We start from the raw sequence: 53,755 nt of genomic DNA on the forward strand, positions 1-53,755 counted from the left end.
AAATTGTTTGTTTTAAAAAAAGCAAGGAAGAACAAAAGATGTGATAAAATATGATATTCTTTATTTTACATTTTTGAATTGTTTTAATTATATTATGACGAGTTAAAAAACAAGTTCTCTATAAAAGGTAAACCACAAATTTAGTTTGTTGATGTGATATAGGAATTTAATAGAGCAATTTACATGTTAAACATGCCTTTTTCTTGCTTCTATGAACGAAGTCTTTTGCTTTTGAAATTCATTTTCACATACCTACTATTGATGAAATGAAATAATTTTCTGTTCACCAAATGTATTAAAATTTTATGAATTTTAATGTTCAACCCAAGTTTATGCAAATCAAGTTTTTTAAGAAATACAAATAAAATTGTTAGAAAATAACAATATATTCCATTCATTTAACCAATCACTGTACATGTTAAACAAAAAAACTTAAATCATGATTCACATCATTAATAACGATTGACATTCAAACCATTATCAAGCATACAAAATCTTTTTTATTTTTTTAATTTTTTGTCCAAATAAAAAGAAACATAAAAAAAAAAAAACACATAAACACATTGACAAAACCACTATCAATTTCTAGCTCTTACCATTGCTACTATGCTTATTGCTTTATTTCAATTTCAACATTAAAATATTAAGTTTTCTCATAAGTTGTAAATTTTATTTAATAATTTCAACTTCAATATAATTCATAGCATTCTTTTTCAAGATTGACATTTCATTTTTCAAAATTTTTATGTGATCATATAAAAACTTTTCTCTATTTTTTTAGTTTCAAAATAATCTCTCTTGTTGTATTCGTGAATTTTAAAATTAATGTTATTAATGAAATCCGCATACAATATTCCATAATCAAAATAAATTTTGGTATCATCAACAAATTTAGCACAACCAATATTTATTGTTTTTTATAAAATAAAATGATAATTACAGTATATTGTGGCTACTCATAAAATTTTTTACTGATATTTGAGATAGTCTATAAAGTCCACTTAAATGCCTTGATATTGTAATGACAAAAAATGTATTCCTTTTCAAAATATTATTTGATGAGATAATTAGTTGTAATTAGATTATATGACCTAATATCTAAAGATCCACCCTTTTATACATTGCAAAAAAAACAAAAAATCCAATAACAAAATCAAAGGAATCATGAAAATGAAGTAGAAGTAAATACAAATTTTCTACAAATCTAAATTAATCATGAAGAGAAAATACTAGATGAATTCATCTATTTAAGAATTTGAGGTGCTTTTCATTTAGGGTTTAGTTTACTAATTTTTTTTTAATAAAAATGTTGCTAAAACAAAACAAAAAAAAACCTAGAAATAAATAAGAGAAAAAAAAACCCTTTTTAGGAGAGAAAATAAAATAAAATTTATAAAAATTTATAAAATTATGATGGATAACGTATGTTAACATCCATTTCAGCAAAATCATTTGCCATCTATCACCATTATTTAAAAAATATTTTATTTGAGCAAACTAAAAAACAGGACTCTCTAAAATATATAGTAGTTTTAAGAATCATCCAAACTTAAAAGACAATTTACTATTTATTATAATTTATTTATAAAAATATATCACCTATAATTTTTTATTATAATATTATAATTATCTAATCAAAATAAATAATTATATAAAATCAATCATTTATAAATGTAGATTTCATATAAAATTTTTATAATTCTCACATAATTAGTAATTGGTTAATTGTAGTACACGAATGATCACAAAAGAAATGCTCTTTATTTATGTATTTATAATGTAACTTTGTTAACTTTTCAAAAATTTTATTCAATCACATTGTTAATGCTTAATTTAGTATTTTTGTTAAAAAAAATTTGTGTTCAAAAGCTCCTTTTAGCTTAACATAAATGCTAAAAAACAAAAAAAAAATGATTTTTCAGTTTAAAAACTTGATTTCCCAATCTGAACCAAAAAAAAAATCGAATAAAAAAATCATATTATTTATATATTTTTAATATTTTATTATTTAATACACATTTTAACTACTCACACTCTTTTTTCACAAAATTTTATTAGAAATGAAGAAAAAATAAAAAATTGATTTAAAATCATAATATTTGATTTGATTTGGATTAAGTTTAAATATTAAATGTATATATTAAGTTTAAATTAAATTACAAATCAAGAAATTAAAAAATAAAAAAAAGAATTGAATGATATGTTTTTATTAATTTTTATAAAATAAAAATAATTATTTTATATCTAAAATTATTTAAATATATATTAAAATTTTATATTAAAATAATATATAAAAATAAAAAATAAAATTTAAAAACTAATAAACTAAACTCAATAAAATTTAATTTGGATAATCATATAAAAAGTCTATTCAGATTTAAATTATTTAAAAATTTATAATATTATACATTATAAAAAAAATCAACGTAATCTAATACGATGCAACGCGTTCTAACGTTTTCCTAGAGCACTTTATTAACATTGTTTTCTGGGTCCAAATTTTTTTCAAGGGAACTGCAATTAATCAACTTTTTGCAAGGGAACCGAAATTAACCCAAAATTAATCAATTTCTCTTTTCTTGCACCTCGCGAAACTCTCATCTGCTTTTCTCGGAGTGAAATGGCCGACTTCTTCTCCAAGGCGGAGGTGACGAGCAGCGGCCGCCCCGTCCTCCTCCGCAGCGAAGTCGAATGCCACCTTCTCTCCTCTGTGGACATCGAATCTGAAGACAACCACCACTTCAACCCCTTAAAATCGGGCCTCCTCATACTCACCACCCATCGCCTCCTCTGGCTCCCTTCTTCATCGTCCTCCTCCACTTCTTCTGCCGCAGCCATCCCCCTTCCCGCCATTTCTCACATCTTCTCCACCAAAAAATCTCTCAAGTCCATGTTTCACTCCCCAAGGATCCGCTTCCAAGTCCTCGTCTCACCCGATGGTCGGCTTTTTGATCCGGCTTCTGGGTCTGGGTCCAGTTCTGGTTCGGGCTCGAAATCCATTGTACTGACGGCGGTGGTTAGGGGGAAGGGGGACTGCGATGGGTTTTTGGGGAAGCTTTGGGAGAGTTGGCGGGCGAGAGCTTGGGAGTGTAATGAGACTTCGGGTTCCGGCTCAGGTTCAGGTTCAGGCACAGGCACCAGCACGGCCACGAGTGGTGGGTTGTACTCGAGTGACGGGTCCGTGAGGATGGTCGGCGTGGCCGGAATTTTAAGGAAAGAGCAGGAAATGTGGGAGAGTACTGATAAGAGTTTGCAGGATGCTTTTCAGGACTTAAATGCTCTCATGGTATTTCAGTTTTTTTGTTATTTTTTAAGTTATTGTTGCAAATTATGAGGAATTTAATTCAATGTAACAATTGTATGCTAAACAAGTTTAACCTTGTAGTTGTTAACATTTATATGAAGTATAAAGTCATACAAGAAAATTGTTTTCTATATAACATTGAGGTGGCAGGTTTCTTGACAAGAAAGAAAAATATATGGCACCTTCTTGTTTTGATTTCTTTAGAGAAACTAGATTAATTTCTGTTATGATTGTTTGTGCAAATGATTGAAAAGGGTAAACGACAGTGGAATGAGTCCTGGAGTGTCCAACCCATAATAATTAACCATAATATCTCTATCATTAGTTAGGACATAAAAGATTGACTTTTTTTGGTACAAAGGAGGTCATAGCATAGGATAGAGTAAGGGGTTGCAGGTGTTGGAATTTGAACCCTAGACCTGTTGGATGCCACCTTTTAAGAGTGGTTGCATGAACCGACTGAGCTAAGCTCTGGGTTCAAGATTGGAACTTTTATGTCAATGGAATGGATAAAAGGACTTGGCTAGGTAAGTTCTAAGCTATAGTTAATGATTACGATGTTAGTTGTCTCTCTTCTTTTTCTTATATTCTGATTTAGAACTCTTTCTGACTTTCAGAGTAAGGCTAAAGAGATGGTGATGCTAGCAGAGAAGATGAGGCAAAAGCTTTTGTCTGGGTCAAGTTCTCAAACAAGTGGAGCAAATGATGAGGATATGGGTTCAAAAGAAGAGATGCAGGATTGGTTGTTGAGTGTTGGTATAATATCCCCAGTCACTAAGGAGTCTGCAGGTGCCCTATATCATCAACAATTATCCCGTCAGGTTCTCTTCTCTTTTTTTTTTAATTTATCTTTGTTGTTAACTTTTATGTTATTTGCTTAATAATTTGTCTGAAGATAATACTATAGAATATATTTTATCTTTTGTTAATACATTCAATGCTCGTAGAATTTAGGAATTTTTAGTTTATTTGGCTGTAAATAAATCCTTAGAAATTAGAGAAAATTTAAGTTTGATGAGTTGGTGAGTTTTGACAGATGAGTGTCTTCTGTTTTCTTTTTATGTTTTTTAAGAGTGGGAATGTTGAAGATTATGGTTGAACTTGTTGAACTTGTAAACTGAGGAAGGATTAAGCGTAAATGTGGAAACTTGATAAGAAAAGTAAAAAATAAAAAAAGGATGTAACAAAGAGAAAAATGGTTAACTGGGTCTGTTTAGCAATGTAGTTGCCACATGGAGGTTGAAAGGGTGCCAGATCATCATGGAGATTTATATTTAATGGAACAGAATGTTATTTCACAATTGGTGTTAGTTGAAGGACCGTTATTATTATACAATCACGAGTTGAAGGATTCTTTTGGTCAAAAATTTACTAGAGGCCTCCCAACACAAACATAAAGCTAGATTTGAGGGACCAACACTACTCTTAATCCTAAACTCCTTGGTGCTTTATTTATGATAAGTACAATCTATAAAGTAAATGTAATTTTTTCTAGATAAATGATATTTTACAAATCTTGCATATATTGCAAACACCTTTGAACAAGTAGATGGGAGTTGTATTGTGGGAATTACACTCAAAGTGATCACTTATATTTTTAAAAACACATTTGAACAATTAAATAATTTTAATGAAAAGCAGAAAAAAGATTGATTATTTGAAGTTGTCCATGGGCCAAGTAGTTCTGGAGTAGTGCTGGGCTTTTATGCCATATTAACAATGAAAGTCTTTAGCCAACCCCAATCTAGCCCAAAGAAAGATGCAAAGACATAGAAACATAATATAAATAACATATTTTCCTATTATGTATTATAAAGGAATAATAATATTTTTGGTCTTCTAGCTATGAAAAAAGGGTCATTTGGTCCCTCATCTTCTATTGGAGTGAATTTGGCCCTCATGCTTTTATTTCTGGTCAAATTGGCCTGATTTTAACGGATTTTAGTCACATGGCAGCATGCAACCAACAGCTCCATTTGGATTGCCATGTGGATGACATATTGACATCCAGCGCACACATGTTATTCAACATGGCAAGTAAAAATGCCATGTGGTTCGATGACATGGCTACCTTGCTCTGGGTAAAAAAATTTTTCTTCAAAATTAATAACCTCTTTTCTCATTTCTCCTTCCTTTGCTTCTTCTCTGGTTTTGGTCTGCGTGGATGCCCCGCCTAGGTTGGGTTTTGTTGAATCTTGGATCTTTTTTATAATTAGTTTTTTTGAGTCCCAGTCCCATGTTTTCCGAATTTTTAGACACAAATGTTTTTGCTTCTTGTAAATTGTAGAGCATCATGCAAAAGTAAAACCGACAAACCAACATTTGCATATTTAGTGCACAGTGTCTCTTTTAAATTTCCGTGTCAGAAAGGTTACTTTTTACTTTATCTTGCTATGAACCTTTCTGTACTCCATTGGTATCAATGTTTGTCTCTTGTTCCTTTCACTGGTGATGAGAGGCATGATGGCCATTTTTTTTTTTTAACTTTTAGTTTTTAAAGTTACAGAAATTTGGAAGTGCATAGGAATAAATGGTAGTTATGCTATCCAGTATATGATGGTCCTTTATATTCAGACCTACTATTAAACTAGTTTCAGTTTCGAGATACATTCATTAGATTGCAAGTTGTCACTGTTTTGTAAGAAATTGTTTTGTTCTAGAAGGATAGAGGATTGTAGGATATAATACTACAAAACATATTATGTCAATTAATTATGTCAATTGAAATTGTTTGTATATCTTGGCTAGGAAGTTATTTTAGTGTAGCAAAGTGCCTAGCAATACCTTATGTTCTGTTATCATAATTGAATTGGTAAATGACTTGTCATGAGTAGATTGACTATTGATTTTTTACTAGATTTTCTTTTGAGAGCTAGTTTTGCTTTTATTTCTTGACACGTCAGCTGGCAGATTTTGTGAGAACTCCACTACAGAGAGCAGGTGGAATGATCAATCTTATAGATGCCTATTGTCTCTTTAATCGTGCTCGAGGCACAGGTTTGGTTTAACACTAACTTTGTCTCTTGTTTTTTATAAATAATATGGTTAGTGTATTTAGTTTTGTTTGGTTACATTTTGAACTTTAAATTTCTTCCTTTTTATTTTTGTTTTTTTGAAAATATTGTGACCTAAAAAATAAGTGTTCTTGTTAACATGGGTCTCCTTTCTTTTAAAAGAAACCTTCAAAAACATTAGTAGCAATAAATCTCAACATAGTTAACATTTAAAGCAACAACATTTAATGGAGGTCCTGGACAAGTGCTATACATTTTTGTCCATGTAACATTTCACAGGTGTGGTTTTGACATTGAGTTCCCACTATCTTTTTCCTAACGTTATAATTTGGCCAAAGAAACGAAGGAGGCTTTGAGGTAGTTAGATTTGTTTGAAGTTATCTCTATATTCCATAGATGCCAAATTTGTTACATCTGTTCCAAACAAAAAATCTGACAGAAACTTTGAATTTTCTGTTTCCAACAATGTTTAATTCTTCCGAAGTTGCAGCGAAAGAGAAAATGTATGATGTCCATCAACATATTCTTCTTATTCTCAATCCCAGATTGTGGCATTTATCTTTCGCTTGGCTTGCATGCTATTCTTAATAACTGTTGGCATTTTCAACTTTGCTGAAATGAACCTTTTTTTATACTAAATTCATGTTGCACGCAGAAATCAATTGTGAAAATTTCTTTGACCTCAAAAGTCTTATCTTCTGCTTGATTCTAAAATTTTCCTGTCTAGAACTTACTATAGCCTTTTCTTTCCAGTCCTCTAACATTGATGTTTTATAGTTTTTGATATATTTTTAAGCAGAGAGGACATTCAAAGTATGAAGTATTATTCTGGTATAAATTGCCTTAGATGTTTCGAGTCTCTGCATATATTTCATTCCTCTCATAGCCAGTTGTTTTTTTTTTCCTTCTCTTAAATTTCCAAAATTATGCAGCGGTTTTGTCTACTTTCAGCACTTTTAAAACGTAATGAAAATAAATGGCTTCTTTGCGTCTCTTTTTGTTCTCAGAATTGATCTCTCCGGATGATATGTTACAAGCATGTTCCTTGTGGGAGAAATTTGATGTGTATGTATGATGCTATTTTCATTTTCTTACATTTATATGATGATATCAGGAAGACATACTTAGGTGTTTGAACTCTTTAATTATATTATACTTTGTTAACAGTCCAGTGATGCTTAGGAAGTTTGATAGCGGAGTCATGGTCATCCAAAACAAGTCCCATAGTGATGAGGAGGTAATACATTTCAATTTCTCTGTCTTATCTTGATAAAATTCTATTTCGGTTTTATTTAAAAGAAATTTCCTTATCTTTTCCTTTTCTTTGGCCTAATGGAAGCCTAATGGAAACTTGCCAAATGAATTCAATGCTGTTGATTGCTGTTGTACTAAAGAACTTACCTGTGTTTTCCATAATAGTTTCCTGGAAGTTAGCTTTCTGAAAGGGAGAATTATGTATGAAACTGAAGGAATGCTAAATCACTTTATTTCTGAAGATATAATACCCCTAATGTCTTTCTTACTTTCCAGTTTTCTTTCTGTCCTCTACCATAGTAATTAAAAGCTCAGGAGATAGATTGATGTTGGATTGTCCCCTACGAGACATGCCAATAGTTAGAACTTTAAACTTTCAACTTGGAGGTCTTAGGTTGGAATCTGTAGGACTTGCAATTATGGGATGGGAGAGGGTTATCACATGTACCAAAAAATGAAGATGGATGCTAGATTCTTCAGTAGAATTGAACCCCACTATCCACATTTTCCCTTCTTGTCTCCCCAGCTGAAAGGGAAAAGTAAAAGTAATATCTAATCCCTTCTGCATTGACATAATGAAAGGATATGGATAGGAAATTAAATGTATTAAAAACTTGTACTCTTTGACATTGGACAGAGAGTATGTTTTCTTGTGTTATCTTCAAAGTCCATTCATGTGAATTTAAAAAGTACAATGGTAAATGAGGCTGTATGATATCAAATTTTGATGTGGCCCTGTGAGAAATTCTTGAGGCTTTGTTGAAGTGGAAGGAGTGTCCAAAGCAGTCAAGATGATTATGTCCAGTGGATTTCGAAGATGCTGTTTGAAATTTTTTTTGTGTATTTAAGTAGTAGATTCACCTTATGGGAGCTATTCTGTGGGCGTTCTTGATAACTTGGTTTCATCTCTTCTCAACTTAATTAGAGATTTTGGTGATTTGTTTTTTGGCCAGAAGATTTTGTTGTTTAATTGCTACAGATACAATTTCAATAACTTAACAGGTTGAGATGATGGTACTTGTTCAATGTTGATTATCATGCTTGTATCAGGGAGGCCTTGTTATGCGGGTAAAAATGGTGCTTGTGTTCTTTGTATTATTTTGTTAGCTCTACTTTGGTGATTAGGGTTGTGTTGCATATTTTGTGATAAATTTTTGTTGTGGCGGCCGTCTTGGCTTAGAGATGAACCACTATGGTTATTGTATCCATAATTATTTAGACAAACTATTTAGTGTGGAATTAGAACCATAAAAGAAAAACTGAATTGAGGCTAAAATTGATGTAGATTGAAGCTGGAACAAGAATCCTAGGTTTTAGGGTTGTAGAACCAGTAACAAATGATATCCTAGTGTATTACGGCTGCTAAGTGATCACAAAGACTCGATTCCATGAGAATTACCACAGAAGCTTGATGTAGCCTCATTCAGAACCACAATTATTACTCACGATAAATGAAAATATATTATATCACCTTAGTTGATTTAATATTAGAAAGTAGTCGCTTGTAACTGTAATTCTCAAATTCTGATTGTGGTGATGCCATGTCAAGGTTCTATGAATTCCCACTACTTGAGTCTGTAAGATCATTACTTTCCAATAGAGTATAAAAAGGATTGTATGAAATGATTATGCCATGTGACCAAAGATCCTTCTGTTCAATTCTTACATATGATTTGTTTAAAAAAGTTAACTATTTTGTACACATCATATGTGGGTCATTAGATAGGGAAATATTAATCATTAATACCTATTAATGATGTTCAAGAAGTTAGTTGACTTTTTTTTTTTTTTTATTTGAGAAATGGTGTTTCAAACCTTGCTCTTTGAGCAGGGGAATAATGCACCAACTATTAAACCAAAGGCTTGAGTTTAGTAAGTTCACCTTTTTAAAAACATAATTACATGCCAAAATTTGAATGACAATGATATATTCTGATAGATGTTAATTGTATCATACAATCCTTTCTTAGTAGACTATTTATCCCTAGCATATCCATACACTAAATACCCCAAAAAATTGGAAAACAAGGAAATTTGAAGGAAAATTTTTTCTTGGACGCCTTCAAAATTTTTCCCTACACACCTTTCTCAGCGACAGAAAATTTGTTGATGAAGAGTGATTTGTGGAATAAAATTTCTAATTCTTGGTTGAATGATTGTTTAATTACATATATTGAGAAGGATATATTTGATAGTATCAGTAATGATGCAATTATGCTTTCTTTTCAAGATATGAGAACTTGTCATGGACAATTGTAATGCCACAGTAATATATTATTTAAATTTTCTGTTTACAATTTTTTTTTTATATATATTATAGGTGGACACCTTCGAAAAAAATTCTGGATTTGTCACAGCTTTTTATACTATGGTTCCAAGTGATTTTAATTCAAGCCCCTTAATACAAATAAATCCCATCTAATCCTACCATGGAACATTCATTGAACAGTCACATGCTAGTCTCATGACCACTAAGTAAAATGAAAATCATAATAATTAGCAATAGACGACATAAATTAACAAACATAAAAAAACTTTTAAATTTAGTAAAAGCTTAAGGATGCTCCTGTGTCACAATATATTGGTTTTTCCTACTCAAATTCATACTTTTGGTTAAGCACAAATACAAATTGCTGTCATGAAACTTAACGGTGGATTTCAGGCTTACATTCATGTTTACTTCTTAAAATCTCTCTTCATGTTTAACCTATGACTTAAAATGCAGGTTTTGACTTTGTTATGAACTTTAAATGTAGATAAAAAAAAAAAGTTAGATGAGGCTTTTTCTTTGCTTTTAGCCCTCAGATTTCAGAAGATAAATCTATATTATTCAACTATAGGAATTTTCTATTGTAAAAATTAACTTACTGTGATAAATTCCAAACACACATGTTACTTTTGTTTTCGATTGCCCATACCCTTTTATATGTTTAAAACACTGGTAAATGGAGGCATCTTAGTGCAAACTTATTTTCAAGGTTTATATACTATGGCTGTGATGTGCTGAAAATTTATCTTGTAGTGGATGGTACAAGGCAGAGCTGGCAAATCAACTTTATATTTGCTATTATAGTTATCGTTAAATTTTCTTGTAGTTGTACCAATCCTGTCAAAATGTTAAATTAGTATTTGTTATTTTGTTAAGTGATTGTAAAATGTCCCATATTGTTTAAATTTAGAGTTTGTTGTGGCTTTAAATTGATGTTAGGCCATTCTGTCTTTTGTCAATTGATTTTAAGTTGGACGCTTAAACAATTTATTTACTTTTCTGGCAAAGGAATATAAGTGTATTGTGTTCACTATAACTTAAATAATTTAATTATCATTAGTCAAGAACCTGTCACCTGAAAAATAACTCATTGTTTCATGTGTAGGTTTTTGCTAGAATCAAAGGCCTTGTGACTAAGCCTGAAGCCCTTCGAAGTGGCATAAGTCCAAGTGATGCTGCAATTACGCTAGGGATTGCTCCAGCCATGGCTAAAGAGCATCTTCTAACTGCTGAGAGCAAAGGTACACCTTTGCTTTCTCTTTAAATATTGTTAAATAGCCTATATATATATATATATAATTTGCTGTTGTATGTTGGCAGGTTTGCTTTGCAGAGATATAAGCCCTGATGGCTTTCGCTTTTATATTAACCTGTTTCCTGAAATTGATCCACGTGATGTCTACTTGTAAGTCAGATGCTTCTAATTAATTTAATGACTTTCCTTTTTTTATATGTGCTTTCAATATCTTTATCAGAATCCTTTGTTTTCTACTAAAAGATGTCATTTCTACTTTTTATCAGAAACAATGAAAATTAGGTTCATTACCTTATTAGCATTGCTTAAATTTATGGGTTAAATGCTTAGCGGGAATGTTAAGTGGTACTTATGTATGCATTATGGGTAAGGTTAACACATGGTAAAGTAGTGGATCAAACATGTTATGGCAGTGAAAGCTTTAGTTTCCTAGAAGGGAAGTTAGTATAGAGAAATGTGAGAGCATGGACAACCAGAAGTTTATACATAAGGTACTTAAGGGAGTATTTATAGTGTTAGGGAGTGGCTTTCCAACCAATGGGATTCATGAAGTGTTTTAACTTGATGGAAAACATGGTTGGAAAAATAAGAATGTGATCAAATTACCGAGTTTATTATGAATGAACATACAATCAATGCATCAGTGTTTTTCAGTCCCTACAACTGAAAGGTATGTGAGATATCTAAAAAGGGTCAATGAAATTTGAATTCCTTCATAGGCTTTAGTTGAGACTAAGCCTCATCTCCAAAAATCTAAATAATAATTTTAAGCTTTGAGTCTGCCTTTTTTTCTGAGGTTTTCTCTTCTTATTTTTGAGAATTATCTTTTACACCACTGGTATGGTGATATAGTAAGCCATGCTTTTAATATCATTAAATATTTTTAGGCCCCAAATATTTTGCCTTTGCAATACTTATATGGATTGCCCTTGTACTATTTTAGAAACTTTAGTCAATTTGGAAATGTAATATTGGTAGTGGAGATGGAGATCAGGTTAGGGATTTGTAAGAGATTATCTGCTACAGGAGTATCAGATATCAAATTGGAAAATATGAGGTCTAGTTAGAATTGAATGAAAATTCATGTTTAATTAGCCAGATTCCCTTATCTTGTCATATGCTTTGTGTGCCTGTGTTGAGGTTGGTGGGGAGTTATTTTTGTGTGGGAAGATAGAAGGCTACTAGATATGTGAAAAAATGAGAGTATATTGAAAAACTTGTGTATCGAATCATACAAACACCATAGATTTAAATACAACTAACTAGAGAGTAAACTAGGAAACTAAATATTCCTAAATTTAATCCCTATAATCAAGGAATTGTCTATCCTGATATTCTGTCCTTAATTCTAGAGATACAAATTCTCAATTTTAGGGATACATATATATAAAGATTACAATCAGCAGATTACAAAATACAACCACTTGTAACTAAATGTTTTCCCACACTCCTCCTCAAGCTGGTGAATAGGTGTTTTCCATTCTCAGCTTGGAAATAATTTCCTGAAATGTTGCACTGTTGAGGCCTTTAGTCAACACATCTGCAAGTTGACCCTTGGTTGATACATATGGGGTGCAAATCAATCCATTGTCTAGTTTTTCCTTTATGAAGTGTCGATCTACTTCAATGTGTTTTGTTCTGTCATGTTGCACAAGATTATGTGCAATGCTTATTGCAGATTTGTTATCAGAGTAAAGTCTCATTGGTCCATCCCATTTGATCTTCAAGTCTTCTAGAATAATCTTTAACCATAGTAGTTCACAAATTCCTTGAGCCATTGCCCTAAACTCTGTTTCCGCACTTGATCTTGCTACCACATTCTGTTTTTTACTCCTCCAAGTTACAAGATTACCACCTAGAAAAGTACAGTAGCCTAAGGTAGATCCTCTGTCAGTTGCTGAACCTGTATAATCAGCATCTGTATATGCTTTTAGTACCAACCCTGAATTTTTTTTAAACAAGATACCTCTCCCAGGATTAGCCTTCAAATAGTGTAGCACACGGTAGACAGCTTGTAGGTGTACTTCTTTAGGTCTATGCATAAATTGACTTATCACACTCACAGCATATGCTATGTCAGGTCTAGTATGTGAGAGATAAATAAGTCTTCTAACTAATCTCTGGTACATCTCCCTATCTACAGCAGCATCTTCATTAGCTTTTCCAAGCTTATAATTAGGATCTATATGAGAATTTGCAGGTTTACATGCGAGCTTCCCAGTTTCCTTCAAAAAATTCATCACATATTTCCGTTGTGAGATAAAAATACCATGACGTGAGTGGGCTACTTCAATTCCTGGGAAGTACTTCAATCTCCCTAGCTCCTTTATCTCGAATTCTCTAGCTAAACACTGTTTTAGAAAGTCTCTTTTTTTTTCATCATCTCCTGTTACAATTATATCATCAACATATACTAATAGAACTGTGACCTTCCCTGAATCTGAGTGCTTGATAAACAGTGTGTGATCCCCTTGACTCTGTTTATATTCCATTCCTAGCATCACTTTGGCAAATCTTCCGAACCAGGCTCTAGGAGACTGTTTAAGGCCATATAAAGCCTTTTTCAGCTTGCATACTTTTTTTGCTTTTAGATGACCTCCAAATCCCGGTGAAACTTTCATATATATTTCTTCTTCCAAATCACCATGTAAAAAGGCGTTCTTTACATCAAATTGTTGAAGTTGCCAATTATAATTTGTTGCCAAGGATAATAAAATCCTAACTGTATTCATCTTGGCAACTGGAGCAAAAGTTTTCTGATAATCCACTCCATAAGTTTGAGTGTAGCCCTTAGCCACCAGCCTGGCCTTGTATCTTTCAATAGTACCATCTGCCTTATACTTTATAGTGAAAACCCATTTACACCCAATTGGATGTTTTCTTGCAGGCAACTCTACTGGTTTTCATGTCTTATTTTTCTTTAAGGCTTCCATTTCTATTTTCATCACCTGCCTCCATTTCTCATTGGATAATGCCTCAGATAATGTAGTTGGAATAGAAATAGTATTTAAGCTCACAAGAAAATTTTTATGGGATGGTGAAAACTTTTCAAATGACACAAAATTAGAGATTGGGTATAATGGATGTTTAGTACATTCTCTAGTTCCTTTCCTAATGGCAATGGGTAGATCATAATCACTAATTTTAGGAGAGTCATGCTCATTTTGAGAAATAGAATCAGAGATTGTAATTACCTCATTTCCAGAGTTAGGATCAGGTTCTTGGATTTGCACTGGTTTAGGAGCTGAAACTTTCTTTTTTGAGTACACCTGTAATTCTTTCACAGAATCAAGAATAGTATTATTCTTAGTCACAACTTCTGTGTTTGGAATTGGTTCAGATTTAGAATCAGTGTTTGACTTGGACTCTGAAGAAATGGGTTTAGGCTCAAAAAAATTAATGGGTGAAACTATTTTGGAGGAGGATGACAAGTCAAGCAAAAAAAAGTCTTTATCCTTATCTTCTATAAATGATTTCTCCCCCTGAAGATAAGGTTGAGTAAAAAATGGTTTACTTTCTTCAAAAGTGACATATGCAGACACATAAAATTTTTTGGTAGGAGGATGATAGCACTTATACTCTTTCTGAGTTGATGAATACCCCACAAAGATACACTTAATTGCTCTTGGATCCAACTTTCTCTTATTATGATTGTGAACATGAACAAATGATGTACAACCGAATATCCTAGGTGTGAGGTTGTTTGTGGCATTAAGGTTGGGATAGAATTGTGAGAGTAGTTCCATAGGAGTTTTAAATCTCAAAACCCTTGAAGGTAATCTATTTATAATGTGTGTAGCAGTGAGAACAGCTTCCCCCTAGTAAGATTTGGGCACATTTGCTTAAAAGAGAAAGGCTCGGGTTGTGACTAGTAAATGGCTGTTTTTTCTCTCTGTCACTCCATTTTACTGTGGAGTATTAACACAATATGACTCATGGATAATCCTCTCATTTTGAAAATAGGTGGATAGACTCTGGTTGAAATAGTCTCTTGCATTATCAGATCTAAATCTCTTGATTCTCATTCCAAATTGATTTTGGATCATGTTTTGGAAGCTAAAAAACACACTATTCACATCTTATTTGGATTTAAGTAAAAAAACCCAAGAAACCCTGGTACAATCATCTATGAATGAAACAAACTATCTTGCCCCAGAAATATTAAGAACTGTAGACGGACCCCAAATGTCACTATGAATCAAGTAAAAGGAAGTAGAACTTCTTTTGTTACTAATTGGAAAAGATACACGTCTGTGTTTTGCATGTTCACAAACATCACAATGAAAATCTTCAACGTTTAATCCTTTGAACAAAGAAGGAAACATGTTTCTCAAAGTTCCAAAAAAAGGATGTCCAAGATGAAAATGATAAAGTCAGATTTTGTCTTTATTGGAAGATTGTTCAAAAAGAAATGATGAAGGTAAACTATTCTTGATATTACTCTTATGTTGTTGGATGTCTCAAGATAGTATAGTCTATCTTTCTCCTTAGCAAGTCCAATCCTCTTCTCCGAACCCTGATCTTGAAATTCAGGGTAAGAGGGATAAAAAGTCACATTGCAGTTCATGTCTCTAGTAAGTCTTTGTATAGATATCAGATTAGTAGATAATCTAGAAACATGAAGAACATTTTTAAGAACGAATGAGGGATTAATTTGAATATCTCCTAATCCTGCCACTGTAGTAAGTGAACCATTTGCAATAGTAATTTTCTTATTACCAGGACATAGGGTATATGTACTAAACTTTTGTGAAGAATGTGTCATGTGGTTTGTGGCTCCTGAGTCAATGACCCAAGAACTCTTAATGGACTTATCTGAGACATTTAATCCATGAGAATTAGAGACTTTACCTGCACTAGAGTCCTTACCTTAGTGTGCCAAGGCGCATACACCAGTAACTTTTTCAAGAGTTCCCAATAGGCTTCTCAGTTTCTCAATCTTTTTTTTATCCAACTCTCCTTGTTCTTGAGACTTCTCCTAGTTTAACTCCATTGCAGTCATGTGAGCTTGTCCTTGATTTCTTGGCTGTCCTCCTTTATAACCCCATTCTTTGCTTGAAGTTGAAGGTTTTCCATGTAGTTTCCAGCAACGATCTCTGGTGTGCCTTGGTTTCTTGCAATAGGTGCACCAAAGATTGTTGCGATTTGAAGTTTTAGCCGAATCACCTTTCCCATTCTCACTGACTGGTAATTGTTCTAAGCTTTGGTTCTTCCCACCATTAGAGACCGTAACAGATCCTTCTACATGCACACTGTCAAGCATCACTCCTCTTCTGCTCTCTTTTGCTCTAACCATGGATATCACTTCATTTAAAGAAGGCAGATCCTGTTTTCCTAAAATTTGGACTCTGACTTGATCAAACTCAACATTCAATCCAGCAAGAAAATCATAGAGTCGATCTTTTTCAATAAATTTCTTTAAAGTTGTTGCATCTTTACTGCACTTCATTTCTATGCACCGATAGCGATCCATCTCTTGCCAAAGATTTTTAAGAAGAATAGCATACTCTGTGACTGACTTATTCCCTTGTTTGAGAGCTGCAGTCTTGATCTTTACCTCATAGACTTGAGCAGCATCTTTAACTTTGGAATAGGTTTGACGAATTGATTCCCAAATGTCTTTAGCCGTGGACAAAAACATACAAGTGTCACTAATATCTGGTGTCATAGAATTCCACAGCCATGACATAACCATAGAATCCTCTTCATCCCAAGCCTCAAATTTTGGATCTCCTTTCTCAGGACCAGTGCCAAGAAGATGGGTCAATTTTCCTTTCCCTTTTAGAAAGGTTTGAACCAACTGAGACCACTTCAAGTAGTTCTTTCCATTCAATCGGTATGCAGCTTGGATATTCTGTAGTTCCCCTGTGGTTTGACCAGTTGTTACTTCTCCAAATCGAGTAGTAGCGGCAGATTCTGCTATTTCTGACATGATTACCTTTCTCAGGTCTGAAACGAGTATAGGCAATGAAGGCCAAAAAGGAAAAAAATAAAAGTATGAGAAACTTAACAGAATTTGGCTATGAAGGCCTAAAAAAATATTCAGCAATGAAGGCTGAAAAATTTTCTTCCCAAGAAGAGTCTAAAGCTCTGATACCATGTGAAAAAATGAGAGTATATTGAAAAACTTGTGTATCGAATCATACAAACACCATAGATTTAAATACAACTAACTAGATAGTAAACTAGGAAACTAAATATTCCTAAATCTAATCCCTATAATCAAGGAATTGTCTATCCTGATATTCTGTCCTTAATTCTAGAGATACAAATTCTCTATTTTAAGGATACAGATATATATAGATTACAATCAGCAGATTACAAAATACAACCACTTGTAACTAAATATTTTCCCACAAGATATTTTGCTGAATTCAGGGTACTTTGCTTTATGGTGACTTATAAATATAGAATGTGTTTGATGCATAAGGTTATGATTAGATAGGATAAGATGATATTATAAATAGAATTAGATTAAATAATGTTATCCTATCTTGTGATTGATGTGTGTGATGATTAGGATATCATAATTTTATTTATTAGTCAAAATGATCATTCCTCAAAATTTATACAATTAAAATTATTGATGTGATTTTTGAGAGTAGAAGAAGACATGTAAGTTCAACCTCATAGGTTAAAATAATCCTCTCCACTTTGGGAGTATTGAATCCTCTTATACCAAAAGGATGATTAATCTTCGTTCCAATCTTATCCCTTTTTTTTTAAGATACAAATCAAATATGGTATAGTCCTATCCTATCCATCAATGTACCAAATATGGCCATAATTTGATTTGCAAGGGACAGACTTCTTATTGCACGGCTTTGTACCATTCTTGCAATTATCCTATTGTTTCTCGAGCAATTTTATTTGTCATTTCTTTTTGCTTGCGTGGTATTTATGCACGTTAAATTTGTAGAGTGAAGGATTATGGGATCTGCAATACATGGATCAAAGCAGTTTCTATTTCTGGGTAAGGATGCCATTTTTAATTAATTTCCATTGACATTCATGCTGCTCGCACCATTAAAAAGCTTCAGCTACCTTATTTATCTAAGGCTTTGTTCATCTTCATTCTTTATTTTACCTTAATAATTGTTTATTTTCTTTTTTCTTTTTAGGTTGAAATAAATGCATTTGGCTTTAGATTTCTGGAAGCATGTTCTCAGACAGCTTTCCCATGCTCGATTGGGACAATGGATTTTCTGCATGTGGGGTAACTTACAATCCAGTCTGCTTCTTTTTGTTGTAAATAAGAACACGAGGAAAGCTGGTGAGCAACTCAGGATATGGTTTTGAACTTTTGATTGATAGTGTACACTGTAAGTTGTAACAAGAGAACAATTGATCCTTCAATTGAAACTTCTAAAGCAAACTCAGCAATACCGACTAGTGTTTATTGGGTGTAGAGATGTCAATAAAGGCTTGAATTACACGGCCAGCCAGCAGCAAATTGCACATGACTGAATTGTTTCCCATTCCAATACTCTGTTGACATTTGGAAGCTCAATCGAAACTGTGCAATATCCTTTGGAATATTTTTAAATAGAATTAATGATTTTAAATATGATAAAATAATTTGACACAAAAATATATAAAAAAATAAAAATAAAATAATTTAAAATTTAATAAAAATTATATATAAATTTATAAAAATTAAAAAAAAAAATTTTGTATATCATATCAATACAAATTTGATATAGTAATTTTTATATTTTATATGTATTTAATACAAAATAAATATGATAAAAATATGAATTCCTAAAATATATAAATTATCGTATTTATTTTCAATCTTATTTTGGATAAGAAGTTTCTCCAAATCCAAACATTTGCCATTTTAACAACAGAGGCCAACGGGATGCATGCTTCGGGATAGGATCCCTCGTACAAGCATTTCCACACAGATCAAGCTTTATCAGAGTTCACCGCATCTCCATCTGCCTAATCAAACTTTTGGTGGTGAATTTTGCAAATTCTGCACGTAGGATTGCTAAAAGAGCCTTCAAATCATATATAAATTTAACAAAACAAAAAAAATATAAGTTTTGTATTTTCATATAAACATAAATTGTGATATATAATTTTTGTATAAAAGATGCACAAATACACAAATTCTCAGTATTTTATATGATACGAATATACGAATTGCTAGTTCTAAGTTTAGACCCAAGCCTCATCAGCGCACATACACTAACCTTGAAACTATACCCCAACCCCAACCCTTTTCTTGTAATCCTTGCAGACACTAGAATATGACTGACTGAAAACTTTAGGTTGCGTTATAATGAACTTACTCAGCTTCAAGGGCTGCAATTTCATATCTCAGTTCTTCTAAATGTTCATTAATGGCAGTTACAGCATCTTGCACACCTCTAATGGCTTCCTTGAGAGCATTATCATATTCAGCATTTGCTTCTGCATCTTCTGTGCCAGCTGCTTCTGTTATCTCATGGACATGCACACATTCATGCTCCATTGGCTTCTTAAATAAACAATTTTCGTGGCTCACTGGACGCTCTGATGGCCGACCTGCCTTCTTCAAGACCTGAATCGTAGCAGTCTTCATGATAGAAGAAAGTAAGTTTGTCAGCAGAAATTGGGAGATGTCACAAGGTAAGAAATAGAATTAGGTAAGAAAATTGATAAAGAAAATACATATATATATTTATGCTACATAACTAATGTTTAAAAAAAACATAATTTAAAATTAAAGTTTTAAAATAGTTAATCCACACCAACAAATGAATCAATCCAATTTAAATGGGAGAAGCTGCTTCAAGAAAGAATTCTTCATTTATCAATTATAAATTCTATGACTTTTGCAGTTAATCCTGAAGCAGAGAATGGAACTAAAACAGGGGCGCCTTGATTGAACTGTATTTATTTTAACTGATTAAATCTCAGACTTCATAACCACAGCATCAGCCCAATTTGTTTTAAGCAATCACTAAAGCATAGTTTAAATGATTATCCAGTCACCTCACATTCAGACTGCAAAACAAAACCCATCCAAACAAAGGCATCTTTCCTCTTGGCAGCAACATATATAGCTACAATAATGAAATATACGGACTATTTATCAAGTCAAAACCAATGTGCACATAAAAGTTGTTGTTTCTAATCATAACATTATCAAAGTTTTAATCAAATGCTGGAAAAGAAATAAAAGGATTTTCAGTAATGCATTTTGGCTCAAAGGATTTGACACTTATTATAAGGGTCTTTAAGGTCTGGATCAACAAACATTCACGTCCATGCATGATGCCTAAGCCCATGCATTATGAATAAACAAAGATGAGCAATTAATTAACTGTAAGTTTGAAATTGCATTTAGAGTTTGTCATAGAGCTCTCTTGATTTTACCATACTGTGACAATAGCTTTGCCAAGTTACCACTATGTTGAAACTTGAAACTATTGCTGGTCCCGCACTTGAAGAAAATTCTTAATAGATTTCTTCCATCCCTTCTCCATTCTACTGCATTTTAATCCATTATGCTATAAACTAGATAAACAGGAAGATATATGCTTTCTGCCTATAGAAATGATTTTCAATCAAGGGTCCAACATAGGAAGAGGTGTAATTTGGTAGGGAGTCAGCAATATTTATGCTGCCTTGTCACACAAAATCAACTTTTAATTGTCCAGAAGCCTGTCCCATGCCAACCCCCAAAAAACTAAAATAGAAAATTCTTTTTGAGTTCCTTTGTCAGGAAGATCATTAATTCAACACTAACCGTATTTGATCCATACAGTTTGCAGCAGCAAAAACAGATGATAATACTGTCAGGAACAACGGTAAAATGACAGGTGGTCAAAAAAGATATATACAGAATTACAGATGACCAGACAACAAAAAATTATAATTCTAGATTCCGATATAATTCTCTCAAGAGCACTGATACAAGAACAGTTAGTAACAACAGCTAATATACAGAGCCATACCAGATGCAATTTCTGCTTTTCGTGTGTTTGAACGGCTCTGAGCAGCTGAGCTAAATCAACCCGGCCGTAATCAGGGTTTAAAAATAGAGATTCCATCTCAAGGACCTGTACCCAAGCAAGCAACATACTAAGAACAGGCGAACTTGAAAAAGGAATTCAAGAATAATGTACATATAAGTATCGGAACTTGTTTCGAGCAGTCATTGAACTCTATTGTAATCTCACTGCAAAGCTGCTGGTAGGCCAATTCCCCTCCTGAATTCATATACTCAGAAAAACCCCTGACCATTAAATGCCAAAACTAACCATCAAAATTCTCTCCGAAAAAAGATATATAGAACAAAAGCAAAAAACATATAGTACATTCCATCCAAACTCATTTGAAGTATTACACGAGGCAAGGACTATGATATCAGACTTAGTCAAAGAACATTCTTATCACCTAAAGATGCAATTTTTCTGCAAAAAATGGCTTTTTTACGCATCAAAGAAACCTTTTACATACATGTTCCTATTCCTACTCCTTTCTTTTTAAGAAAAAGCTTAGGTAAACACTCAAGCATTTTTCTTAATCATAGGTGCATGTATTTCCTACTCAAAAGCTGGGTATTACTAAACCTGACAATTTTAGATAAGACACATAATACAAATTCCAAAACAAAATTACAGCAACAGAGTTTAAAATTTTAATAAAAATTGCATATGACTTTGGCAAAAACAAAAAAGAAATGTGTTTCCTATTTGACGTATACAAATTGTGACATGTTAATTTTTGTGTTTTATATGTGTTTGACACAAAACAGGCACGACACTTATACACAAATTGCCATGTCTAGTTGTTACCTAAAAAAAATTAAAACAAAATCTGCCCTATTCATAGGTACTTTGCTGATTTTTTAACAATTTTAAACTTTTACAGATCGGCGAATCCAAGAAAAATTTTATAAAGCATTTCACTTAATTTGTACTGTACCCTTTTTCTATGGTTCTCCATAAAAAAAAAAAAAAATTAAGTCCTTAGATTTATTTTTCCTCAATTAAGACCAACAATGATGATTTCTTGATTCCTAAACATCTATGTTTAATGAATAAATGTTAGTGATTTTAGATAAATCAAATTTGTTTTCCTCTCACCATTAAAACCATGGGATGAGATTATGATTTGAATTTTGCAATGAAATGTATAACACTGAATTGGGTTTCAGAAATAGATTTCAAGAACTAACCCAAACAGCCATCAAATTCAAATTAAAAATTGGTTCTTTGGGGAAAAATGGGAAGAAAAAGGGCTTACGTTTTAAGCTTGGAGTAAGCTTGGGCTCTACGCTGTTGAACGTCAAGGAATTTGCGAAGCAAATGGAGAATTTCTATATTTTTACTGCTACTGCTGCCTTCATTTTCTTCAATCTCCATTGACTCTTTTATCGAAAGCTTTTTCTCAAAATCTTCCATTTTTTAATTATTATTTTCGCTTTGCCTCTTCACCAGTTTCTGCAAATTTCTTCTTTTGCGGTCACGCCTTCCACGGGAAACTGGAAACTGACAATTTTTTTTTATATGGCCATGGGAAACTGAAATTGTTAGTATTTATTTACTTTTCTTTTCGGAATAAAAAGTACAATTTGAAGGGGGAAAAAGTAAAATGTTGGGTAGGAGAATAAAATACTTGGGCTACAAAATCAAAGCCCAAATGGAGACAACCCATTATGAAAAGAAATAAAAATCATTGCCTAATTAAGTGGACTTAACCGTTCGTGTTTTTAGCGAATAAGCTTGATTGGATAAAAAGTATAATCGTGGAAGATGCTTATGAAGCTATCTAAAACACTCTAGTTTATCATAATTGGAGGTGATAATAAATTAGAGCGAATTGAATTGATTTTTTTTTTGAATAACATATAATATTATAAATTTTTAAAATTTAATTTGAATTTAAATTGATTTTCTTTTGAAATTGAACCGAATTTACAGATTTGTTAAGATTCATTGGTTTTTAAATTTTAAATTTTAAATTTTTATATATTATTTTGATAGAATTTTAATATATTTTAATAGATTTATATATAAATAATTATTTTTATTTTATAAAAATATAAAATATATATAAATTAATAAAAATATATAATTTGACTCTATTCAATTTTTTATATTTCGATTCAAATTTAACTTTAATCTCAATCGAATAAAAAAAATCATTTTAAATTGAATACTGCAATTTTAAATTAATTTTTGATTTTTTCGATTTTTTTTCCCTTGTGGTAACGAAGGAAAGGATTTGTTAGCGTGGCCCAGTAATAATAATGGCCAATGTTCAGTCAAGGCGTAGGATATCATGTTATGAGAGAGTGCCTCTAAGGAATAAGAAAGATCCATCCTTATCAAACATAGTGAAAGAATCTGTTTGGGAGGATATCTGGAAGCTTTTGATTCCTACTATAATAAGGAACTTCCTATGGAGGGCCTGTCATAATGCTAGCTATCAAAATCTATGGAGAAAAAGGGTGACATCCCCCTATATGTTCTTTGTGCAACTCTGGAATGGAGACAGTATAACATGTTTTACTATTGTGTGACTATAATCACCACTTCTGATAAATGGCTGAGTGAATGCTTGAACTTAAAAAGTAGGCATGGCGAATGATTAACAGAGATTGCAAGTTACTATTGCTTTTGCAGAATATTTGGAAACTACGTCTTGAAGCAATAAATAAGAGGAAAGAGCCTGATGTGATGATGGTAATTGCTAGAATTAAATGAGCAGTAGCTTAGTATATGTGTTTCTTAGAAGGTCAAGCTGGTGAGAAGGAAAATAACATAGGTAGTAGCAGACAAGAAATTTGGAAAGAACCTGAAGAAGGGAGGGTGAAGGCAAATTGTAATGGTGCTTACTCTCAAGAAACGAGTGAAGCTGGTTTGGTTATGGTGATTAGAAATCCTGGGAAAAGAGTTGATTGGAGGAGTCAGTAACAAGAAAAAGGTTGATTCTAGTTTAATGGCAGAAGCTTAAGAACTGCGAGAAGGAGTAATGCTGCAAAAAGAAATGGATCTTGGAAACAGACTCTGAAGTCTTAAGCAAGGAACTGAGTAAAGAAAGAGGGTATCAAAGTTATAAAGGAGTGAAGTGGTTTGAAGGGTTTAGGGTCAGTTGTGTTAACGGAAAAGCTGATAGAGCGGCTGATTGGCGTTGCTACCCAAACCAAGAATGGTATGTGCAATGAAAATTAGGTGATTTTGGCTTATCCTCGTTGGTTTTAAAACTGAATAAGAATGGACTGCACGCACCTCCTTAAATGTACCATTAGAGTACTGAGTTCATGAGTCGGGTGTTCTCTTCTATTCTGATAGATGTTAGTAATTGTGATCGTTGTAACTCTGATTACAAAGTAATGAAATACTATTGATTCTTGACCAAAAAAAAAACTCAAGTTATTGCATGAAAAAAACTTTTATTTATTAATCCAACAGTAATAAAAATCTTGCCAATTGAAAGAGACAAACATGAACAGTAGACGCGCTTCACATGACAGTTTCTCAATTCAAAAACCTTTTTCTTTCTTAATACAGACGTGCTTTCCTTCTGATACTAGTGTTTGATAAAGCTCTAAATTTGCAAACAAGTTTTAATGCAAGTATTAAATTTGATCAATTGTAGTACAAAGACTAAATCCTTTAAGAAGAAAAATTTTGGCTTGGGACCAATAACTTTGGCAGTTAAAAAGTACTTGATTTGATTAAGATAGGTTTAACTACTAAAGGAATGTTCCAAATGATTAAGACAGTCCATGCGTGAGTCTTAATCTGAGTTAAATTGTTTTTATTATTTGTTTCTAATGTATATTTGTTTCTATTGAGTAGAGTTGCCTTCGAAGCTGGGACTTGGGAGAGGGTCAACGGTCAACAATACCTTTTTTTTTTTTTTTGTGTGCTGAGACTTTCCCCTTTAAAACTGAATATGACAAACATACAGTTACAGACAAGCTTCGCTTGAGCCTTCTCTCAATTATCTTTTCTTGCATTAGAAAAACAACAACATTAACAACCCATTTTCCTTGTTACTCCAAACTTATAGTTTGCAAAAACCTTCTCTGTCTCACAGCCATTAATATAATAAATAAGAAAATTAACTGATATTAAAACATTTTTTGTTGTAATTTGTTCTTGCAACAAATCAAAATTTTGGAATATTAATTTTTAGAATAAACAATTTAATTATTTCAATAATTCAACAACCACCACAATAAAATTAATTACATATAACTTAAATATGATATGCCAAATTGCTAGCAGATTATAATATTTTTATAAACCTTTCAAAAGTATTTCATATAATCAAAATTTTAAACTCATAAGTCGATATAATCACTTTAAAATACTTCTATTACTTTTATCGTTGCAAAATAAAATTAGTAAGAGTTAAATAAAAAAAAATGACTATGCATTTTTAATTTCCCATGCAATGCATAATTTCTAAAGTTTTTTCTTACAGCCACATTGAAAGTTTTCACAAATTAACACTTACTAGGAAACAACCAGTTCCTAAACTTTTCGTAAGCCTTCATTGATTTTCTACCTTGAAAGTTGACTGTAGCTTCAAATTGAACTGAAATTGATATTGCCCTTTAAGTTTGCAAATCCAGCTTTGTATCATTGTTTTGAACCTTTATGTATCATTGTTGTCACCTTAAATATGACAAATATGGACAAATACTTAAGTGATAACACATTCCTTAATTAGGTTTGATGAAATAAGATCAAGAAATCAAATGTATTAGAGCAATTATACAAGTTTAACATGAATTATGTGTTATTATGCATAATATGATCGATTTGACTCAATTAATAGCAGCTTCTCCTTTACAATAAATAATTTATGAATTTTAACAGTTATTTTTGCAAACGCTAACTGGATATATAAAAGTCTTACCGATCTATTAATTTGAATTAAATAATTCATTTTTCAAAAAAATTTTTAAAAAGAAAGAATATTAGCAACAACATATTTTGAATTAAAATATTACACTAACAAAGCATGTTAACCTTGGAATCCCAATTTCTAAAGCTCCAAATGACATTAAAATATGAGTTTACCATCGAAACATTAGATGTGCAAGCAACTTGCTTATTTACATTTTATAATAATTATTGATTGGACAAAGGATTGAAAATATGCATAATGTTTTTGTTTTGGAAATAAAAAATTCCTTAAAATGAATTAAATTTTATTATAATTTTTTTAAAATCAGTTTTAAAAAATAAGAGGACAAAAAAAAATGAAACAATTTCCCGTGTAATAATTTATCTCCTTTGTTACTCTAAACCTTTTTTTGTCTTAATGTCATCAATCATCAGAAACCTGTCACTTCTGCTTTTAAAACTTAATATGACAAACATAACAGTGAAGCCAAAAAAATTTGATTTTAAAAATAAGCCAAGAAAAAGGCCTACTGCTATTAAAAGATAATTTAATTTTGCTACATCTATTCAATACAAAAGATACAAATTTGAGAACATCGGCCAAACCGTTTTTATGATTCTATGAAGCCACAGATGTGTCCTAAGCTGCTCCAGCATTAGTTGCTGACTCATCCTGTAGCAACTCCGCTGCCTCGTCTGCGGAGGCTGAGATTAGCGATGCTGATTGAATCTTTCCGGCATACTCTAGTCGCATCAGAATAACGCCTCTGCGAAATAAATGAAGTAAAATAACTAACTTGACAATATATACTCGAATCAAAGTAAAATTTACCATACATTGAGTTCAAAGTTTCAACTTTCGAGCATAGTTTGTAAAAGCATTTTGCTCAATAATAGATGCATGTCTACTCAAGAGCGAAGTTCAAATCCATCCTTCCCCCAAAATTATGCAAGATTAAAAAAATCTAAAGCTATTAATAAGAAAAATGATTTTGCCTACTTTTAAACTATGTTGTGCTACAGAATATGCGAATAAAGGAAAAGAAATGAACTATATATATATATATATATATATATATTGAAAAAATATCACCTCACTAAATTAAACTGAGGGTATATGGAAAAGGACAAAGAATAACACTACTTAAGACTGTTACAAGTTTCTACTTCGGAACTTATATTCCGAGGAGACCCATAATGGCTTATACAATGAGAGGAATATGCCAATTCCAACAAACTAGTGTCTCCATCTACACAGTATTCAATCATCATTAGAGTCGATAATGTGAATATGGATGCAAATTCAACTTTTTTAAAGATTTATTTTATTTATTTATTTATTTGTATGTTTGCAAGATTTGTACTTTAGTTCTAAGCCGAGCCTGGAGACTGTCTTATGTTAACAACCATGGTAATGCTCAAATGGGAGGAGATAATGTGAATATGGATGCAAATTCAACTTTTTTAAAGATTTATTTTATTTATTTATTTATTTGTATGTTTGCAAGATTTGTACTTTAGTTCTAAGCCGAGCCTGGAGACTGTCTTATGTTAACAACCACGGTAATGCTCAAATGGGAGGAGCATCAGGATGACTATTCTGTGAAGCTTGTGATCTGCACAAACTTTGTCCTATTTTGCCCAATTGTTCAGGGAGAAGAGATGCACATATAGCATTTTCATGCAACAGTTAAGTATAAGTTCACCCATTAGTAGCAAAACTAAACATCTCTTGCACAAATAAATTCTCCTACTTTTACCTTGCATAGCGAGACTGTATCGAGATATCCCGAACTTTAATTCTATTGACAGTACCACTTTGGCTGACCAGAACCACTTGCTCATCACTTTCACCATCTTCTGCGAGAGAGAGAGAGAGAGAGAGAATAATGAGAATATAAATTAAGAAATAAGAGTAATTCTGTCAGATTTTACAAGAATATTACACATAAATCACCAATTACATAATTTACCTGCCAATGAAAAACCAACCACAAAGACTGCTGCCAAGTGATCTTCTGAAGAAAACTGAAGAGAGAGCAAACACTTGTTATCTTTGAGAACAACTGAATCAGGCAGAAAAAAACTTCCCTTAACAATCAGGGTGATGAAGTACCTTGTAACCTATTAAACCAACTCTGTTCAAAGGCAATTGTCTGAAGCTACTCAAGGGAACCCGCTTGCCATAGCCATTCTCAGAGACAAACAACAGCCATGGACCACTGCCGCTCTTATCGCTATGTTGGGAAAGAAAATAAACATAAATAAGTAAATATGTCAAAGCCAATGCCCAATATTATGAGAGAAACAGTAACAAAGAAGAGGAAGTGAATTCAACAGGAGAGCACCAAGAACAAATAAGACTCAAAATGGACACACCCCTATCTCATGAAACATGATAAAGTAGAAAACACATTACAATAGAAAATAACCAAAATCCAAGTAGTGAAATACATTCAATCTATCACCAAAGGAACTTTAAACCAAGGGCTGAAAGCAAAATGTCAAGTCTAGAACTCTAGAGTGATGCAACTTAGAGAGTAAACCCCGAAATCATTTTGAACATTATTACCTAGTTGACAGACAGTGATATAGAGGAAACTTAATAACAGAAACTGTTTTTAATTGCACCAGAAGTCTGGTTTACATCCTAAATCCAGATTATTTATTAGCCAATCAACTTATGGCCAATATCACTCCAAAAGGAGGCAGGGAGGAAAAAGTGAAAACAAATTTAAGAGCAGTGAACAGTTTTCTGAAGTTTAAATAAAGTTGAAGATACTCTTAAACCGTTTTCTTTGACTTGAATTAGCAAAGCCCCCTAAATCCAACCCCAAACTAATAGTCTGACAATGTGGGTAAGCTTGAGTTAAAGATTATTATAGTTTAAAATAATTTACCTGTTCACGGAATCCTCTGCTGCCTTATCCAAATCTTTATGCTGTGGTGCAGGTATGATGTCCATACTTGCCATCTTATCTCCTTCTTTCAGTCTCATGGCAATAGCTCCTCTGGTATTTCTGCTTAGTGCTCGGATCTGAACACACAACAACAAATGGAAACAAGAATAACTACATACTAAATTGTAAAACATAACAATAAATAGAGGAATGCTAGGTAAAATTAGTCCCTGCTACTATCTACCATTGTTGTAAGAGATCTCTGGAAAGGAAAACAAAAGTTACCTAAGGTCAAGGCAATATATAAACCATAAGAGAATTTCATTGCGGTATTCAGAAAATACTAGAGGAATAACCATTACAAAAGGAATTGTAAAGATGCTAACTAATAATAAATTCAAGAGTTCAAGTTGTTTGTTAAAATGTGCTTTGAGATATTAATTGTGCTGCAATTTGGTGCTGGGAGATAAAAGTGAGTCAAACCCCACTCAGGAGTTAGTAGGAACCAACTCGCCAACTACTTGAGCAATATTTGTCTGCAAGTGGATATAAGCTGAATTCAAATAACTTGAGTAAGTCAGGTTCAAGTTTTCTAAAATTGAACTTAAGCAGCTCAAGACCTTATAGAATAATTAAATTTTAATATTTTTACACATGATATGAATATGATATTATGTTTTGCACTGATTAAATGGAATCAGATTGATCTCAAATGTGTTAAATCTCCACAATGTTGAGTTTAAAAGATCATGAAGATTTGAGCTGAAAGTTTTTAAATGAGTCAAGCTAGTATGGTTCACTATGACAACTCAGCTTAGCTCATGCGCCTATTTGAAGAACCTTTACAAATGACAGCATGCTTTAAGAGCTTTGAAATATTGAGGAAGACATGCGAGACAAAGAATTTTCTCCTACTGAGCCTGGAATATTATACAACTCTTTTACTGTACCTAGAGACAAATAGCCACTTTGGCATCATAACTAGGATACAGGATACAGATACTCCAAGATACATATATAATCATAGAACAATTTCTAGAAAAAGACACTAACAATGACTGTCCTCATAAATAATTATATTTCCTCCTATCAATGCTACTCTTTGAGCTAACTTGTATTTTTTTTAGTTGGAAGTTTACTATAGGAGCTCATTGTCAGAAAGGAAGGTAGACCCTTTTTGGGATGAGTAAACATAATAGAATGCAAAACTTAGAACATTTTTTGCATTCAGTAACAAATTTATTCCAATACTGTGCTTAAAAAGGATTCACCATAAGGTTAACATGTCACTACATGTCCAATAAGTATCAAAAACTTCTCGACATGATAATAAAGTATCAAATATGTATTTAAAATTAACCTCAGTCATTATATTAGACTAGTACAATGCAAGATATATCAGCTGTCTAGAAATATCTGTGTGACAACTTCAGCACTTTGCCTGACACCCTTCTTGTAATTAATATCTGGTTGAAAAAGCTGGCGCATCTTTGTTTTCATTGTAAACAAGTAAAAAGTTCATTAACATTAACCAAAAAATACTTGTTCAGAAGTTCCATCTTAAACTCCACAACTGAACTTTGTTAACTAATCCAGAGGAAAAGATTCTCCACATGTGCAGCAGGTAAACAAAAAAGAGAAAAGAAAAGAAAATGATAAGAAGCAAAGTAAAGATCAATGTCCAGTGGGGCAGCAAAGACAAAGAAATTCAATATACAGCTAATTGAATCAGGTTTCATCCTTCTCAAATCCCAGGTTTGACCATAATATTTCTCGCTAATGTCATTCTTTTACTCAATTTTACACTGGGCAGTGCAAAATTATGAATATGAACAATTTAAGAGGCAAATAGAATAGGAGAAATAAATCAGACAACGAATAAGCTGCTTCTATTTACTCGAGTCACTGCTCATACACATGACCTTGGTGAATCTTGCAAATATGTTCAAAGGAGAGAAAGCAACAAAAGATTACTTACAATGTCACAGGAACTTAAAATGACCATTCCATTTTGTGAAGCCATGGCTACAAGGTCATCATTTGTGCATCGACGAACCCACTTTAGCTCATCACCAGGAACCTGGCATATTAGTGAGGGGTAAGAGATATCATATTTGAAAGATTATAATCAAAGGTCCATGCTTAGACAGAAAGACGGACCAATTGAATGGCTATGATTCCGGTTGACCGAATTGCTGAAAAGTAATTCAGAGATACTTTCTTGATGTAGCCATTCACTGTAAGCATCGCTAGAAACTGGTCTTTAGCAAACTCACTTACAGAAATAATCGATGTTATTCTCTCGCCTTCAGATAAAGATATGATCTGTCATGAGCATGAAACAATCCAAGCTGCCTTTAGCCAGCCTAAAAAAAATCAACAAAAGGAGAATAGCAAAACAATAAATACCTGGACCAAAGGTGCCCCAGCAGCAGTCCGGCTACTTTCTGGAATTTTATATGCACGAGCTGAGTACACTATTCCCCTATCACTGCATAAGGCATTTGGGAATCATAATGTATATTTGTTGTTAGGATTTAGGAATTACAGATGCAGCAAAGAACCCTCTTGACTGGAACTAGCATAATATGCAAGTTCAAAGAACATGACGACCTTCATGCACCCAGACATCAAGAGGCCAATTCCAAAAACAAGCTGCTTTCAAACAGGCCAACTAAATAGCTACCAGAGTAGTCTTGCATCTCTTGGCTAGTGTGCCATCCAAATACCAGAGCAACCATACTTAACTGAACCATGAGCATGCATGCATGGTATGACCTTATCTAGATCAAGCCACTCTGGATTTTATATAGCATAATGCTTGGTAATGAACCTCTTTTGAATAAAAGCGGCTCAGAAATTTCTTATTTTGTACCAAATACATTTATCTTACATCAATGTGTAAAGGAATAAACGTCAAAAAGAAACCACCTATTGTGATTGGGGTTAGTTGCCTTTCATTTGTAAATCAAATGGTTAAAACCTGATCCTTTTCATCACTTTCTGGTTAAAGAATTCAAAACTAATTCACCCAAACAACTGTCATTCAATTTTTCATAATTGAAACTCAGAAGACAAAAAAGCAACAATAATAACTCAACAAGTGCAGTTTCCATACAATTAAACCTACATGACAACCTGCAGAAATAAATATAAAAAAAATATTGCAGAGATGAAATTGCAGCCCTTTAAAATAGAAAGCAAGATAGCAAAGAAAAGTTGAAATCAATTAATGCTCCAACTTTCACAAGCACCCCTTGTGGGAAAACACTTATTTACAGCTGGTTGTAATCTTGTAATCTGTATATTTATATTTACATCTCTAGAATTAAGTATTTGAATCCCTAGAATTAATGACAAAAAATTAGGATAGACAATCCCTCAATTATAGGATTAGTTTTTTAGGAAGATTTAGTTTCCTAGTTTAACCCCTAGTTAGTTGTATATAAACCTAAGGTTCTTGTATAATTCTTTATGAGCAGTTTTTCAATATACATTCAGTTTCCACACTGATTTATTTCTTAGTTTTTCCACATGGTATCAGAGCTTTAGGCTCTTCTTGGGAAGCAAAATTTTCAACCTTCATTGTTGACTTCTATTTTAGGCCTTCATTGCCGAACCCTTTCAAAGAAATATATCACTACCACCCAATTTGAGGAAATGTCAACTAGAAAAATCACTGGAGTACTACAGATGTCTCAAAAACAAGAAGAGTTCGACAGGCAAGAAATTGAAAAACTGAGAAACTTATTGAAAATCCTTGAAAAGCCTACTGTGGTATGTTCTTTGGGTAAGATCTCTAGTTCAAGTAAAGCTTCCGATTCTCATGGATTAAATGTCTCAACTAAGCTTATTACGAGTTATTGGGTCATTGACTCTAGAGCCATAGACCATACGATACATTCCTCACAGAAGTTTAGTACATATAACCTGTGTCCTAGTAATAAGAAAATTTTTATTGCAGATGGTTCACTTACTACAGTGGCAGGATTAGGAGATGTTCAAGTTAATCCCTCGTTTGTTCTCAAAAATGTTCTTCATGTTCCTGGATTGTCTACTAATCTAATATCTATACAAAAACTTATCAGAGATATGAATTGCAAAGTAACTTTTTATCCCTCTTATTGTGAATTTCAAGACCAAAGTTCAGAGAGGATGATTGGACTTGCTAAGGAGAAGGATGGACTATACTATCTTGAAACATCAAATAACACAAGTAATATCAAGAATAGTTTACCTTTGTCATTTCTTTATGAAAAATCTTTCAATAAAGACAAAATCTGGCTTTATCATTTTCGTCTTAGACATCTTTCTTTGGGAACTTTCAGAAACATGTTTCCTTCTTTGTTCAAAGGATTAAATGTCGAAGATTTTCATTGTGATGTTTGCAAACTTGCAAAGCATAGACGTGTGTCTTTTTCAATTAGTAACAAAAGAAGTTCTACTCCCTTTTACTTGATTCATAGTGACATTTAAGGTCCCTCTACAATTCCTAATATTTCTAGTGCAAGATGATTTGTTTCATTCATAGATGATTGTACCAGGGTCCCTTCGATTTTTTTAATTAAATCCAAATCAAATGCGAATAGTGTGTTTTTTTAAGCTTCCAAAATCAATTTGGAGTGAGAATCAAGAGATTTAAGTCTGATAATGCAAAAGACTACTTCAACCAGAGTCTATCCACCTATTTCCAAAAAGAGGGGATTATCCATGAGTCATCTCGTGTTAATACTCCACAGCAGAATAGAATGGCAGAAAGAAAAAACAACCATTTACTAGCCACAACCCGAGCCTTCCTTTTTCAAACAAATGTACTTAAATCTTACTAGGGGGAAGCTGTTCTCAGTGCCACACACATTATAAATAGGTTACCTTCAAGGGTTTTGGGATCCAAAACTCCTATAGAACTACTCTCACAATTTTATCCCAACCTCAATACCACAAACAATCTCACACTTAGGATATTTGGTTGTACATCATTTGTCCATGTTCACAATCATAACAACGGAAAGTTGGATCCAAGAGTGATTAAGTGTATTTTTGTGAGGTATTCCTCAACTCAAAAAAGATAAAAGTGCCATCATCCTCCTACCAAAAAATTATGTGTCTGCAAATGTTACTTTTGAAGAAAGTAAACCATTTTTTACTCAACTTTATCTTCAAGGGGAGACTTCATTCATGGAAGATAAGGATAAAGACTTCTTTTTGCTTGATTTGTCCCCTTCTTCAACATTTACACCCATTAATTCTTCTGTGTCGAAACCTATTTCTGCTGGGCCCAAGTCAAACACTGAATTTGAGTGTGAACCCATTCCAAATATAGAAGATATGACAAAAGATACTATTGTTCTTGATTCTATGAAGGAATTACAAGTGTACTTAAGAAAGAAAATTTCAGATCCTGAACTAGTGCCAGTCCAAGAACCTGATCCTAACATTAGAAATGAGGTAACTATAGTTTTTGACTATGTTTCTCAAAATGAGCATGAATCTCCTAAAACTATAACCAGTGATTATGATCTACCTATTGCTATTAGGAAAGGAACCAGAGAATGTGCTAAGCATCTACCATACCTAATCTCTAATTTTGTGTCATTTGAAAAATTCTCACCATCCCACATAAATTTTCTTGTGAGCCTAAACACTATTTTTGTTCCAACAACATTATCTGAGGCATTATCCGATGAGAAATGGAGGCAAGCCATGAAAATAGAAATGGAGGCCTTAGAGAAAAATCAAACATTGGAACTAGTAGAGTTGTTTAAAGGAAAAAATCCAGTGGGGTATAAATGGGTTTTCACTGTAAAATACAAGGCAGATGGCACTGTTGAAAGGTATAAAGCCAGGTTAGTGGCTAAGGGCTACACTCAAACCTATGGAGTGGATTATCAGGAAACCTTTGCTCTAGTTGCCAAGATCAATACAGTTAGGATTTTGTTATCATTGGCTGCAAATTACAATTGGCAGCTTCAACAATTTGATGTAAAGAATGCTTTTCTACATGGTGATTTGAAAGAAGAAATATATATGAAGGTTCCACCAGGATTTGGAGGTCATCTAGATGCAAACAAAGTATGCAGGTTGAAAAAGGCTTTATATAGCCTTAAACAATCTCCTAGGGCTTGGTTCGGGAGATTTGCCAAAGTGATGCTAGCAATGGGATATAAACAGAGTCAAGGAGATCACACATTGTTTATCAAGCACTCTGATTCAGGGAGAGTCACAGTTCTATTAGTGTATGTTGATGATATAATTGTAACTGAAGATGATGAAAAAGAGAAAAAATCTCTAAAACAGTGTTTGGCTAGAGAATTTGAGATAAAAGAGCTAAAGAGATTAAAGTACTTCCTAGGAATTGAAGTAGCTCACTCACAACATGGTATCTTCATCTCACAACAGAAATATGTGATGGATCTTCTGAAGGAAAGTGGGCTCGCATGTAAACCTGAAAATACCCCTATAGATCCTAATCATAAAATTGGAGAAGCTAATGAAGATGCTACTGTAAATAGAGAGATGTATCAAAGATTAGTTGGAAGACTCATTTATCTCTCACTTACTAGACCTGATATAGCATATGCTGTGAGTGTGGTAAGTCAATTTATGAATAGTCCTAAAAAAGTGCACCTATAGGCTGTCTACCGTATATTGCACTATTTGAAGGCCAATCCTGAGAGAGGTATCTTATTCAAAAGAAATTCGAGGCTAGTTCTAGAAGCATATACAGATGCTGATTATGCAGGTTCAGTAACTGATAGAAGATCCACCTCAGGCTACTGCACTTTCTTAGGTGGTAATCTTGTGACTTGAAGGAGTAAAAAACAGAATGTGGTGGCAAGATCAAGTGCTGAAGTAGAATTCAGAGCAATGGCTCAAGGAATTTGTGAACTACTATGGTTAAAAATTATCCTAGAAGACTTAAAGATCAAGTGGGATGGACCAATGAGACTCTACTATGATAACAAGTCTGCAATAAGCATTGCACACAATCCTATGCAACATGACAGAACAAAATACATTGAAGTAGACCGGCATTTCATAAAAGAGAAACTAGACAGTGGGTTGATTTGTACACCTTATGTATCAACCAAGGGTCAACTTGCAGATGTGTTAACTAAAAGCCTCAGCAGTGCAACATTTCAAGAAATTATTTCCAAGCTGAGAATGGAAAACACCTATTCATCAACTTGAGGGGGAGTGTGGGAAAACACTTATTTACAACTAATTGTAATCTTGTAATCTGTATATTTATATTTGTATCTCTAGAATTAAGTATTTGTATCCCTAGAATTAAGTACAAAAAATTAGGATAGATAATCCCTCAATTATAGGATTAGTTTTTTAGGAAGATTTAGTTTCCTAGTTTAACCCCTAGTTAGTTGTATATAAACCTAAGGTTCTTGTATAATTCTTTATGAGCAATTTTTCAATATACATTCAATTTCCGCACTGATTTATTTCTTAGTTTTTCCACACCTCCCCCCAAAAAAAAAAAAACTCCAAAAAAAGGAAGAAAGAAACAAAAGCCAAAATAATAGAAAACCAAACATATAACAACACTTGCAATCACATACAAATGACACTAATGACAATAAAGATAATAAGGCACAAGTACCTAAAATACAGCACATGGTCATGCGCATGGCAAACTATGAAGTCAGACATTGCATCATTTACACGAAGTTTTCCAACAGATTTACCAATTGTTCCACGATTTTGAAGATTAAAGGTGTTAGGCTTCATCCGCTTAACATAACCTTTTTCACTGAATGCCTAAAAAGAATATACACAAAATTAAGAGCAAAACCATACATTATGATATTCAAACATGATGTAAAATGAATTGAGAAAGAAGATGATTTGGGTCACATGGAGAACTCAATTTCATCATTTACCAGTAGCATCTCTTCATTTGGAATAACATCTATGTCCTCAAGTTGGCCGCCATCTGAATCCTCCAATATTGAACGTCTTGGATTAGAAAACTTGTTCTTTAGCTCAATTGCTTCTTGTTCTATTAACTAAAACAACAGGTTTGAAAAGAATATTAGAAAGACAAGAAACTAGAAAATTGCAGAATACTTGAAACAGGTTTAGATCACCATTAGAGAGTTGTGCCCATTTGAAAAAATACACCTATCAACTATTATTTCATTTCAAAATTTGAAAGGCTGCTTTTGCATAAACAAATTACCAAAATATTGGAGCAAATAGAACTTCAGAGCTTCTCAGCAGGACATCCATAAATTTGATAGAAACAGCCATTACCAAAAATTTATGGGCAAAAGTGGCATGTGGCATGGTAATGTAACTAAACAATAAACTGCACTAACAGTTTGAATAATTAACTCAGAAAGAAATAAATTGGTCAATTTCAGCCTATAAGGAAAAGTGAGTACATATTTAAAAGCAATGTGTTAACAAAATAGTTAGTTAATATTGGAGAGATCAACCTTAGATCAGACTCCAAGAAAGTAGTAGAAACATAAAGATTTTCTCTTTCTTTTCCAATATTCTTTTGTTATTGTGTTTCAAGGAAGGGATGATATTTTTATGTCAAACACAACGCATTAGATCATAAGTTTCTTCATTCAATTAATTTATGTGTTCAGAATAGCACATGAAACAAACTAAATGTCGAGATTTTATGTTGAACCTAACAGTATCATATGCAAATGTAAAAGCATCCATCGATCATTGATTAGTTTTTCAAGCATCTTAACGATGAAAAAGTCTGGAATAAATCAGAATAATATAGCTTACACTATAAAAAGTTACCTGCAATATATTTTTCCGGCTTGATAATAGTTCAGTTAGCTTTGAAATTTGTTCCATTAATGATTTACTTTCATCAATAAACTTTTTGCGCTGCAGAATAATGAATATATGACATCTTTCAGATGACATAATTAGCAAATAAAATAACCTAAGAAGCAATATTGAGAAATAGATTCCTAACTTACAATAGAAATTGCAGCTACATACCTCAAGAAGGTTAAGTCGTCTTAAGTTTATATCCAATATTGCCTCAGCTTGTTTGTCAGAAAGATTGAATTCTGCATAAAAAAATTGAACCATTTGTAGTGATGGGAGCTTTCTATAATGATATCTTTTTTTTTTTTTTGGCAGAAATCTAAACTGAAGCCACATAAAAACCAGCCCCTTCAATTTTGGAGAAAAAACCTAGCCAATGATACCCTTGTTTGATGGTAAAAGGGTAACATGGGGCCCTACAAGATTCAAAGTTCAAATCTGCTACCATAGAGTGTTTAACTTCATTGTTAAATATTCCAAAACAAAAAAAGGAAATTTGCTCCCTGATGATATTTTGTGTGTATCACAAACCCAGTCGAAATCTATTAATATCAATTTTCACATTCATTAAAGATAACCAAAACCAATATCAACCCAATGCAACTCAAATAGAGAATGAATGATAATTAGATGTGGTCAATGAATGATAATGAAATAATAAATCAGTATCAAAACCTTAGTGCGAAACAAAGCCCAAAATACAAAAGAATAACAAACAAGGGAAAAGAAAGAAGTAACAAGCTTCCATTCCTAAGCAAGATAGAAAAGATAAGACCCTCAACTGACAGAGGAAGATATTTATAGGAAACAAAAATAGGGTATGAAACCACAACATCCACATTCGAGGTTCTAACTTGCCTTCATAATTGTATATTAACTTTCTTCCTAGCTTGCCCAAAAATTGGCTAAAAGGCTTCTTCAAAATGAAACCACAATATTCTTGTTACTAAGATGCTTTGTACAGCCTATCTGTACCCAGCATAATTTTCCAAAAAAATAAAGAATCATCTAGTAGTTGGTGTCAATTTAAAAATTGACTACATAAACACTAGTGGGAAACGGAATAGTAAGACACATAAGCAATGACCAAAATGTTATATTAAACATGATGTCAAAATGCATCAAATTTCATTAGATAAAGATAAAACCAATCATTGAGGATGCAGCACAAGAGGAGTTTCTTTTTTCTTCTGTTGTCTATTAATTATATGTGAAAGAAAAAGACCATGCAATCAGAAAGAAAGTGGAAGAAATATATAAGTTAAAAACTGAAGGGGCTAACCATTCCTTAGGCCAGCTGAAGCAGCTGCATTGCTTGAAGCCTTTTTGATTATATCAATCACTCTATCCAAATTATCAAGCCCTACCACAATACCCTGAGTGCATATGCAAAATTGAAAAGAGTGAAACATGAAAATTAGCCACCTCTGGAAAATGGTGATATTAAATGGAATCACCAGCAAAAATAAAAATATACCTAATGTCAAAAGAAATTAAGGTTTTCAGTAGATGGGATGCCCAAGCACCTTATTTTTCTTAGTCTTAAATGTTTTTGTAGACATACCTCGACAATATGCCTTCTATCCTGGGCTTGTGAAAGCTTGTACCTTGCACGTCTGTCAACAACAGAGCATCTAAATTCTAAGAATGCCTGACAAAGAAACAGAAAGAGATAAATAAAAGATGCTAAGACTCAATAATATAGGAACTGCAAGGAAGAAGAACAAGAGTGAAAATTGAAGATAAAATGGCATGAGACGCTTATCTGTTAAAAATGTTGCCATAGAGCAAGGCATAGGAATGTGCAAATAATGTATTGTATATACATACAGAAACACGCATGCATAATACCAACATAAAACCACAAATGAACACACATTTTGCCATAGGGGCTAGGCCAAGATATAGAGCTGTTCTATGTGCACTAGAAACTAACGAATGCAATACACAAATTAGTAGAATGACAGTAAATATATAGTTAGAGGCACAAATGAAAAGTGATGAGTGCAGCTTGCATGTCCAAATTTATTACAAATCACACAGTTTTAGCAAATTAGTTGTGCAATGATAGTGACTATATAATTACATACATGATAAAAAAGTAATGAGCCCACCCTGCATGTCCTAAGCCACCATTAATTCCGTTGGAGACATGCCAAAACTACTTGCTAATTACATATATTATTCAATTTCACACTTTTGAGGAGAGAAACAAGGCACTTAAATAGGGCCTACTTTTCTAAACTTATAAAGACCAGATAAAATAAGACAATTTGGATACTAATGTAAAAAGAACATGATAACCGTAGGTATTTAACATGTAAGAAAATTTTGAATTCAGTTAATACAAAACTGGAATTAGACGTAAAGCATCAAAAACTCACCTGAAGCAACTCTTTCAGACCCATCTGCTTTGGCTGTCCATCAAGAATACTGTAATACAAGGATTTGCAAGATGTATTCAACGCATGATCACCACATAAGGGTGACATAGAATTAAAATTAGAATATCAATTACAAATGTAAACAACCAACTTTCAATATGAAAAGTCTGATGTCACTGTTCCAAACAATTCATCACATCGTTGTCCTCTTAACAATTCATCACAATTCGTCACATGGATATGCTTTACATTGTACAAGGAATTTGCAAGTAAAACTCAGTGTTGGCATGTATTGGAGAAATCAAGACACCTATCTGAAATTAAGCTTTTAGTTACAGTCGATTAATTTTAGAACCATGATTGTCATGTAGACAACAAACATAAGTTATGTGTTTGTAACTCTCACATTACAGAAGAAACACAATAGTGATATATCATTGTTTTGGGTTCTTATGACACCTTATGTGAAAGAGAAATCTATCCACATATAACCAACTCATTATAGCTAAGCTAGCCACCACAAAGTTTGATGTGATATAAAAGCAAGTGCAAGCAGTTTTGTTGGTCCCATGTGAAAGGCTAGTTGGTGCAGTACATTCTTGCAAAATTTGGAAGAATGTTTATTTGTTCTAAATCATTAGTTACTCCATTGCATAAAATTCACACCACATCATAGGCCTATTATCCCTTCCATGAAGTTGCATAACATATGATAAGTCCATTGTCTCAAAGCACGAGGAAGAGTGTTAACTGGTGACTAAATCAATTTCAAACTGGTCAAGTTTGGAATATCTTGTGACCTTATATTACATATGGGAGACATCTCAGATTCTGACCAATTAGTTCTCAGTAGAGCATTGAACACAAATTTGGAAAGTATAAAATGAAAAAGCATGCATCATTCAAGAACTTTGAATCATCTATACTTATAAATTAATCCAATATTAAGTTAATATTCACAAAGTTGAGAAAAATATCTTAGCTGATAATTTATTAAAGAAATAGTAGAAACATGGCATCTTGACTCCCATCCATAGTCAGAAAGATAATAGATAAACTACTCACCCCACCATATTGCAGCTAAAACTAGACTGAAGAGCAGTTAGCCGATAAAGATTATTCAGAATAATAGATGGGTCAGCTCCCCTTTTAAGCTGTGGCATGAATTAAAAAAACAAAGATCAGGACAGGTGTCTTTACCAACCGGAAATTAAAGGAACTGCACAACATCCAATATATCATACCTCGATGACCACACGCATTCCAGAGCGATCACTCTCATCACGAATATCATTGATACCCTCTAGACTCTGTTTAGAAAAAAAGGATCATAATAAGATAACACGTATAATTTGATTAATTTCTATAATGTCAATCCACAATAAATTAATGTTTATTGGAAGTCAAATACTCTATTCAAGTAGCACAATACATGGAGTAACAATGAAGATGATTCATTGAGTTAAATTCCAGAACCAGGCGTCACAAAAACTTAAGGGATAAATATCAAACTTGCCACTATACTATGTCTCAAATCTCAATGTTGAACTTTGCCACTATACTTTTCTTTTCAATAATTTTTGGACAGGAATTACCACTGAAGGAATATCAATCTACGCAATTTTAAAAAAGTTTCGAAGAAGCAAAAACATGGAATTTCACATTGGATCTCTCTGCCACCTTCATGATTGTGAAGCAGATATTGTCAAATTTGACATGACAATTCTGCTTCTCCAAACTTATTTATTCTGCATCCACAGAATATTCCTCACCATTAGATTTGTCCAAAATAAAGGTATGGTGGAAAAATTCAACAGAATTGAAGTACAGTGGCAAAATTCAACACTGAGCCATCGCATATTGAAAATTTTAGTTTTTAATTAAAACTCAACTAATACATCAAGAGCTGTTGGAAAATATGTTTGAAGTGTCTGAAAATAATGCACTAGACCAAATTTTACCAGTTCCCTTGAAAATGGTCAAAGGAAAACCATAATTAAAAGCTCCAAAACCTCATAGTAAAATCCTCAATGTCAATCAACTGGAACCTAAAATAATGGAAAACAAGGCAGCGATGTTTCTACTATGGCATTTATAGTAAATATGAAAACATACATCAAGAGCTTTAACTTGTTATGCTCCCACCATTCATGTTTTAGTGCCCGTATACCCTTTCTCAGTAATTGTAAAATAAACATATGTTTTAATATTTACTATAAATGCAATCAAGTTTTCAAATTTTCTCTAGGGAAGGCAATGGATTAGAAACTTGTAGCAATGAGACTACACATTATTCTAAGTTGATTTATATTTGTTTAAAAAGGATAGGAGCACTTATTAACTGAGATATAATGACCTCTGCTTATAAATTTCACTAATTATATAACTTGAGCACTTTGAAGACCCCTGAAGAGAAGGGTGTGTTATATAATAAACAATCTCATGTCCCTAATTAAGCACCTTCATAGCGGACCATCAGCACTCTGTGCTCATGATAGAGAGAATGGCAGGGAATTGAAAACACATGCAGTGTATTCCAAATTCAAGCTGGGTTATTAAGGAGTGGTTAAAACAAAACATAGACAGTGCCCAAAGCATATATTTCCCTCTTGTTATTCAATTTGAAACATGATGAAGGTATACTTTTCCCTTCACTCCTCTTACATCCCTTATTTTTCCTCATTTATTGCAAGAGAAATAGAAGCTTAAGAGAATAAAACTATAAAAACATAAGGGACCAACTTGCCACACACTTCAAAGAACAGAAACATTTATCACAGACCTTTGATGAAAGCATAGAAATTAACATTCTCAAATAAGATGGCAATACCTTATTCTCAACAAGTTCAGCAATCTTCTCAACAAGCGAGGATTTGTTTGTCTGATAAGGAATCTGTTTAATTCCCAAAACATTAAATAAGAAGAGCTCCCAAACCAACCATGTACAACGTGAGAAAAATTAATATCCACAACTGATGCAACAAAGATAATCACCTCTTTAATAATAACTACACTTCTCTTAGTTTTAGAGTCAAGCCATTCAATGTCAGCCTTTCCTCTGACTACAATACGCCCTCGCCCAGTTTGATATGCTTCTAAGATCCTTAAAAAAGTAATCAATATCAGAACACTTCATCACATATAGTTTGATGTATTCCACCAGAATCAACACAAAGCTATATAAAAGTGACAAGAAGCAATTTAGACAAAGCTTTTGCCACTTTGATTCTTCTAGGAATTGCAATTTAGTTGGGATTCAAGCTCAGGTCTATTGAGTTTAATTTGTTAACTTTTGAAATTGGTTCATGTTGTGAAGTCAGGTTTCAATTTTCAAGCTGTTCATTCAGATTGTTCCGCTTTCCAACCTCTAATGTTAATGCGGTCTTCAGATTAATTACTGTTATTTGGTTATTCAAAAGAGATTTGATTTGGTACAATTAGATTCAACAATTAGGTGATTCCTAAGATTATTTAGCTTTTATCTGTATGCACCCTATATTAAAGGAGACCTTTTCATTAAGCTACATCAATACTAATCGTGAACTTGAAGTCCTAGACAACTTAATCCTTCAGTTAGCTTCTATCCATCATCCATCACAGTAATGATCCTCCTTTTATGAGCCCTAAACTGAAATGCCTCAGAAATTAGAGTAGGACAAGTAAATCCTAGCCTTGGGCTAGCAAGGGAAAGACTTTCACCAAGTAAGGCAGTCACAGTAATCACAAATCCAATGGTTGTTGCAACAACTGTAACAATGCCACATATATTTTAAACTGAATCGGCCATCATTCTGCCATTTCAAACTAGTCAGTTTAACTAATAGTAACCAGTTCTGCCAATTCATTTCTATCAAGTGTACACCAGTATTACAATAGATTCCATCTATAACAAAAGTAACACAATCCGGTGTCTAACCCCATATCCAGAAATTTAGGCATACATGCCGTCCATCTTTTTGGAAATGAACTATAACACAAAAACTTTAGCACAAGCAATGCATCATGAGAATATCTAGTAAACCCTCCCAGCAAGAAGTCCATCAACACCAATTACAACCCCAAAAAAGAGACAAAAAATCACTGAGTTACTGAGTGAAGATAAAAGCTTCATATCCTAATGCTTATTCATGCAAAATAAAGGGGCTTTAATTTTGGTTTCTTCCCCAGTCAGGGGGGACTAAAAAGTAACTCACCCAAGATTTCCCATTATTAACCCTCCAGTTGGAAAATCAGGTCCAGGCATATATTCCAACAATTCTTGTAACTGAGACAAGAAAAATAAATATGAGAACTGGAAATCAAAATAAAAACAAACAGCAGAACCTCCAAAACAATAATGATTATATAGGTTATGAGTATATTAAGGTAGATTATAGAATACGCATATAAAATAAAGCTCATCTATGCCTTAAGGGGTATCAAAGTGAACATATAGCAATCAAAAGTACGCATAACAATCCAGAAGCACAGAAAGGTCAAAATGTCGAAATATGGTCTAACATGCATAAGCTTTGCAGACAATGAATGTTCGATCCTACTACTACAATTCAAAAGAGAAACTTCATTGTCAACTAACTAAAGGAATCAGACCAGTCCATCTTAGGATATTTTAGACAAACTGCAGAACAGTTTATCCAAATTTGACACCTCAAAGCCCACTAGGCCCATAATAAAGTTGTCAATTTCTTTGATGCAAAGACAAGACAGATGATAGCATCTATGTAGAATTAAAAAAAATCTTTCATCCATCACTTTGGAAACATTTGAATGTCTGTTTGAAAACAACCATTACAACTCAGAAATGCATTTTTTGTAAAGTAGCCATACTCCAGCCACAGCTAAAAACCTCATAAATTTAAATATAGGCCATAATATCTCAAAAACAACTGTAAAAGAGCTCTGCACCACTTAATTCAAGATCCAACCAATAAGTTGAAAACACTAAATCTTCTTGATTATTGTCATAAGTAGGCCAGGCCTAGAAATTTGCTCATTCTTGAAACATATTGCAAGAATAAAACTGGAAGTAGATATGGCACTGTAAGAATTAGCAACGAATATACTCGACAAACAAAACCTCCTTTTTTCCTTTTTTGGTATAGAACAGAATCATCATGAATAATTCGCCTCTGCAGCAAAACATAAAATCTGTTTAACAATTATAGCTCATCCACTAACAACTACTCTCTCTGAGCTGACCAATCATGCCAACTCAAATAAGATAATTGAGCTTCCTTCAGGCCTCCCAATATGATAAGTACACATATCATAATAGGATATTCCTATGAACAAGCAGTAACTAAATGAAAATAATCCGCTGCAAATTTCAACTTATATTAGATAAATACACGAACAATTAAAAAGTGAAAGTGCCAATATGTAACCATAAAACAATTTCAGAATTTCTACCATTTCAGTGAGAATTTAGCACTTACTGAGGCCTCTGGATTATGAATTAATGCGCAGAGCACATCTACCAACTCTCCAAGATTATGAGGAGGAATGTTAGTTGCCATGCCAACCTGCAATTCATAACTATCTTATATTGATATTTCACTCAATTTTTAAATGAAAAATGTGAAATAATTATAAACAGTAGCTGCAGTTGATACCATATAGGCATATGTACAGATGTATGTATGCACACACGTAAGTACATGTGTGTGCATGTTTGTGTCTGTGTCCTGGAATGAATGTAGACATGTAAAGATCAATCTCTGATGAAAAAGAAAATCAGATGTACTCACCGCAATTCCAGAGGAACCATTCAACAATAATGTTGGTAGTCTAGCAGGCAGAAGTGATGGTTCTTTGTATGAACTATCAAAGTTTGGAACAAAATCAACCTGCAATAAAATTAATGATAAAATTGCTAACAGAAGTACTGAAAATTTTAGCATCACAGCTTTGAATAACAATGTGGTAAGCATTAAAGACCAGAACTTGCCGTATCTTGCTCCAGATCTGCCAACAAGATTGCTTCTGTGAGTGCCTGCAGGAACAATTTTGAAGCAAATGACTACAGAGTGCAAAACTTATAAAATCAAGAATATTGAACAATCAATCTGGTACCAATGACAGCATGCTTCTAGCATTGGAGAGTGCAATGGAAATTTAAAGCTCTAACCAATAAATTAAGAAGAAACTAAGCGATAACTACAGATTTTTACTCACAAATATTACGATAACAAGTTAAAACATTAAAATTAGCGTATACACATCAATATCTTTCATGATACTGCAAACATATATATAACTTTGCACCTAAGATAACAGGTTCAACAAACCTCAACACATTCTACCACACACACACCCCCTCCCCCTTCTGAATAGGCCAATAGAGAAATAAATAAACAGAGACTAAAACTTATAACAGTACAATAAATATTACTATTAGAACTTTCAATACTTCTGAACTTTTAATAACTTTTTGTGTTTTTGTTAATTTAACATTACAATTGATAGTACATTCATATAGAATGCATGTAAATCTTCAAGTTGAAAAAATTACTGACTATTTCATTGGCATCATGAAACTTTCAACCATTAAATATTTGATATAAAATACATATTTTTTAATTCATGTGATATAAATATCAAATCAACTTGAAATTTGACATCCACAACAAATATGAACAGTTTGAATCTGGTGGTTGATTTGATAAAAGATTAACTATTCAAAGAATTACAAAAATGGTTCAGTTGTTATGCCAGTGTACTTTTATGTCAACATCTCAACCCTCCTGGATATATACCAGCACATTGGAAACACAGTTAAAGATACGGCATGAGATGATTGGGATTAGAGTAGAATTGCAATAAATTTTTGACAACCCAAGCCATTCCCTCTGCATTCTGTGTACGTGCTAAAAAGAGACTACATTTCATGGGTCGTGTAAAAACTTGGATACATTTTTTAAACAATTAAAACATTTGAATTAAAAAAATTGGAGTAAAAATTGATGAGACCAAATCATAATTTCTCTACATTGGAAGGTAAACAAGCCATGGAAAAAATAGAAGAGTTAATAGGTAAGAATTTAACTAGCATATCTGCTTTTGATCTCTTCAAACGTGAAGAGATTTGGAGGGAAAATATTCACCCACTATAATCTCTTCAACTTTCCAAATAAATCCCTAAAACATAAAAGTTTGAGTCATTTTTTTACACAGGATAAAAAAGTTCAAATGTATCAAAACATGTATCCTAGAAGCAATCAATCCATTATATAGACATCTTTGTAAGGGTACATGTGCATGTGGTAACAGCAAGCACAGAATAAGTAGACCAATATATCCTTCTTATTAATAGTTAAAAACTTTTAAACTGGTATGCACATCTGATGCAAGCCATAGACTGTACACTAAAAGGATATTCTAAAGTCATAACTCCAACACTCCCGTAGTAAGGGTACACTAACATGTCAGTCTCCAGCTTATTTGTCTACAACAATATCAATGAGAAACATGTTTAATGTGAACGAATGGAGCTGCAAACATCAAGTAGGATGTGAAAGCAATTGCCATATTTGTTATTAGGAAATTAGAGAAATGGACTAGTCCTCACTTCGAGCATCCCAGAGAATAAAAGCATCAGTTGATCTTTTTGTCAACTGATTGTCATTGAAAATTGAAATTACTTACTCTAAAGTGAAGTGATTTTAAGGAAACAGGCCAAACATTTTTTCTTTTTTCAAGATAATAAAACTTAGGGTTCAAATAATATGCGTTTTCTATGTAACTTCTAGGTCAAACTGTTTACGAAAATTTAAGGCTTCATATATTAATACTAAAACCAATGCTTTTTTGAATCTTCTGTCTTGCTTGCTTCTCCATGCCTAATGCAGTCCACATCCTAACTGATATCTCCCTGTATAAACTATTTTTATCATTAATGAATAAAAGTGACTAGAACATTCATTAATGAATACAAGAGACTAGAAACATGCTTTTTATCTGAACAGAACTAAATATTATTCCTAAACCAAAAAGTTCTAAATGACAAAACAGTAACTCATTGCAGAAAAGAGTAAAATAAACCATGAAAGTCCCAAAAAGGAGTTAGTTTTGAGGAGTGATCAAATGGCCATCTTTTAACCTTGTTAAAATAAATTATAACTTCTCACTAGATTGGACAAAAGCCTTTGGGTTGAAAACTTAAAAAGTTAAACCTACAAGCACTAATAATGAATGATAAAAACAAATTGCTAGCTTTTAACAAAAATCTAAAGGAAACAAAGGTAGGAGGAGAAAGTTTATTGCAATGATAACCAAAGCTGATAATACAAAAATTCATATAGGAGGTTTTCCATATTAAACTAGCAGGACAATTTTCCAAATGTATCATACTCTTAGCTTAAGACTGTCTCCATGTGAAAAAGGCATTGATATCCTAAAGTGGTTTCCTTATTTCCTACATTAAAGCACTCACAAGACACCAACTGTTGCAAACACAAGGACAAGGGAAATGCATACGGTCATGTCAAGTAAGCTTTCATTTTCAAAAATTAGTGGTTAAGTTTTGAGACTAATTAAACCTAAGATGTAGTGAAATGATTCTGCATGTAGATCTCTTACTTAATCAGGACTTGTACAATGTGAAGAAAATTCTTTCTCCAACATCCTATTGTTCAAGTAAGTTTAATGCATACTATCTTATCAGGTATGAATTTTCATTCTTTACATTTTAGAAGTATTTTCCTAGATATTACCATGGAGTCATCTGATATATCTCTCCATATGAAACCTATCCATTTAGAAATGGATCCAACTTCCAACGGCGCAGCTAACATCTATTCTTAGTAAGGTAGGCTATCATCAAAAAGGTGGTGCAACTACTTTGTTTGAGGGTCAGTTTAGACTCAAAAGAAAAAGGAAAGGAATATAAATATTAAAATTATAAAAAAAACGGCGGACCTAATGTCTTCAGCAGCTCAGTGACTTCGAATTCTATTATATTTGAAACGTAAGTTATTTTTATGCGTTTGTAATTTTATTAACCTTCCCATTTTTCTACCACAAAGCAACAGAATGAAAATGTGACAGTGATTGCACAAGTATAAGAGTCCAATCAACACTATAAAAGAAGTGGTTCCTTGACTTCCAGTTCTTTTTCTTTAATTAATGATAAATAAAGAAGATTCACTATTTTAAGACAGTAGCATTCAAGCAAAGATTTAAGAGTCCCAAAATCATGTTTAAGAGGAGGAAAACTTTAAACATACTTCAAGTCTGCACTCAGTGTAGCGCATGGCAGCAGGAGGATCTGCATCAATTGAACCAAAATTTCCATGTCCTTGGATAAGTGGGAATCTCAAGGAAAAATCCTGGAAGAAAGATAACAAACAGTTAAAATAAATCATGGACAAAGAGAAGCCCATAACCAAATCAAGCAAAAATCAGCAAAACATGCAGAAAACAAATTCATAGTTACCTGTGCCATTCGCACCATGGAATCATAAACCGCTGTATCTCCATGAGGATGAAACTTACCTAGGACCTGAAATGGAGGCATAAAAAATAGAAACAGTTAAACAATGCAGATAATTAGAAAACAAGCTGCCGAGTAGTAATGTATGAAGAACGTGTCTGACATTTCAGTTAAAAAAAACACAAGTACAGTCAAATGTTTTACCTCTCCAACAACTCTAGCACATTTCTTGAATGGTTTTCTAGATGAAAGACCTAATTCATGCATTGCGAATCTGTTTGCGATGGAACCAAAAGCCATGTTAGTGAATATACTTGAAATAACTACATGGCTATGGATATAAGCGCAGACCAAGAGGCACACAGCATTCAAATTATATAAATACATACAGAGAATATGTTTGTTACTCCAAAAATAAAATTAAAAAAAAAAAACGTGAGCACATATTCCAACAACAAATGAGAACCGATTCAAATATAAATCTTAAAAACTAGATACAAATATTAAAACTCCAAATAAATTACTTACAAGATCCTCCTATGCACTGGCTTCAAACCATCCCTAACATCAGGCAAAGCCCGTCCAAGCAACACGGATAATGCGTAAGCCATATATGATTCTGTAGCCTCCTTGTGGAGTTCGGCCGGAACCACCCGCCCATCTCGGCCACCGCCGCTGCCATCTTTGACAACGGCCGTCAAGCTTCCATTTCCTTCCCCACTCTCGTCGCCTTGCCCCCCACTGCCCCTTGCTTTGACGGGGTGGGGGAAGGAGCGAGCACGGGAGGATGAGAGAAACCGGAGGTGGGAGGCGTTACGGCGGAGAATGGAGACGCGAGAAGGGGAGAGGAAGAGGTTGTGGCGGAGGAAAGAAGAGAAGCGAAGAGTGGAGGTGAGAGCCATTGAGAGTGAAAAAATTTGTAGGGTTTAGCGGTGGATTTTGTAAAACCCTAAAAGAGTGAGAGACTTTTTGGTGGGTTAGAGCGCGCCAATTCTTTTGGATTAATGGGTGTCCGGAATTTTATTTTCCCTTTTTTTTTTTTTTTTTTTTTTTAGAATGGGTTTTGCCTAATGAAATTTAGAATGGATTTTAATATGCTGTGTCCAACGCCTTTTCACATCATTTAGGTTTAGTTAAAAGTTTAAGGATGCTGTTATTTACACCTTAGATTTTTCTCTACAGACCGTAATTTTTTAAGTTTTAATAAAAGAGTAGGATTATTTGCACCCCAAAAACTTTTAATACATCTTAAAATTAATCAAATAAAAAATTATTTAAATATTTATTAATTAATTTTTTTGTCCTTTACATCTATTTTCAGTAGGTTATCAAAAATAAAATTTTGAAAACTTTTTGATTGTATCAAAAATATATTTTCGAAAACTTCTTAATTATATCAAAATTTTATTTTTGCAATTATCCAAAAATATATTTCGTGAAGTAATTTTTTTTTTTTTATGATTTTCAAATGGGTTTATAATGATATCTCTAACGTATGCAATATTTAATTTCGATAGTAAAAATTTCTAACCTTTCGACCATGCACTGCGCGTTTAATAATGTTCGAAACATTTATCAATTATAGCAAATGTGCATTTGAAATGAATTGTCAATTGTGAAAAAAGCTAGTGCAAGTGGCTACTACACCATATGCGATGAGGCAGTCACGTTACATCGCACATGGGGTAACATTCAATTTGTATGAGCGCCTCTTCACATTTAGCAATTCACCTTAGATATACGTTTGTCAAAATTGCAAAATGTTGCAAATGTTATTGAATGTACAGTGCCTGATGGCCAAAAAATTAGAAGTCTCTATTGATGGATTTGCCAGTCTATTTATGACATAATAAGGCCAATTCTTATATACTGAAAAGTTATTTGGTTTCTATTGGTGGTCAAAAGTTATTGTGTACCAAATGCTCTTAAGGCGTGTAAGTGCAGCTAAAGCAAAAAAGATTCATGAGGAAGTACATAATGGGGTTTGTAAGGCACATACGAATAGTCATATGATGGCTAGACAAATTATAAGGGTCGATTATTATTGGTTAATAATGGAAAGTGACTGTATTGATTATGCTAGAATATGGCATAAGTGTCAAATTTATACTGACAAGACTTATGCTCTTTCATCAACATTGCACATTTTAGCTATTCCATGGCCATTCTCTATGTGAAGCATAGATGTCATCAGTCTCGTCACTCTAAAAGCTTTGAATAGGTATAGATTCATCTTTGTGATAATCAATTATTTCACGAAGTGGGTAGAAATTGCATCATATGCTTGTGTGACTTGATTTATGGTGTGAAAGTTCATGAAAAAATAAATAATATGTAAAATGGGCTTCCAAAGATGATTATTTCTGATAATGCCAAAATTTTGAATAGCAAAATGATGAATGAAGTGTGCATTTAGTTTAAGATCTATCATTATAATTTGGCACAATATTGTCCAAAGATTAATGAAGCAGTAAAAGCTGCAAACAAAAATATCAAAAGAATCTAAAAAAAATGATCGATACTTACAGAGATTGGTATGAGAAGTTGCATTTTGCCTTGTATGCTTACAAAACATCAATCCAAACATCTATTGGGACCATCATATTCTCTTTGATTTATGGAATGAAAATTGTACTAACTAGTTGAAATGAAAAATTTCTCGTATAGCGTTTTGATAGAATTAGAGCTAGATAAAATGAAAGAGTTTAAAATTGCTGCAAACAGTTAAATCTCATTAAAGAGAAAAAACTTACAGTACTTTGTCATGGTCAATTGTATTAGAAGAGAATGATAAGAGCACATGATAAGAAAAATTGCCTTGTCATTTTCAATAATGAGACTTTGTGCTAAAAATGATCATTCCAAGTTAACATAATAATTAAGAAAAATGGAAACCAAATTGAAAAGGTCCATATATGATATAAAAGACCTTTTTCAGTGGGGCATTAATTTTGGCAAAAAATAGATGTAAATGATTTGCCTACTCCAATAAACTCATATGTTATGAAAAAAATTTTGTTTAAAAAAAATAAAAAAATAAAAAAAAGAATGACATAACTAAGCTAAAAACTTGAAAAGGTGGCTTGGATGTAAAAGAAAAACATTATCAAAAGATGAATTTACAACACAAGGCAAATGTAGTTTAACGAACTTTGAAGAATTGAAGAAGTTATTTGATTAAGTTTTAGAGAAAAAATCTAGGAATATTTTGTTTATGACTATCTTGTAATCATTATTTGGATACCTTTGTTTCACCTCAAGCAATTTTGTTGTTATACACTTATTATTAGTTTAATTAAATATGTTTTCTTTCATTTGGAAATAATGCCATCCATTCTTTTATTTCATTCAATATCTTTGTTCACCCTACAAATGAATAGGAGAAATAGGTGACTGTATTTTGTTTATCTTGAACTTAAAATAAAAAAATAAAAAATCTCAATATTTCTTTTTAAAAGTTTACAAAGACAGATGAAAAAAAATAAAAAAAGCATGACAAGACATTGATGTTGTAGACTTCTAAAAAAAATATATATAATTGAGAAATAATACAATAATAAGACATTAAGAACATATTAAGTCATATGGCAATTGTTGAAAATTTTGATAAAAAAAGCAAAAAGGCAAAAAATTTTAAGAGCCTTTTTATTATAATTGGAAATGAATATTTTTAATTGCATTACATACATTGCATCTAAAGCATTCAATACATGCATCAATCGATTATAACAAGGAAAAAAAATTTTCATTCCCTGATGAAAAAACAAAATTTTGGTATTCGGGTAAGGATAATGATAAAAGAAAATACTCTAAAAAAAGAGAAATTTGCTTTTTCAAAGATAACATATCTGTTTCGAGAAAAAATGAAAACTTTTAAAATCCTTGAGCCTCTACTTAAGGGACTTTTTTCATATGAGAATTTTAAAGTTGTTAAGCATTTGCATAAATGAGTTTTTTCAAATAAAAATTTTAAAGTTGTTAAACCTCTGCTTAGATAAATATTTTTAAATTTTAAAAGTTATTAAGCCTCTACTTAGATGAGCTATTTTAAATTTTCAAAAGTTGTCGAGCTTTTACTTAGAAAAACCATTTAAAATTTTAAAACTTATTGAACCTCTGCTTAGAAGAGCCATTTAAAGTTTTCAAAAATTGTCAAGCCTCGAGAAAGATGATTATTTGATTTGATCTCTAAAGTTTTTTGGTATTTAATGAGAAAAGCCTTTTTATTAGTTTGTATTAATTAAAAAAAATATTTGGACTTCGAACAAAA

General features: G+C 32.7%; 4 protein-coding genes across 10 annotated transcripts; 1 reads left to right on the top strand and 3 right to left on the bottom strand.

Annotated features, from left to right (window-relative positions):
• The first annotated feature begins 2,396 nt into the window (after positions 1 to 2,396).
• LOC111297973 (EAP30/Vps36 family protein) lies at positions 2,397 to 18,559 on the top strand. 4 transcript variants are annotated; one of them, XM_022892608.2, is made up of 9 exons: positions 2,429 to 3,286; positions 3,922 to 4,125; positions 6,208 to 6,301; positions 7,326 to 7,383; positions 7,486 to 7,555; positions 10,947 to 11,082; positions 11,162 to 11,246; positions 18,016 to 18,069; positions 18,218 to 18,559. In XM_022892608.2, the coding sequence occupies exons 1-9, from the start codon at positions 2,621 to 2,623 to the stop codon at positions 18,225 to 18,227; spliced, it is 1,377 nt and encodes a 458-aa protein (XP_022748343.2). In that variant the 5' UTR covers positions 2,429 to 2,620; the 3' UTR covers positions 18,228 to 18,559. The 4 variants fall into 4 exon arrangements, with proteins under 4 accessions (XP_022748345.2, XP_022748343.2, XP_022748344.2 ...); XM_022892609.2 differs by lacking the exon at positions 18,016 to 18,069 and having other exon boundaries at positions 2,444 to 3,286; XM_089741199.1 differs by lacking the exon at positions 18,218 to 18,559 and having other exon boundaries at positions 2,444 to 3,286; positions 18,016 to 18,073.
• Positions 12,293 to 17,224, bottom strand: LOC111285355 (uncharacterized). The gene has a single exon (XM_089741200.1). The coding sequence runs from the start codon at positions 17,026 to 17,028 to the stop codon at positions 16,075 to 16,077; it is 954 nt and encodes a 317-aa protein (XP_089597326.1). The 5' UTR covers positions 17,029 to 17,224; the 3' UTR covers positions 12,293 to 16,074.
• Positions 18,560 to 18,840: 281 nt separating the features above from the next.
• LOC111296232 (DNA repair REX1-B protein) lies at positions 18,841 to 22,648 on the bottom strand. Of its 4 annotated transcripts, none has more exons than XM_022890422.2 (5): positions 22,338 to 22,648; positions 21,231 to 21,324; positions 21,044 to 21,148; positions 19,394 to 19,659; positions 18,841 to 19,074 (listed from the first exon to the last, which is right to left on the bottom strand). In XM_022890422.2, exons 1-5 carry the CDS (start codon positions 22,493 to 22,495, stop codon positions 19,041 to 19,043), a joined length of 657 nt encoding a protein of 218 aa, XP_022746157.2. In that variant the 5' UTR covers positions 22,496 to 22,648; the 3' UTR covers positions 18,841 to 19,040. The 4 variants fall into 4 exon arrangements, with proteins under 4 accessions (XP_022746157.2, XP_022746156.2, XP_022746158.2 ...); XM_022890421.2 differs by having other exon boundaries at positions 18,841 to 19,089; XM_022890423.2 differs by having other exon boundaries at positions 18,961 to 19,099.
• A 3,805-nt stretch (positions 22,649 to 26,453) lies between these two features.
• GYRA (DNA GYRASE A) lies at positions 26,454 to 50,569 on the bottom strand. The gene is made up of 27 exons (XM_022889582.2): positions 50,014 to 50,569; positions 49,690 to 49,759; positions 49,489 to 49,554; positions 49,280 to 49,381; positions 46,003 to 46,047; positions 45,803 to 45,901; positions 45,491 to 45,577; positions 44,249 to 44,319; positions 43,050 to 43,158; positions 42,886 to 42,948; positions 41,300 to 41,365; positions 41,121 to 41,209; positions 40,056 to 40,104; positions 39,236 to 39,322; positions 38,954 to 39,047; positions 37,843 to 37,913; positions 37,636 to 37,725; positions 36,753 to 36,878; positions 36,473 to 36,630; positions 31,267 to 31,348; positions 31,018 to 31,182; positions 30,836 to 30,937; positions 28,858 to 28,994; positions 28,074 to 28,194; positions 27,931 to 27,985; positions 27,718 to 27,817; positions 26,454 to 26,724 (listed from the first exon to the last, which is right to left on the bottom strand). Exons 1-27 carry the CDS (start codon positions 50,385 to 50,387, stop codon positions 26,598 to 26,600), a joined length of 2,805 nt encoding a protein of 934 aa, XP_022745317.1. The 5' UTR covers positions 50,388 to 50,569; the 3' UTR covers positions 26,454 to 26,597.
• Positions 50,570 to 53,755: the final 3,186 nt, after the last annotated feature.

The sequence above is a fragment of the Durio zibethinus genome, chromosome 12 (genome assembly GCF_047325235.1).
Source record: "Durio zibethinus cultivar Kanyao isolate XHJ-2024 chromosome 12, ASM4732523v1, whole genome shotgun sequence".
Taxonomy (NCBI): Eukaryota; Viridiplantae; Streptophyta; class Magnoliopsida; order Malvales; family Malvaceae; genus Durio; species Durio zibethinus.

What these genes read in the sequence shown, in the direction of transcription:
- LOC111297973 (XM_022892608.2), top strand. Translation starts at nt 2,621, where the DNA reads ATGGCCGACTTCTTCTCCAAGGCGGAGGTGACGAGCAGCGGCCGCCCC. An exon ending in ATCAACAATTATCCCGTCAG is followed by an intron (nt 4,126 to 6,207) that starts GTTCTCTTCTCT and finishes TTGACACGTCAG; the next exon opens with CTGGCAGATTTTGTGAGAAC. An exon ending in GATCCACGTGATGTCTACTT is followed by an intron (nt 11,247 to 18,015) that starts GTAAGTCAGATG and finishes TTAAATTTGTAG; the next exon opens with AGTGAAGGATTATGGGATCT.
- LOC111285355 (XM_089741200.1), bottom strand. Translation starts at nt 17,028, where the DNA reads ATGTCAGAAATAGCAGAATCTGCCGCTACTACTCGATTTGGAGAAGTA.
- LOC111296232 (XM_022890421.2), bottom strand. Translation starts at nt 22,495, where the DNA reads ATGGAAGATTTTGAGAAAAAGCTTTCGATAAAAGAGTCAATGGAGATT. An exon ending in TCAATGACTGCTCGAAACAA is followed by an intron (nt 21,149 to 21,230) that starts GTTCCGATACTT and finishes GCTTGGGTACAG; the next exon opens with GTCCTTGAGATGGAATCTCT. An exon ending in ATTGCAGCCCTTGAAGCTGA is followed by an intron (nt 19,090 to 19,393) that starts GTAAGTTCATTA and finishes AGGCTCTTTTAG; the next exon opens with CAATCCTACGTGCAGAATTT.
- GYRA (XM_022889582.2), bottom strand. Translation starts at nt 50,387, where the DNA reads ATGGCTCTCACCTCCACTCTTCGCTTCTCTTCTTTCCTCCGCCACAAC. An exon ending in CAGATCTGGAGCAAGATACG is followed by an intron (nt 45,902 to 46,002) that starts GCAAGTTCTGGT and finishes ATTTTATTGCAG; the next exon opens with GTTGATTTTGTTCCAAACTT. An exon ending in GACGACTTAACCTTCTTGAG is followed by an intron (nt 37,726 to 37,842) that starts GTATGTAGCTGC and finishes ATTATTCTGCAG; the next exon opens with CGCAAAAAGTTTATTGATGA.